Consider the following 61,257-nt stretch of genomic DNA (forward strand, 5'->3'; position numbering starts at 1 on the left):
ACTATTTTTAGGCACTTTGATAACATTTTATAAAATCACATTTCTTCCTTTGTTTTCAAAGGTGTATTTTATGGTCATTTTAGGATTATGTTGTGAAAATGCAGAAATGTTTAAGTGATTTTCACACTTAAACAAACCACTTCTGGATATACTTATAAGACACTTTACTTACATTAAAGTGTTTACTTACATTGTTGACGTGTGTCTGTGTGTGTGCGATTACAATTCAAGACTGTCACACATGAACCTTGTGAAAGGTGTGATCTGTGAAGAGCCAGACTGCAGATGACGTCAGTGTGGTGGTATAAAAGCAGAAGAGACACTGACCCGCTCAGAAGCTCTCCCCTCACTCAGCATGCCGTGGACTCTCCTGTTCAGCTGCAGCTTTTGTCTGCACGCCGCTCTGGTTTCTGCTCAAGGAGTATCCAGAGGTGAGTTGACTCTTGACACTTACAGTGAAAGAGTAACACATTCATATATATTGAATATATATTTAATATATGTTTGCACACTTTTTGCACAATGAACTTCTATTACTTCTCTTGAGGTGACCATGAAATGACTGATTTTTGTTATATCTTTTACATATCCAGGACTTTTTTTTTATTAAGTTTATTAACATCTTCACTAGAATGTGCTTTACTGAAAGGATACAATATACACTGATACTGATTATTATTGGTCAAACTACAACAAGTCTCTTAAAGTGCACTGCAATATTGTTCCAGATGAAAATATTTATATTTAATGTTTGCCCCTTTCTTAATGAACAAGTTGATTTTTATTCTAATATTTTTTTTTTACAAAGCTCTTAGAAAGGTTTAAGCTAAGAATCTTAAGAAACTGTTTGACGTGTAAGATGCGGGCAGATTTTATATGATTTTAAACACATAACACTGATGAAGAGAACATTTACGTTCTATGCAGTTGCAGTATAAAGACCAAGATTTTAAGTGGCCCACCAGGCAAGACGAATAACTGATAAACTGAGCTTATGGAATGCATATGGAAAACACTGATGCCGCTAATGGAAAGAGCACACTTCCTTTCTTTTTGTCTGGACTGCCCTCTGGGAGGGGAACCTCTGACAGAAGCCTCTTCTATTACAGTACATTTAGATTTTTAATCTATTTTTTTATTTAATTTGAAATCATTAGTGGGGAAAAGTTAAATGGGAGCCTTTCTGGGACCTTAACCGCAGCTGTGGAGCTAAGAAAGAAATGCACTCAGGTTGATTTGATAATTCTAGTGTTGTTACTCCTGTGGCTCATGAAACCAGCTTCATAAATCAGAACTGCAGGAGTTTATCTGCTGTCATAACAGCATGTTCACCCATGAGATTAATCAAAATGAAGCATGCTGTTTGGATTACATGTTATGGTCATGCCTAAACACAGAAAACAGGATCCAACATTAGCCGTTGCAATGGCAACAGACTTGGACTGGGCTTTGCTATTCACAAACCCACAACATTAACAATGGAAGTGACAAATTAATGACTGATATAAGGCCAGATGCTGAAAAATCATCCACAGGGCCTGCAGGAAAAGTCATTACACTTTGAGCTTAGTTTTATATGCATTAATCATGAAACTGACCTGTTGCTTGTATGTAGTTTACAGTTCATACAGTCTTAAAGGGAAAGTTCACCCCAAAAATAACATTCACTCTGTTTTTCTTCTGCATAAGAAGAAAGGTTCCAAAAACTGTAAAAGTATCATAAAGAAGCTCATGCTGTATTCTAAGCCATTAGATAGTTGTAAACAGAGTGAATATCAATGCATTATTGCTGAAATTATTGACTTGAAGTAAACGGTGAGGGGAACTCAGGGTGATCATCTTTGTGATCTACAGATGGAGAGATTATCAAACAGATTAAAGGCACAAACCAGGAGCTTGCTGAAATCAAAGAACTGCTGAAACAACAGGTAAATCATCTAAAATACTCAAAAATATGAAAGAAGATGTCATTGCATGTTTTAGGGTAAAATATCTTTGTATAAAACTTCTATATCCACCCACACATAAATATATTTTCATAACATTCCAGCCTGTTAAAGACCTAAAGAACATTTTTAGTACTATGTACTTTTTACCGAACTCTTTGCTTTTTAGATACAGGAAATTGTTTTCCTGAAGAACACAGTTATGGAGTGTGAAGCCTGTGGTGAGGAATTCTAAGTTTATGATTGCATTAGATTCATAATTGAGAGTGTATCTGCTAAAAGTTGCATATTTTGTCTCTCGTGTCCCGCTAGGCATGAGAATAGTGGATCCTATAGAGCCGTCATGTGTTCCCAACCCCTGCCATCCTGGTGTGGAATGCATAATGACTCCCAGCGGTGCGAAGTGTGGTCCGTGTCCGGAGGGCATGACAGGAAATGGATCTCACTGTACAGATGTTGATGAGGTGCGTGGGCAGTCTGAGAGGAATTAGGGTGAATTCCTATGACCTGCTCACTCCGACGGGAAGAGCCCTTGAAGGGAGCAGGGAAATAGTGTCTCATATTGAAGCTGTTTGGAAAGCACTTGGCAAAGGGAGCAATGAAAGTTAACATTATCAAAGATTTAAGATAAACCAAGATGATGCACTCCTGTTACTATGAATGGGAGAAAGTGCAATGCCCAAATATGATGGAGCAATCCTGCCTAAATAAAAGTGGAATCAAGTGGAAAAGTCCCCTTTTTAAGATGATCAATGTTTAATATTTGATCCAATGGTGTATAACACAAAATAAATTAGAAATGTTTAAGTTAATAAACATTTTAAGTGAAGTACATTTTAGGCACAATATTGTCTTTTGAATTTTGACTTTTGAACAGCAGAACTGTTGTGTCTCTGAAGAACATAGTGGTGTTTCGTTGATGATTCAGCATTTTTTGAGTGAATCAGATGAGTCAATGATTCAATGACCCATTAAAAAAAAAGAATAGTAACTTGCTTCGTTCCTGAAAAAAATTTAATAAATCATTTGAATGAACCAATAAATGATTATTTTATTAAGACAGTGACTAGGTGCCACCAACTGCCAGTTTTAGTTTCATAGGTAAAGTATAATTGCATTTTTTTCAACATGTCATATTTCTATATTCTATATTTTATATTTAAAACATGAATCTCATTAATTCCAATCAGATTTTTTTCTTTATTATAATAAGACAGATCAGAGCCGACAAGACGTAATGTGTCAGGGGGTATCCAGAAAAATAATTTGTACTTTTCTGTGAACTAAGAATTTTGTTCTCTATTGTTTTTTTGCTGTGTACAGTGTGCTGTAATTCCATGTCACATGGGGGTGAGATGCATCAACACGTCACCTGGTTTTCGCTGTGGCCCCTGTCCTGCTGGGTACATGGGCCCCCAGGTGCAGGGGGTTGGACTTGCCTATGCATCTGCCAATAAACAGGTATCGTTTTTAAATGGGAATCATTTAATTCAAACAATGGATAAAACGTTTGAAATCTAACGTAAATTCTTATGTGCAGGTGTGCAAAGACATTAATGAGTGTGAGAACTCAAATGGAGGCTGTGTGGCGAACTCCAACTGTATCAACACACCAGTGAGTGATGCATTATGCTCTGTTAGTCGCAGACCCAGAGCACCATCTGTTCTGGTTCACAAACCAAAAAAATAGGTTTGTCTGGTAAACTGTAAAAAGGGACTTCTGCCAGTAGTTAATTACTTCAAGAGCTATTTTTAACTTAGCCTAAAATGACTTTTATAACTGAATAAAAACAGTTAATTTAACTTAAAATCTGCCTTCAGACTTATGCAGATGCTAATATGGGCAGCTTGCATTATATGCACTTATCCTTAAAACTGTGAACATAATTGTGTAAGATAACAAAAAGATCGATTTTGAGAAATAGATTTATATTTGTCAGTTGGATTCTCATTCTTTCCATTCTCTTTGTTTACGTGAGTCATTGTGTGTCCATGGCAGGGCTCTTTTCGCTGTGGCCACTGCAAGACCGGTTTTGTTGGGGATCAGGTGAAAGGCTGCAAAGCTGAGCGGGCCTGTGGTAATGGTCAGCCCAATCCTTGCCATGCCAGTGCAGAATGCATTGTTCACCGTGATGGACAGATTGAATGCGCAGTAAGTTAATGACCATACAGTAATTCACACATGAAACACGTGAACAAACTAATACAGTACAATCTGCTTTAGTGTGGAGTTGGATGGGCTGGGAATGGATACGTATGTGGAACGGATACTGATATTGATGGCTTCCCTGATGAAAAACTGGAATGCTTGGAAAGAAACTGCGCAAAGGTAAAATACAAAAGCAAGTATTACAATTAAAAAATACTAAAACATTATCTCAGTGGTGAGATCTCAGTAAAATGGTTTTCTAGGACAACTGCCTCACCGTTCCAAACTCTGGCCAAGAGGACGCAGACAATGATAACATCGGTGATGCATGTGATGATGATGCAGATGGAGATGGGATCCTAAACACAGAGGTCAGAGGTCACAACATCTCCTTAATTAAAGGCAGTGTTATAATATCACCATATAAAAGTCCTGTCAATAAGTCAAAATCCTGAATGTGAAGTGCAATGGAGACTCAACTCCTTTTGCTTTTCTTCTCTACATACGATATGTATGGGGGGAAATATGTATCACAATAAATATATTTTTGCTTTGAATAAGGTCTTTAAGATATCAACATTTCTGATACCATAGAAATTTCCTAATTTTTGTCATCCGTGTCAATATCACAAAAAAACTAATACTAGATACTAGCCTAAATAAAAAAAAAATATGTAAAAAATCACTTAAAACAAGTATACAGTCGGCGATTACATAAGAGTAAGAAACTAATTACAAGTCATAGGGAAAAAAATACTGAGTAGAACAAATAATTAAGAAATGCTTCATACATACATTGTATAAAGTAATCAAATGAATAAAATCACTGCATATTCTTCACTGTGTACATTAAATATATATGTCTTCTTATTGAAGTTACAAAAGTGATTTGGTCAAGCCACGTAGAGAGAGATATTCTGTCTTTTGCTGTTTGATTAAAGAGCCAGTAAGATGAACATTCTAAGCTTCCTATCACTGTTTATAAGTCCTGTACAATAGGTTTAAATCTTTAAAGAGCCACACAGATGGGAAATCAAAAATGACCTGTATTACAGTGTATGATGTAGCTGTCCATCAGTGTAAACAATGTGCAAATAATTAAACCAAAAAGTACACGATTTATAAAGTTATTGGCTTCTAAAGTAAGGAGTCGACTCTGAATCGCTGAAACAAGTCGTTATAGATTTCAAATCTTTTGCCCATCTCTATGTATGTCACTAGGAACACTTTGCATAATAATCTCCGCCCACCGTCTTGGGAGAAACTGAACTCTGACCTGCCCCACCCCCCCCACACACACACACACAGACGCTCTGGTTGGTGTGAGAGCATCATGTCGAGGAGACAGTGTGTTTTTAATTGTAAAGGCAAGTTTGTTTTATTTTCACTGCCAAAGAATGAAGATCAGAAGAACCAATGACTAAAATTCATTTTTACCACAATACCAGAGCAGTGCAACAAATCCCTTTTGTTGTGTTCATAACATTTCACTGATGACTGCTTTTCTAATCTCGGTGAGTACAGCGGGATTTTCAAAGCATTTGGCCATAAAAGATGGTTCATTACCAACTTTATTTAGACCAACAAGCATCTCCGAATCACAATGAGAAATGTGATTATGAAGTTATGTGTCTGTTTTCTCCCGAGCGTCTTATCAGTATGTGTGCTGTCTGCGCTGATCGTCATGTACAAACACGTCATTAAAATGAAGTGTTACTCCGTGAATACTCAACGAAGAGACATGAGAGAGATATCTATAGAAAGTTTGATATGTCTACTTTAAAACTAAACAAGTGCTGCCGAAAACAGATATTCTGTGATAAAGTAATCCATATGAAAACAACGCGATGCCCGTTTTTCACGTCAGAAAAAGCAGTGAGACTGTTCAAGTTTTTTATTTTACTGTTTGCTTCGCGGTGAGAGGAATAAGACATAATTCACCCCAAACAGATGCTAACGCATTGTTTACCATGAAGTTGTGTGCGGAACAACCAATCAAAACTATGTTAGTTGACCAATCAGAACACAGTATGCTACCGAAAGGTGGGGTTTAAGGAAACTGAATCTTTTGAACAGCTTCGCGCGAACCGTTTAGGGATCTCTGAGATTTGAGGTAATTTTAAAATGATATTTTGACAAAATGACAATGTTTTTTAACCTTGGATGGATTTAAACCTATTGTACAGGACTTATAAACAGTGATAGGAAGCTTAGAATTTTCATCTTACTGGCTCTTTAACATGAATGACACACAGCCAGAAATCAGACTGCTGTCACTTTAAGAGCTGCCCAGATCCAATATATTGTTACACATGTTTTTATTTTTCTCAGCTGTTTGCTTTCGCTTAAGACCTAAATTATTGTGTTTACAAGGATGCTTGCAGAGATGGACATTTTGACACACAACTGTGTATTCAATGGTTCAAGGCCTATAAAGTGGCAAACTGTTCAATACTGTGTTGTGCAGTCGCCTCTCTGACAAGTGCACGCATATAGCGAAACCAGTTCTCTTTTATTGTGGATTGCATTCCAACAGCTTAAAATAATTTTTAATTAAACAGCAATGCTTAAAACGTGTGTAATCAATACATTTCCGTGACCACGTGGCACAGCAACGTGATGTGAGCATGTAACCATGATAGAAACAATTCAATCAAAACAAAATCTCTACGGTTGACAAATTTCTACCGGTTAATCGTGTCTGTACTCATGATATTCTAACCGATTACTTCTCTGATAGGACAACTGTGTGCTCGTCCCCAACGTCAATCAGAAGAACATCGATCAGGATGATTATGGAGATGCTTGTGATAATTGCCGTCTGGTAAAAAACAATGACCAGAAAGACACCGATAGCGATGGTCAGGGTGATGAATGTGATGATGACATTGATGGGGATGGTAAGTCTTCAGATGTTTCCTTCATCATCATCAAAATGTATTAAGGACACACTCAGTCCAATAAAGAAACATACAATTACACACACAAGGACAGAATCCACAATATCACATATGTACTAAACGCCAATGATTCCACGTATTTGAAAAAAGCCTGACTTAACGTAATGCCAAGTTAGGGTAATATGACTATTTGCATTTGTCAAACTGAAATGTTTTGTTTTGCTTTCCAGGAATCAAAAACGATAAAGATAATTGCAAAAAGGTGCCAAACCGTGACCAGAAAGATAGAGACGGTGATAATGTTGGTGATGCATGTGACAGCTGTCCCTACGTCCGCAACCCTGATCAGGTCTGATCCTCTTACACCATACGATCTCTAATTCTGAAGGTGATGGAAGTATAGAAATTAAGCCATTACGTAAACTATAATTCTCTTTCTTTCTGTCACAGATGGATGTGGATAATGACTTGATTGGCGATCCTTGTGACACCAACAAAGACAGGTATTACATCACTCCACTTAATCTCTTTCATTGGTCACACCCCATAATGAGTGCATTAAATCTGATGCTTTGGTTCTATCATCAGTGATGGAGATGGGCATCAGGACTCTCGAGACAACTGTCCTGCAGTTATCAACAGCTCCCAGCTCGACACAGACAAGGATGGGATTGGAGATGAATGTGATGATGATGATGATAACGATGGCATTCCCGATCTCCTTCCACCCGGTCCGGACAACTGTCGTCTGGTTCCAAACCCACTGCAGGAAGACTTAGATGGTCAGGAAACCTTGCTTAACATCAAACTGTTGATATTAATATCATTATTCTTAATAAAATGATGTCCTTTTCTAAAGACTAGCTCATGAAGTGATTTGGAATATGGAATTCTGGTGTCCCCACCAGGCTTCTTAAAGCTGCAGTAGGGAACTTTTGACGCTCTAGCGGTTAATAAACAGAACTGCTTGCGACTGGCGGAAGAACATCGTAGCCGGAACTACTTCCCTCTGTTTATGTCTATGAAGAATCACAAAGGTACTGGGTTACTCCGCCGCGGTATCCCCGAAGCAATCTAAAATAGTCAGAATATAAACACTTATTATAGGTGCACCCTAGTGATTCAGGACAAGCTAAAAACACGGTTTGGAAAATGGATTCATGGTGTACTCGCTTATTATATACATTTTTTTACATTTTGAACACGAACAAAGTTACGGACCGCAGCTCTGATTGGTTGTTTCTTACCGGGAGCAATGTATTTTTTGCAAATGGCAATAGGACACTGGGAGGAGCCAGAGGAGTTTGATTTTTCACAGATTATCTGTCTCATATTCTACTGTCAGGACATAATGACAGGTTTAACAAATATGTAAAAAATATATTTTTACAAAAGTTACCTACTGCAGCTTTAACTAGTTTAACTGAGAAGACTTGATCAACCAGCTTGACCAACTCCTAACCAGCATGGAAATTGGATCTAATTTGTTCTTTTCAGCGTGGAAACTGATCTTTAATAATTTTCTGTTCTTGTTGACTTGTCAAATCAGTCATCCGCTTAATTTTCTTCAATTTTGATTTACAGGTGATGGGATTGGCAACGTTTGTGAGAATGACTTTGACAATGACACATACAGTGACATCATTGACGTTTGTCCCGAGAACAGTGAGGTGACACTCACTGACTTCAGAACCTATCAGACTGTGGTTCTGGATCCAGAAGGAGATGCGCAGATCGATCCAAACTGGGTGGTGCTCAATCAGGTCCGTCCGCTTCTTTCTGCCTCATGCAGATTTTGTTAAAGTTCTCACAGTATAAACTTTACCAAGCAATCCTCATCTTTTTTTAACAGGGAAGAGAGATTGTTCAGACCATGAACAGTGATCCTGGACTGGCTGTAGGTAAAGGACTATTCCATTCAAAGTTGTGAATGTGCGCAAAATTAATATTGCATAAAACATATGTTTCCATCCAAGAGTGCAAAAGCGTTTTTGGGAACGCAGTCCTGTAAGACAGTTCTGGGAGGCAATTATGCAGAAGAATTTTGACTAGTACTTCAGTATTTTTTTTATTTAGCATTTTAGTACTTGTCAGGTTATGCTATCCCAAAGCACAGTTACATTATTTTTTTATAATGCGAATGGACTTCCATCTCTCATTATTCGCATTAGACCTTTATCCCACATACCAAAAATCACTTCAAGTGAGCATCAAAATTAATTAATTTATTCGTTTCTAATGTGATACTTCAAAATGTGCATAAAAAAGGGTGACAGAAACATAGCTTATGACAAGAAAAGCTAAATATTTCCTTCTGGTTACAGGCTACACAGCATTCAATGGTGTGGACTTTGAAGGGACGTTTCATGTGAATACTGAGACGGATGATGACTACGCAGGCTTTATCTTTGGCTATCAGGACAGCTCGAGCTTCTATGTGGTGATGTGGAAGCAAGTGGAGCAGATATATTGGCAAGCCAATCCTTTCCGAGCTGTAGCTGAGCCTGGCATCCAGCTGAAGGTGTGATCTGGTTTCTTTAATTACAGAGTAACAACTTATTTATTTTTATATGTTGAATATGGTCCTTGTTTCTGTATTTTGTTGGTAGGCAGTGAAATCTGACACGGGACCTGGAGAATACCTGCGGAATTCACTCTGGCACACAGGTGACTCGACAAACCAGGTGAAACTCTTGTGGAAAGATTCCAGAAACGTTGGCTGGAAAGACAAGACCTCCTACCGCTGGTTCCTGCAGCACAGACCCCAGGAAGGCTACATCAGGTAGAATCAGATTGATTTCATCTGCAGATCATTCAGTCATAGCAATATTTTTCTATGCATGTTTAAGTAAACACTCTGCATTTCTTGCATACAGGGTACGGTTCTATGAAGGTCAGAAAATGGTAGCAGACACAGGAATCATCATCGACACAACCATGAGAGGAGGCAGACTGGGAGTATTTTGCTTCTCCCAGGAGAACATTATCTGGGCCAACCTACGCTACAGATGCAACGGTCAGTTCTTTTAATGAAACACATTTTCATACATTAAAAATGGAAACACTCCCAACATTCACACGTTCACAATGTCAACAAGTTCTACACATCCTCGGCCGCTTGTGTTTTCATTTATTTTGGCTCATTTGAAAATACACTATATGGGCAAAAGTATTGGGAGACATACTGTTTCAATCAGACCCATTTCCACAGATGTACTGTATGAAATGAATCACCTAGCTATGCAGTCTGTTTTTACAAACATTTGTGGAAAAAAAATGGGTCATTCTGAAGATCTCAGTAAATTCAAGGTTGGTATGCCACCATTGTGATAAGCCAGTTTGTGAAATATCGCCCCTGCTAGATATTCCACGGTCAACTGTAAGTGGTAATATTGGAAAGTCGAAGCATTTAGCAAAGACAGAAACTCAGCCATGAAGAAGAAAACCATGTGAAGTTGCAGAGCAGGGTCAACGAGTGCATATGCTGCTTCCACAGCTGAAGAATTACAAACTCACCACAAAAACTGTGTGGTGGGAGCTTAATGTAACGGATCTCAATGGCAGAGCAGCTGCATGCAAGCATCAAATCACCAAGCATCAGATAGAGTGGTGTAAAACACACCACCACTGGACTCTGGAGCAGAGAAAGCCTGTTCTGTGATGAGGAGGGATGAATCACACTTGGTGAGTCTGGGTTTGGCTGATGCCAGGGGAATGTCACAGACTACACTGAGTTGACTGTTAAGTTTGGTGGCCATGTTTTAGGGGTTGGACTAGGCTGCTTATGTCCATTGAAGGGAAATCTACGGTGGCCGAGAGAGCTCAACACGCTGCAACTTAAGAAAACACATGCAAATTGAAAAAACACCAGCAAATGAAAAAAACAAGTCATCAAATCATCACAACACAGGCATATAACGAAACGTGCTACAAAATCTCACAACACATGCAAATTAAGAAACGCTGCAAATCCTAACAACACATGCACATTAAGAAACAATTAATGAAGCATTGCAAATTTATTTTCATTAACCTTTAAATTATATTTAGCTGAGTATATTAAAGTTAGCCATCTTAAGTAACGTTTATTCAGCTTAATTATTCAGCTTATTTAGACTAATAATATCCAAAATATAAAGGAATCATGCAATCAGGGTGTTTAAAAAAAAAAAAACTCTCCTTTCAGTTAAACTCCACTGACCTGTAGCCACTGCACGATAAGCAAATCCCAGCTGGGTCCGACACTTTTGGGGTCTCCTTGAAACATTTCCATTGTGGTCAGTGCTATTTGCAGCGCATTTGTTAATTTGCATTTGGTGTTTTTTCAATTTGCATGTTTTCTTAAATTGCAGCGCATTGAGCTCTCTTGGCCACTATAGAAATCTTGATTTTTTTTTAGCATACTAAGATATTGAGCAAAGCTTATTTATTCAGCTTTCATATGATGTATAAATCTCAATTTAGAAAATTTAGCCTTATGACTGGTTTTGTGGTCCAGAGTCACATATTGACTGTTTCTGTGTCCCAATATGCATACGATCTATCCTAAATAGTATTCAAAAATAGAAACATTGTACCCCAAATCCTAGTGTTGAAATAAGTATGCCAAAGATTTCCCGATGTTCTACTATACTTCCGGATAGAATTCGAGGTGCATATCGATGCATACTCTAACGGCTAATATTGCCAGCAACACATTGCGTGTTTGACAAAGATTTGATTAGAACTACAAACACGCATAAAAAAAACTACAAACATGGTGTATATGCGAGAAGCGTGGACAGGTAGAGAAAGGGGTTTGTGTGATAAATAATCAAAGTCTGACCTGACGAAAAAGTATTCTTTTTGTTATCCACATTATATATTTAATCTGCAGCAACATTGTGAACTTTTATAATGATGTTTGTTTCTTAACTTTTAAATGCATCATTATGCAGACATATGTTAAAAACCCAAAGCTATACTATTCTGCTTACATACTCAAAAGTCTGTACTTCATCACAAAAAGAGGACATGGTGTAAGTAGGTTAATCGGGACGCAGGCAGAATATGTTTTTAGAATGAAACACTCCTTGATGGCGTAATGGTCAGGTGTCCCAGTAGTTTTGTTCATATAGTGTACTTCAAGCTGCCAATAGGAGTATAGTACTCCCAGATCTGTTGAAAACAAGTTATTATGAAATGGAAATTCTATTTATATTCTGCTTTATTGACGCACATTCCAGGTCTTTTAGCATGAGTCACTGGAGCATGTTATTCCAAATTTATGACAGAAAGTGTCATAATAATTTCACAATCCATCTTTTTCAGTGGCCTTGCTTTTCAAGGTCCACTTGCCAATAGATTTTCTTTCTTATAAATAATAAAGAGATTTTCTCTTGAAGTCAGCGCAGAATCACCTCATCTGGACCTGCTCATTTTTGTCTTTAATCTAAATTAAATATATTACGAGCATACAAAATTCACAGTCACATCTGAGGAGAGAACGAACAAATCATCTGTATTATATTTGTTCTTTTTTTTTTATCCAGATACAATCCCTGAGGACTTCGAGACATTCAGAAGCCAGCAGATCCAGCTTTTTTGAACTCAAACTCAACAGTTCTTCTTTTTATAATATTAATGAATGCGAGTTGTATATTTCTGTTGCGTGTGTCATATTTTACACTCCATTTTTGTGAACAGCAGTAGAGCTTTCCTCATAACCCCCTAATGACTGACATAAATGGATGACACTGCATTAGCACTGAGAATTTAAATATATATGTATTTTAAAAACACGTACAGAAATACAGATTACAAAATATAAATGATATAACAAGAAGGCTCTGATATATGCAGCTGAGACATCATGCACATCCATATTCTGCATTGTTTTTTTTTTTATGAGAAAGGAAAAGGACCAGCAAAACGACAAAGACGAAATCAGTTCCTTCTACAATCAGTTACCACAAATAGGAGACAAAGATGACCACACCAGCACAACGACTATAGAACTGGGCGTCTGGATAGATCCAACCCAATAAAAGCTCTAGACAACCACAAATTATATATCCTAATATACCGCCAACTCCAATAAAGAGCGAGCACTGTTTATGCTCACGACATGAGAGATCACAAAGATTTGATGCACATTCTGTAACCTAACACTCTCACGAGCGCTTGGTTTACAGTGTCTTTTAATACTTATTAAACCTGCCTTAAGTGAGATGACAGGTGGCGAAATAAAAATATATCATCTTTACAGAACGTAGATGGCACTTAGTTTATGCTAATGCTATGATTTAAGGGGAAGGGTTGTCATACTGCTCAGCTCTATCCTATGGGTCACTATCGATACGTTTATCAAGAAATACATCCCATCTAGTCAGCTACGTCCTTGTTAGTTTTAATGGTACGGACATGGTCACTAACTGCTCAGCAGTTCTATTAAGGCTTAAAGGGGAATTTAAGATAAAGGGGGTTTGCTCTCACAAATATAATTAGGACACAAATGTAGGTTAAGTGCTGTTAGCTAAAACCGCTCCTGCATGCTGCATGTGCATCAACAATTATTACTTGTCCAATAAATGCATGCAGTCTGGGCACATCTCCTAATGTTTCACAGGTTAAAGCAACAAACAGATTGAGCCCTTTTATCGGTTTGCATTAGGAAGTCACACATATATATATACGCTTCCAGAATTGTTTTCCCTCTGAATTATCAGTGCAATACAGAAAACGGTTCACAAAGAACACCTTCACGATAAACTGGGGTGGGGGGAAGGGCGCATGTACAGGGTCGAACAGTCTGCATTTTCAGAAGGTAAAACAGTCCAAGTTTCAGCTGAAGTTTCCAGAAGCAGCAGCCAGAAGATTTAGAAGAAATGCACACACATCAGTATGAAAGCTGCCGTATCTTTGAGATTTCTGACTGGATTTCAGAGGGAAACCCAAGATGCAAGGGCCGAGCAAATCGACAGGGTGGGGGAATGAGCCAACTGAAGATATCAAACATGCTACGATTGTGAGGAGTGGAAAAAAAAATGCTACCGTGACTGAAAACGAACAGAAAAACTAGCATCGTAACAGATCAGGAGAAAAAACGATAGTGCTTTGGTCAAGCATCGTCAAGCAGGTCTTTTGGTGTAATGCAATCATAACACGGAGCCCCATAAATACATTCTGTTTCTAAACATGATCATAGATGTGGTAAAATGACACCACTAGCATTAACTAATACATGCACAGTGTCTCGGGGGTCTACATTGGTTTGTGTGCAGTGAATCTTTTTACTGGAATAAGCCAGGCTAATGAAGACTTCATACCAAAAAGCTAACGAAGACCTCATTCTAAAGGTTTTTCTCATTTTGACATGCAGTCGTCATATTCCAGTGCTAAGCATTATGTACACTATTTTCAGGAGAGAAACGCGCTCATGGTAAACATATGAAAACTGAATGGCACAGTTTGAAAAAGGAAAACTAAAGCGAGTATTGCAGTTTTTGATACATCTAAACCAACTAGTGTATTCACCATCTGAGCCAATCCCTATTTCTCAGCCCTAAATATGCTCTTTATATGCAACCAGAAATATTCCAGACTGTTGGCTGATTAATTCGTTTAGATTGCATAGGAATCACAAATTGGATTTGCACAGTTTTAAGAGTTATTATTTCCCTTAAAAAGACACAGATGACCAAAATGTATCTGGCTGATCCGAAATTACTAAAACTTTAGCAGAAAACATCTTGTTCAATTGCCAAAAACTTAAATTTTCTCTTCATTACCTGTATTATAAACATGTTGTTTTCAGACTGACAAGTTAGATACAGTGGGGTCCAAAAAAAAAAAAAGTGACTTTTTATCTCACACTTAACTTTTATTCTCTAAATTCTGAGTTTGTCTTGCAATTCTGTTTTTTTTTCTTCCACAAAAAAAAAAATTAAATAAAAAAATACAAATAATAATAATAAAGGTAATTGCGACTTTTTTATCTCATGATTTTGACTTTTTCTCACAGGATCATGTTTACATATTGCAATTGTAAGATAACATCTTGCAAATTTTTTTTTTTTTTTTTTTTATAATAAGTCACAATTATGAGATTCTAAACAAATAACTGCATGATAAAAAATGTGAGATTAAGTCAAAATTCACTGTTTGTTTGTTTTTTTCTCTTTATTCCATAGTAGAAAAAAGCCTCTAAAATTATCAATGCACCAGTTTGACAAAATAAATCTCAAAATTCACATTTGAATGCTAATATATCTTTCTTTTCATCCCCTTTGCTTCGTTGTTTTTAATACTTTTCATTCCAGGTTTTTTGGACCCCACTGTATATAGAGATCATAACTGTGTCACTGAATTGTAAATGAGTGATTCCTTAATTCCTTCCTATAGCTTGATCAAGGTGCGACAGGGCTTGAACATACACATGGGAATGACAAACACAAACTCCCGTAAACAGCACAGAATAAGGAGCATTACTCACCCCAAGCCAGATGACTGACATCATTTTGACAACAGAACCTCGAGTTAAGTTTGGCAGTACAAGTACAAACTATACAGCACTCAATACTAAACAAAATGGTATTGTTAAAACAAGAATATCGAGAGGAGAACACTTCAGAGACGATTAGAAAAACACATTAACAGTTAAAAACAGCATTTTGTTCATGTAAGGCAAAATCAGGTCCTCTCACAGTGAAGTGTTCAGCAGGTTTCTGCAGCAGCTCGAAGGTCACATATTTACCGACCACCGTTGAAGCGTACATTTCAGCCATAAGACCTTCAATTTGAATAAATAACATATGCATACAGAAAGTCACGCGACAGTCCACAAAAACACCGAAAGATGGGTCACATTTCTATTTAGACACTGCTGTCCTCCTGCAAGAAAACGGATACTGAAAGAATGAGACCAATCGTGACAACTTGAGATGTTTGGATGATACCAAAAAAAGCCAGCAAAACGAATCGTCATGGAAGCTATTTTGTAAAAGCTAACTTGATGCCTTCCGGCGTACGATGAGCAACGCTCCTTTAAACCCTTGATACACAATCTGGGGGAGTAGTGCTCCTTACATAAATATGATTAAATAATATATATTTATATCTAGAATTAAAAAAATAATTATAATAAATAAATATGTCGATTTAACACGCATCATTACACAGATGGCATAGTTACGTAAACCTTAAAAAAATAGATGAAATTTGGCAATTTGCTTATTATGTAAATACGAATATAAACATAGGATGATCCATGAAATCGTAAGGATAAACAACCAAAAAGGAATAAATAGAAACCATGCATTGGCGACTCGCCAAAACATGAATACGTGAAGAGAGTTGATGGTATTGCGCATTGGGAACTATCCAGTGTGGATACAGCACTTCCACCTTCACCGCCCCCCAAACCCTGAAAGCCGCCGCCTCCACCGGCCCCTGGGCTCCAGCGGGTTGGCAGCATGCTGTTATGTGGGTGTTTGGGGGGACATGGATGGCCACTGACCAGATGGTGAACAGAGAGGCCATGCAGAGTAACGTCTGGCTTCGAAGTGCATTCACAGTCGATCCATGCGGAACGTGTCCTCCGTGGCCGGGTCGGCGAGAACCATGTCCGGGTCGTTGAGCATGTGCAGTCCGTCCAGTGTCAAGGGGTCGATCTTCAACTCGTCCAATGGGAACTGAGAGTCCGCGTCAAAGCTGACGTCACCAACGCTGGCCAGCGAGCTGGTGAGGTCTTTGGAGAGACTCGGCGGAGATTCTCCCGTCACTAATGTGAGACAAATCCAACTGTCAGCTCAAATGCTTATTCCTGGGAACCAGTGTTGGGAAGGTTTCTTTTCAAATGTAATTACAAGTTACCTTATTTGAAATGTAATCAATATTTTAACTATTTTGGTTACTTAATAAAAGTAATGTAACTAGAAAAAATAAATGTTATGCATTGTAGGAGGTTATTTTTTGTTTTCTTTGCACACAGAGTATATTCTCGTGGCTTTGTACTCTTACAGTTGAACCGCTGACGTCACATGGACTATTTTACTGATGTCCTTGCTATGTTTCTTTGCATTGATCATGGCAGTTGTGTTGTTGTCGTCTATGGAGGGTCTGAGAGCTCTCGGATTTCATCAAAAATATCTTAATTTGTGTTTTGAATATAAATGAATATCTTGTGGGTTTGGAATGATGTGATGGTGAGTAATTAATAACTGAATTTTGCTAACCCTTTAAAGCAAAGTGACATCTGGTTATGATAGCTGCTAGCTAGTGAAGTGTTGCTCATGTTATCTAAGTGCAATTAAAATATAACTAGTTACAGATAAACATTAATAAAACTGGCTACATAAAACTACCATTATTATATAGATGCACGAGAGCTCAGCTAAAGCAATAAAATGTCAACCAAAAAGCAGTCATTTCAATACATTACTTATAAAAGTGCTTGGGAAACCCTGAAAAAGCACTGGAAATATTAGTGATTGGAATTATTGGTTGCCCCAAGACACGTTACTTTGCAAAAGCTGATTTCACTGAACAAACTAGAAATTTAAATGAAATCCAGCTGGAATGATTAACAAGGCACAGGTGTAGATAAATATAAATGCAATTATAAATGCACCTCTCTGACCTCTCTTGGAAAGACATTTGCATAGAGAAGTTGATGTTTAAGCGGAAGGCACACATTACCTGTGAGAATGATGTTGGGGATATTGCCATGGCTAGTGTAACCGAGCTGCTGTGCGTCCTGCTGACCGCTGTGGCTCCCGGTTAGACCCATCATGGCTGCTTGTGTGTAGTTCAGCGTTGAACAGTGACTAGAGCCGCCCGGATTCTCCATCATGTTCATGTTGAACTGCTCCAGCTTCACCATCAGCATGAGAGAGTTGTAAAGTCATTTAAACAATAAATGAAATAAACTATTTGTTTTACATATTATACAATTGTAACATGTTGTACATGCATACATATATATTTATTTATTAATTCATTAATTAATTCATACAAATGGGCCATGAAACCGTATGTGCATTATTTACGTTTACATTTTACATTTATGCATTTAGAAGCTGCTTTTATCCAAAGCGATTTGTAGTGCATTCAGGCTATACATTAAATTAAATAAATAAAGAAATTCCAATTATTTCTTAAAAATACAACAGAGCAACTTTTCATGTATTTATTATTGTTAATATAATTTCATCCAATTATAAAAATAAAATCAATAAAGAAATATTACTATATGCATTATAATAATAATAATAATAAATGAACTAATTGATTAATTCTATTATGTATGCTTTTAAATGATGTATTTGAGCTGAACCGCATAATATCATTTATGATCTACATCAGCATTATGTGTCCAGCTGTGTTATGTGTATTATTGAACGTGTTCATTTGAATAGTCAGTGAGAAGTAAGTCAAGCTTGATTTTCACATGGTAACCTCTTGTAAAAAAAAAAAAAAAAAAAAAAAGCATTTTTTTCTGATTAAAAAAACTACATTTAAAGAGTGATTTGTAATGGAGCACATGTACCTGGTTTGAGAGGGCATTGGTCTGTCTGGATGGAAGCTGCTGATCATAAAATGAATCTCCAAAGATGCTTCCGACACCCTGAATATGCTGTAAAGACCCACATTATGATCAAAACATCTGAGTGTGAGAATTATAGGACACATTTAATTGATCAAAAGTAAAGACATTTATGTTGTTAAAATGATGTCTATTTCAAATTAATGCTGTTCTTTTTTAAAAAAGAAAAAGAAAAAAAGAAATATTTCAGCAAGGAAAATAAGATATTGTTTCTTAAGCAGCAAATCAGCATATTAGAATGATTTCTGAAGAACATGTAAAAATGATGACTGAAGTCACAAAAATACATAATAATTTTAACATTTTAAAGCAGATATCAGTTCTTTTTTAATCAATTAAATTCATTCTTGGTGAGCATAAGAGAAAATAATTTTTTTCTAAACTACAAAGTGAGTTTACTGAAATAGGCGGCAATGCAGAAAGAAGTGCACTCTGAGATGCCAAGAAATTACAAAAAAAATTATAAAAAATTAAGAATGAAACCATAGAAGTGTTATGCTTACTTGTGGTGAACCGCCAGGTGAGAAGCCCTGATTGGACACTGGAGATGTGGGTGACTGATTGGTTGAAGAGCCGGTCTGACGGTACTGTTGGGAGAAAGAGATACATGTTTGAATAAACCATATTAACCTGAAATAAACTGTACAGCAGAAGAAAAACATACCGAACTGGCAGTTGCGCTTGTAGCTGTCTGCGATTGGCTGGTGGTGTTGGGGGCGGAGCTTACGGTGAGAGGCGGGAGGCGTATGAGCCGAATGTTCTGAGGGAAGCTGTGTGGCTGTTTCTGCAGGTCGTTCAGTAAACTCAGCAGTGAATACTGAGACAACTGCTGCTCCAGAGACAGACTGTCCATCGTGATCGACTATGACAACAACAGACCAGAGAATATTTCTACTCGCATACTTACACTAATTCACTGTCAGTTATCCAGGGTTTTTATAGTTATACTTTAAGAATCAAAACTTCTTTATACTCATGGCAACAAACATATCATTGGAAAGGTCTGAGTGTCAGAATTTCATATTTGGTGGTTATTTTGATATACAAGTACAATTCACAGAGAAATCTAGAGAAAAATTCATTAAGCAAAATTCAAAATATTTTTGATGACTCCCAGTGGCTGTGTGTGGTATGACGCCCTAAATAAAATCTCACAGGAACCTAAATTTTTTTCATATCAACTTCAAATTTGTAACATAACTTATTTAGACACAAGGCTTTAATTTTATACCAATTTTAGAGTAAAACCTGTTATGTAAAATATTTACAATAAATAAAATAAAATAAAATTAATATAGCGCATTTTATTTACAGTACATTTAAATTCTATAACGGTAACACTTTAGAATAAGGTTCCATTAGTTAATGTTAGTTAATGTATTAATTAACATGAACAAACAATGAATAATACATTTATTACTGTATTTATTCATCTTCGTTAATGTTAGTTAATGAAAATACAGTTATTCATTGTTAGTTCATGGTAATTCACAGTGCATTAACTAATGTTAACAAGCACAACTTTTGATTTAAATAATGCATTAGTAAATGTTGAAATTAACATGAACTAAGACTTATAAATGCTGTAGAAGGATTGTTCTTGCTTAGTTCATGTTAACGAAAGTAGTTAACTAACATTAACTAATGGAACCTTATTCTAAAGTGTTACCTCTATAACTTTTTGAAACTTAAATTTTTTTGAAGAAATTCCACTTTTGCCAAAATCTACTAATTTTTATTCTTTAAAAAGTGACCAACCTTAGGTTTATATTCCAAAGTGTTCATAAATTACAGCAATTTTTTATTTAAAAAATGGGGGTGACAGTTAAGGGGCTAAAATAAAATAAGCATTAACTGAAATAAGAAATTAAAAGATCTTTGTTGCAAAGGAAACATTTCTAAATGTCATTCAGTTTGACTTGAAACACTAAAATAACTAAAACTCAAATTTAAATAAAAATGTATAACTATTTAGACACATAAAAAAATGACAAAAACACTCAACAAACTTACAAAAACATTCAAATTAATTAATAATTAATCATAATAATACACAAATCAATCAAATTAATGAGAATGCAATTATGAAGCACTTCTGCAGGCTAAAACTGCAGATAACTGCTTTCATAAGCCATACTGATTACTGACCAATACATTGGTGCACCCTAATTTAAATATTAGAATATACTTTCTTGGGACCTCATTGATTGCTACAAATGAAATGATGATCCTGTAATCACACATATTCTGAATTCAAACACAAGCCGTGCTGTTTGGGCAGGATGGAGACTTACCTGTGCGATGGGTATCTGGGGGGAGACAGCAGGTGGCAGTGTGGTAGAGGGCAGCTGTGGGCTGATATTGGGCGAGGGGGCGGGAGAGGAGGGAGGGATGTGACTGGCAGCACTGATGCCCAGGTGTGTCAGGTTGGTGGTACTGCTGGAGCTGGATGTAGGGAAGGTAATGGGGTCATCTGGGTCCAGTGGGGTGGGGAGAGGAGGAGGGAACTGGATGTTTGTCAGATCTGGTAAGGAGCCACCGGTGCTGTGAGCAGCTGGCATCAAAGAGCTACTCATTTCTTGATCAGGAGATGGAAATATGCTGGAAATATCAAACAGAATATGATGCAACAATTCTAAGAGAGACACAATGAGTAAATATATAAATTGCTTAAAAGAAAAGAAAATATATTTTACATAAATCATTCTGAGGTTAAGGTTAAAGTTAGATTTATATAACACAGTTGTTTTGAAATTAAGATATATAACTATAAAACAAAATAATGTTGCACATAAATTGAAATAAAAACTAAATTGAAATATAATAATATAATAATATTTGAACAATATATATAAAAACTTTACATGCAATAATAGTTACATTTAAATCAGAATATCATTTCAATTCAAATTATACTGCTTTAAGAAAGTATAAAATCGATATACTTTTAAAACTAAAATGATGTATCATTTAATGCACAATGCAAAAAAAAAAATTCAAACTTTTTTTAATAAAAAATTTCTATAGTCAATTTCTATATTCTGTCATAATACCAGTCATAAACATTTTAGTAGCAATTTATAATAAAGTCCCATTAGTTAATGTTGTCAAGTCCATTAAACAATATCAACAGATGCAACTTTTGATTTTTATAATGTATTAGTAAATGTGGAAAAGTCACTTTTTTCATGTTCACTAATGTGATTAAAATAATAATATCTAAAATAATGTCTGAATCTGTCAGTTATAAGTCAGACTTTCATTCATATAGTTCAAAGAAAGCCATGTAATGTTGCAGTTACATTGGTTAATTATATACCCAAACTATATTTTATCATTTAATTTTCCTTCAGACCATTTTAGCTCAATTTGGCACATGGTGGGTATCAATTTAGGATCTAAAATTGCAGCCACTCTTCATTGTCTCTACTCATGCTCATTCAAACGTGAAGTGTTGAATGACTTCCAGCACATGGGGAACATTTTTTTTTTTGTCATAATAAACTCACTTAATCCCAGGAACGTCACAGGACTCTGAATGCAGAGATGTTTTGGGCTCGTCTTTGTCCATCTCTGACTCAGTGTCCTCTGTATCTGGAGGGGTGAGCAACAGCACTGCAGAAAGAGAGGGAGATATGGATCAACTCCTACCAGGTCACAGTACATGAGAATAAAACATGTCACAAATACATGTAGGTCAATGACAATTTAAAAAAATGAAATTATAACACATGCCAAGTTTTCAGACAGGTTCTCTATATATCCATGTTGGTTTTGTCATATGATGTAATCACTAATTTTCCTTACACCATAATTTCAATATTAATTCATAGAGTACATATCCTTATGTTTTGAGGAGTCACTAATATGACATTTTACAACATAAAATTTCAAATGATCTGATATTTTAAGAAACTTATTGACCTTCACAGGTTTTTTTTTTTTGCATGTTTCTGCATGTAATTTGAACCACATCATGACTTTTGGCAGACAAAAATAAATACTTTTGTTAAAGGAACCTTTCACCCCTAAAATGAAAATGTTCTTATCCCCAGGCCAGTTTGTTTCTTCATGCTAACAATTTTGGAAAATGTAGCATTGCATCACTTGTTCACCAGTAGATCCTCTGCAGTGAATGGGTGCCGTCGGAATGAGAGTGCAAACAGCTGATTAAAACATTGCAAGTAAATAACACTGCTCCAGTCCATCAATTAATATGTGATAAACAGCTTCATCATTAAGGCGTCATTAAACTTTTAAGCCGTCGCTTTTGGCCAAAATCCTTAATGACGCTTCCTCCAGTGAAAAACATCAGTCCCCTGTTGTTCTCTAACATCAAAAAAAGTGTTTTTACTTGTAAAAAAAATTGTATGATATGTGCATATTTCTCTCCTGATTCAGGTGAGACTTTTTTACTGGAAAAAGCAATATTGTGGATAGAGGATTTTAGAGTATTTTAGTCTGAAATTATTTGGTTCAAAACGTATTGATAGATTTGTTTCTTACAAACACACAGCTTTTTGTTTCACAAGAAGTTAACTGATGAACTGAAGTTGTGTGGGTTACTTGTGGATTATTGTGGTGTTTTTATCAGCTGTTTGGACTCTCATTCTGACGGCACCCATTCACTGCAGAGCATCCATTGGTGAGCAAGTGATGCAATCCTACATTTCTCAAAAACTGTTTTGATTAAGAAACAAACTCATCTGCATATTAAAGGCCTGAAGATGCATTTGAAATGAAAATGATTTTTAATTTCATGCAGCATAGCAACAACAACGAAAAAAAAAACACCCAAATTCTTACATGTTTTTACTCCTTTCGACTGCAGTTCCTGAGATCCACCGACAAAAGTGTCCTGTGGAGCTGGATTCACAGCGCTCTGGTGTAGAGCTGAGTCAGAGTTGGTTCTGCAGCAGACCAGCAGAGGTGAGAACATGAAAAAAACACTATGATTTATGACCTCTGAGCATGTGTTGTTGATTAGGTTACGAGAAAAGCTGCTTTACCTTCTCCAACTTGTGTCGGGAGGTGGTGACAGATATACTGAGCCATAGGGACAGCTGTCGATGTAATCAGTGTTAAGGACAATGTCTCACACACACACACACACACGTAAAACTTGGCTGTTTCTAATAAATCTGAAGGATATCTGACGTCCATGCTTGTCCACAGAGAGAGGTCTACGATGCGGAGAAGCGATGCGATTCCTGTCACGATACACACGGTCCACCAGGCCATGATGTCGGGACGTCCGACTGGTGTCTAAAACCGTCGTCTGTAAAAGAATCAGATTTGTTTAAGTGATCTTCACAAGTGTTGGGCAAATGAAAGCACAAAACCGGCGTCGCGCAGAAGATGGACTAGCAGTATGAAAGATCCTTGTGTCATAAATGAAGAGCAATGATAAAGAAGGAAATGATGCATATTTCCATCAACTTCGTTACATTTAATTAATTCATAAAAAAGGTTTATGGTGAAAATGTGTATCTTTGGTTAATACTTTTCTATAAAAGCTGATCCGGGTCATTCCTACTAAACAGTGTAAAAAGAGTAAACAGTAATGAGTTTTGAGGGTTTTTTAACATGCCTTTGGCTTGGATAATATCGCTAATACCATATGTTTCTGTCCTTAACGTAATTTCCCATCCAGTTAAGTTTTTGTAACATCCCTTTAATTAACAAAAGTCTTAATAACATCTTGCAAGAAGTGACGAAAAAAACAGCGCAGACTAAAACTATTAGCCCCACTCTAAAAGCTGTTTGTTTTCAATTACAGAACTCACTTGACAATATATAGAATAAAAACATAAAACATATCTTCTCATAAGCTATAACTTAGCTTTTATGTCCACTCTGATAGGCTCAATATAGGTAATAGGTAAACTAGTTATAATTTAGAGTAAAAGTGTCTTTTCAATTCAATTTTAAATTTCAATATTTTCTTTCAAGTTACAAATTTGAAAAGGTATTTTATAAAAGTGTGGTCACATGTTAAATAGACCATTTTTTGCCTGCATGACCAACTTGAAGATGAGCAAAATCTGCATGGAGAACTATTTTGCCTTTTGAAATGAATGGAATTTGCCCACAAAATTTCACTGAGCAATGGTAAACGTGAACGCAGCTTATGAGGAATGACCCATCCAATGCACTGTGAGCGTGATGTTATGAAACTGTGATTAGATCATCTGAAGGGAAATCCATTCATAAAGTTACAGCATAGTGTGCACGACGGAATTTTTAAACTTATGAAGTTTCTGAGGTCTCACCTGAAAAGGGAGGTCAGTGTTGCTATTTCCAATCTGATTGACATTGGGCAGTGACCCTCCATAGCACTGAGCTCGATTCTGGCCTAGTTGCAAATACTGGGTCTTCTGTAACTGCAGCTGTGCAAAATAACAGTGCGTGAAAAGCAGCAGTGAATGACGTAATGAATGCATGAATGAAACCTAAACCAGATACCGTGGAGTAAATCACTTTATCATGTGAAGAATGGGAAAAGCAGACCAGTGAGAGTTAATAAAAAGTAGCAAAACATGGGTCTCGACTTACGTGACGCACTCTAACATATATAATATGTTCAACACCAAGGAACAGACGAATAGCCTTGTAGTAAAAAGGTGAAAACAGAGGCTGGAGCAAATTGCCTAAGCATTGTCCTCATATTATTTTTTGTAAGGGTTACTGTAGTTTATTTTTATCATTCGTCTATATTTTATTATTTTTATGATTGACTGATTTATTGATTTTTCCCATGCAGGAAAAAGATACAGCTCACTTAAAATATGCTGACCAATGTTCATTGACACAGACTTGAGAAGATTTTTTTTTTTCTCTGTATGAAAAACTAAATGTGCAAGTTAATGAGTAACATAAGCCAAATAATAATGTAAAAGTAAAATACAAAAAACAAACAACAAATTCTGTATTGGACTAATTATAATGAATGCAACAATTTCCCCTGAACTGATATTTAAATGGATCGAGACTTATTTTTGAATCATTGATATACTATTATATAGTTTGTTAATATATTGAATTAGATTTTATTTTTTTGATTTTCTGAGTTCTCTTTAAATTTAATTAAAATAATTGTTTTTAACATTTTACTTTTAGCTCATATTTTAGCTAAAATTAAACCAAAACAACCCCCCAAAAATTTCCAGAGTATTCAAGTATGTTTTTCAAAAAATATATAAAAATGATTTTAAATGTCAAAATTCCATGTATAATTCACTGTTTTTTTTTTGTTGTTGTTGTTTTGATAATTGTTTATGAAATTTACAAGCACTTTCTAAATGACAATTCTTTCTACACAATTTTCTTTTCAGTGTTGGCATATAAATATATGCTATATATTTTGCATGCTTTCAATGGATTTAGTTTTTGTATGTATTTGTCTTACCCAAATCTTTCACAAAAACATGATAATCTTAGTTGGAAAGACTTTATCAAATTACAAAACCTTAAGACTATCAATTTAAAATAGGATATAGATCGTGTGACAACTTGCCCCGGGCGATGACACTTCTTCATTAAATAAGTAGCTTCTTATACACACAACGAGAACGAGAAATAAAAGCGCGAAAAGCAAGCACAATGCATTCAAGGCCGGAGCAGGTCTCCGTGCAGATGTGCATGACGTGTGTCCTGCAGCAGCATCCTCAGCATCTCCCGTTACGCGTGACCACCGGGACATCATAACCGTCCTTCACCGATTTGTCACGGCTCTCAGGCGACAAGGGGAGCTCTTAAATCAAACACAGGCTACATCCTACATAGCAGCTGCGCTGTGTGCGCGTTTAACCGCTGTTTCTGACACACGTACCCGCGCTGCTCGCGTGATGCTCAGGTCTTTCATGACCTCCTCAAACGCCGCCGTCTCCTCCGCCTGCTTCTGGTTGTGCAGGGCGATTTTCTCGCTGAATTTTCGAGGATTGTTTGAGGTCGCCATCTTCCGTTCTTCTCCAAAACACAGAGCGTTGCGTGAGACGCGTTGTGCGCTGCGCGGCGTCATCACGGGAAGAGTTGTGGGCATTGGAGTCCACCTCATTGATAAAGCACACACACACACACACACACACACCAGCTGAATGAAATGTCTTCATGTGTCAACAGAAGACACCTGCTATTCATGCTGCAAAATCTAGGCCTATGCCATTGGCAATTTTATTTCATATAGCATTATATACCACAACCAGAGTTGACCAATGTGCTTTACAACATAATAGCTAAAAACATCAACAGCACAAAGAAAAATACAAACAGTAAAAACCAAAAACAAGGCGAGAGAAAGAAAATAAAAACATCATAACATGCAGCAATATATATAATATATAGAACATGATAAAAAGACGTAGAGGAATAACGTAAAGACGGGTGTGTTCATACTAAAAATCGAATTCATTTTAAGATTTAATATTTTTTATTAAAATAAATATGCACTTAGTCTTTTCTTTATCATAGGCTACTTCGCAATGCTTTTTTTTTTTTTTTTTCGGAAAAGACAATAAATACATCTATAGAAAGCTTGAAATGTTTGCTATGAAACTAACCAATTCATATAAAAACAAATTTTATCTGATTATGTAGCCCGTATGAAAATGTGCATTTCTTTATTGAAGGCACGTCCATAGGACTGAGAAAGCACTAGTTGTGTAATAAATATTTAAAATGTCTTATGTTTTCCTGACACATTCATAATCATTAGGCTACTTTTGCCTGAGCTTTATATGCACTGACTGACTGATAATAGCCTATGCCTTAATGCACATTAAAAGATGGTTTAGTAAGTTATTATATTAAGGAGGAGGTACAGCCATATGTTATAATCTAACATTTTATTGTACCTGATGTTTTTATAATATAATTTGTTTTGGTTTTCTTCACCCAGGGAAAGCAGATTAAATTTAGCTCTGTAGCTAATTTTGGGACAGTTTTCTGACTGTCCACTGTCCCTGTGAAATAATGAATTAAATAAAAACAATATTATAATATTAAAGGTGGTCATCGGATGCCCATTTTCCACAAGTTATATAATTCTTCAGGGTCTTAATGAAAAGTCTGTAACATAGTTTGATTACATTTTCTCAATGGTAGTGTAAAAAACACTTTTTTAACCTGTCAAAAACAGCTCTTTTCAGAGCAAGCAGTTTTGGAGCATTTTCCTTTAAATGTTAATGAGCTTTGCTGACCCCGCCCCTATATTCTGAGCTGCTGTCGGATTGTTTACTTTAGCCGCATTTATCGTGAAACTTGCTAATTAGCAGATTATTAGGAAACGTGATTTGCAAATATTCATTACAAAAACATTATACTCACTTCTTCTGGAGGTGAGGCTCACGAATGATTCCTACGAAGATGGACACATTTATGTAGATCGGGGGCACATTCCCTTCAGAAACAAATGTAATCCACTGTGTCTTCAGCAGCTCAGATGTCAGGAGTAAATGACGACTGCTATGTTCATTATTACATCCAACAACAGAACACCTCAATGCTTAGGAGTCATTCTTGCCTACATCTGCTCCAGCTGTGAAACAATGATGGACTGATGACAGTCACTCAGGGCGGAGCTAAGGTAAGACGCCAGTCCAGTCTGTGCTGAAACGCTACTGTCAATCAAACTATTGTGGGAGGGGCCTGTCAGTGTGATGTCACAAAGAAAGGCATCTGAGCTCGGCTCAGTATGAAAAAGGGGTAAAGATTTAAAGGGGGGGTGAAATGCTCGTTGTTACTCAATATCCTGTTAATCTTGAGTACCTATAGAGTAGTACTGCATCCTTCATAACTCCAAAAAGTCTTTAGTTTTATTATATTCATAAGAGAAAGATAGTCTGTACCGATTTTTCCCTGAAAAACACAACCGGCTGGGGGCGTGACGTGTGGGCGGAGCTAAAAAATCACGAGCGTCAGTCGGCTTTTGCGTTGAGAGCGTTTGGAAGCTGTGACATTACCGTGAGGACAAAACCATCATCCAAAACAAACCATGGCTAACAGTCAGATTCAGCGTATATTTATGATCCAGAGGCTAAAATTTAACAAGAGCAGCATCAGTTTGCTTAGCAGTTTTGGAAAATGACTAAGTTCAACTTTGTCGTCTTTTTTTTTTTTTAAGCTGTACATGTGGAAAGTGCAGTTTGATGACAACAACTAAGGTTGTTTACTTGATGTGCTTACGCGCCGATAGCTAAGTTAACAACACAGAGATATTTGAAGCAGTTTTACTCACCGCCTGCGGTTCCAACACACGATCGTGACCCTTTTTCATTGGGACTGCATTATCCTTAAGAAATAAACGATGTGCAAATCTGGTGTCAAACTGGGCCTTGTTTGTAAAACAAGCATCTTCGAAATGCAGGGAACAAACAAAAAACTTGCACAACTCCGTTGATGCTCTGTAAAAATAAACTCCATCCACTGGTCCCTTAATGCTGTTTCTCTTTTGGTAATCTGTGCAGGGTTGTCTTGCCCTGGCAACCAAAAACACACTCCTTTTGTGACATTTCGCGACGCTCTCGCTCTGATCAGTGATTGTCTGTGCTCAGCCTCTCAGTGCGCTGCTATACGGGAGCGCGTGCTCTTCCGGCAGACGTGCCTCAGGACCCATATAAGGAAATTCCGCTCCATCTAACGTCACACAGAGCCATACTCGAAAAAAACGTTCCGAAACCGGAAGGAGTATTTTTGGAACAGAAATACTCCTTCAAACGTACAACTTAATTTTTGAAACTTTGTCCATGTTTAGCATGGGAATCCAACTCTTTAACAGTGTAAAAAACTCAGTATGCATGAAATAGCATTTCACCCCCCCTTAAGTAGATTAAGAAGAAAAAAAAAACACTGGGTGGATTTTTTCCATTATAGGGTGGTTGTTTACACACACTGCCAACACACATTTCAGTTCAAGCAACTTGTAAAAGTGCATGTAGCACCCCTAAAATCAATTTAATATAAATGTGCGACTAGTAGATCCTATGCTTAGCTGGGGACAGGCTTACTTGGAACTATGAACCGATCCATTTTTCAAATAAAAAGCTATGATATTATACAAAATGTGCGCCTGAAAATCATGTCACGTTTAATTGAGTTCTGCATGTGTAATCAGGTGCGCCGTAAGGGTCCGTACAATTAGGATGATTCTAAGGGCCCAACCCTAGACTGTATAAAAACTAGGGTCGGGACTTTAACACGTTAATTGAGATTAATGAATTACACAAAAAATAACGCGTTAATTAAGATTAATTAATTACAGAAAAAAAATTCCCGCATTTTTAATAACCTATTTTTGCACCGCCGAACGTTTCTCACTGGATGAGTTTCGGCGGGACCGATTATACTGAAGCACCAACTAGCGTTCGCATGTCACCGCAGCAGCACATCGAGCCTCAAGGATCATCTCAACGCAAAACATATAGCAGCTAGCGTGGACTTTACACTTTATGTTGAACTATGTATTATTTTGTTGGTGATAGTCAGTGTTTCCAATGTTCTGAATGTAATTGACAGTATTGTGTTTTATTTAAACACTTTACAGAAGGTTCCAGCACCTATAAGCTTCCTGAAATTCTGAAATGTACTATTTCTAAATTGTTTCTAAATATGCTATTGCTACACTTAATGGCAAAAATTTAACTGGTCTGCTAGACTTGTTTGAACAAAAATAAACAATATTTTGTTGCTTAAGCTTATGTATTCAGTCATTATTCAATGGTATACTATAAATCCATGTGAAAAAAAAAATGTATTCTCACTGTTCTCAGGTCAAATATTTATATGCGATTAAAATGCCATTAATTTCGATTAATTAAATTACAAAGCCTCTAATTAATAAGATTAATTTTTTTAATCAAGTCCCGGCCCTAATAAAAACATGGACGTAGTGTCTGTGATGACACTCGTAGGTTTCTGAAGAGTGTTTTTTTGAAGCGCAAAGTTGGCGGAGCCATGAAAGGCAAAATTAGCTATATAGACCAAAACCACTTTTTGCACCAGGCTGTAAATATGTTTTTTTCTTCTGTAAAATTGTGCATTTTAACATGGGGAGTCTATAGGACTGACTCCCTTCTGCAGCCAGCCTCAAGTGGCCAGTCGATGAATTGCAGTTTTAGTCACTTCCGTGTAGGTTTCACAAGAGATTGGGAAGGTTGTCACTTGGGCTGATGATGGAGGGGTGTTCGCCTATGGGTTTTTGCAGGTTTTATAATGTAAACTTAAGACTTTTAAAACCAAATTAAGCAACTGTGTTTATTATAATTTTTTTTTAAAACCAAGTAAAGAAAACATACATTTCAAACTTTTTGCTGTTACGTTCTAACACTGCAAATGAGCGACACTCTTCATTAGTATTTTTGCAACTGCAAAGGTTTCAAATACATTTATTTTAGAATTATGAAATATTGTTTTCTGAAAAAATGAATTTATTTTATGATTAAAGAACAATTATATGCCAATGGGATATGAGACAGTTTATACATTTATATAGAAGAGAGGCTATTGTAAATTATTTGTACATCAATTAAAAAAAATGAGAATTATTATTATTTTTTATTTATTTATTTATTTAGACCACACTGTAACAGACACAAAATAGCAGATGGATAAAACAAGAATAAAAATGTAATTTAACACTTGGAAAACAAATATGTAAAAGGATAAATTCAAAAAATACTACCAATACAAATACATTCAGTGTTATTTAGTAATTACACCACACACTCGAAAGATTAACACGTAACTTTGTACATCATAATCATAATTCAAAAAAATTGACTGAATTTTTTTTTTTTTTTTATGTAACCACATGCTTCAGATGTCCATAAATGCACTTAAACAAAGCATTTACTTGAGATCGAAAATTGACAATTAAAAAAAAATATATATTGTAAAAGCTTGTTGAAATTCCAGACTTAAGGAAAAGGTTGTTTACACAGAACCAAACAGCACTTTGCTGTTCTGCGGGTGCTTTTATCAGGTTGATTAAGGCTGATCTGTGACTTAGGTACAAGATTGAAGGCCATTTGTTCATAAGACCCAGCTAAATTACTCAAAAGTCTTACCAGATATTGTCCATATTTATGTGTCCATTTTACATCAGCATGTAAATGAGTCCTGAGCTAAGGGTGACAGTCATTTACTGCTGTAATCATGGTAAATTACCTATCTATATACATACACAAAATCTAATTGTGTTGTTGGAAAGAACAGATGTTTCTAACAGCTTCATGGAATCTAAAAAAAGAAATTAAATAAATGTAAGAATAATCAAACAAATCATACTATTAAATGTTTATATTAAAAAAAGATCTTTTTTTAGAATGTATTATTTATTTTTTACATATTCATACTCTAAAAACATGCCATCACAATTTCATTACAAAAAGTTTGTGCCATAGGTCCATTTACGTGATCCAGTCCCTCCTTTATAATACTGTATATACAGTGTAAATGACATGTTCAGAGAAAACAATGCACCTCAGTTGTTCAGTATTCAAATCACTGATTTACCACGTTGAATATTAAAGTGCGTGATGAAATGTGCTTGTTTAGTTTGAGAGAGCAGAAAAAAGAAAAAAAAACTTAGGTAGGTACATTATCATCCAGTAAAAATATCTGAATGGAAAGTATAAAAAAAAAATAATAATAATCTTACAATGAGGTATAAATATTTTAAATGTCCCCTAAATTGTTAGAAAAAAAAAAAAAAAAAGAGACAAAACTTGATCATGACAAAAGAGTCATGAGAATTTTATCACTACTGCTGCTTAATGGTAGCAAAGTTTTCTGAAATAATTTGCCAGTTTTTAAATACAAAACATTTAAAAAAATGAAGATTATGATGAAAGAGAATTAATATCAGGAACTTGTCACAAACTAGGTTAATAAAGCATCACAAAATATATTAACACCTGCCACTATATCTTGCTAGTGTTTTTTCTACAAATGATCACAAAACCGGCAGCCATATCACCCTGGAGCCCAAGACCGGTTTCCCACTGAAGCTAAGCAGGGCTGAGCCTGGCCAGTACCTGGATGGGAGACCTCCTGAGAAAGCTAGGTTGCTGCTGGAAGAGGTGCTAGTGAGGCCAGCAGGGGGTGCTCACCCTGTGGTCTGTGTGGGTCCTAGCGCCCCAGTGTAGTGATGGGGACGCTATACTGTCAACGAGCACCGTCCTTTGGATGAGACGTTAAACTGAGGTCCTGACTCTCTGTGGTCATTAAAAATCCCAGGATGTCTTTCGAAAAGAGTAGAGGTGTGACCTCGGCATCCTGGCTAAATTCGCCCATTGGCCTCTGACCATCATGGCTTTCTAACAATCCCCATGTCTACTGATTGGCTTCATCACTCTGTCTCCTCTCCACCAGTAAGTGTGGTGGGCGTTCTGGTGCAATATGGCTGCCGTCGCATCATCCAGGTGGATGAGGAGATACCCCCTGTCTATGTAAAGCGCTTTGAGTGCCTAGAAAAGCGCTATATAAATGTAAGGAATTAATTATTATTATTATTAAAACAAACATGAATTTGCCTGAAAAGTGCAACCTATAGATCAGGTCTATGGTTTTGAATTAACTCAAGATCATGTCTAATTTAGAGGAATAAGGCTGTGGACCAAATTCAAAATATCATACTGCAAGAATAAAGTTCTGCAAACTCTTTTCTCTCAGAGGCAAATATTGTTTAAAATTGTTAAGATGTCAACCAATTCATTGAGCTATCCAAAATTTCAAAAAATGACAAATTGAAATAAAGTTTAGTTTATTTAGTCACACCATGAGAACAGGCCATAAATCCTTCATGAAGTCATGATGACATTGCTTTTGTGTTGCTGGCCCATTCAAGTCTGTCATCAATGCAAATCCCACAGGCACTTGTATGAAACCCTCATTAGTATGAAACGGGACAATCTACAAGACGGGCCAAAGACAACATTACTGCATGAGAAGTGTGCAGAAAGATGCTTTACATTCTCAAAAATCAAATATAAAGACAATGTGCTTAGCGTTGGGGGGTTGTTTGGGGAGGTACAATAAGTGTAACAAACTATTCCCATAATAGATTCTTAAAAAATGAAGATCTCTTTCCCACTCATCTGTCTCGCTGTTATAAACTTGCACTTACTTCTGGAAGTTTATGGTGTGTTGTGAATACATGTAGGATATTCACAAAGATAAAGACGTGATGACATTGCTCGAATGATGTGGGGCCATTCAAGTCTGCCGTCAGTGCAAATCCCATAGTAACTTGCAAAACCCTCAAATAACATTAAACGTGTCAATCTACAAGAAGGGCCTTAAATGACAATACTGCTTGAGAAAGATGCTGCACATTCTCAAATAGTGTGCTTTTATATCGTTGTGAACAAATCTTCAATCATGCATGCTTCAACAACAAAGACATAACATTATAGCTTTTCAATAAGACAAAGCTAATTAAACCATTACTTTCACTTCAGTCCGGGTGGACTGGAACCGTAAGCCTAAACAAAATGCAAATGCAATATGTGCTTAGCGCTGGGTGGTTGTTTGAGGAAGTACAATAGGTGTACAAGCTATTCCCGCAAAAGATTCTGGAAAATGAAGATCTCTTTCCCATTCATCTGTTTCTGTATTATAAACTTGCACAATACTAGTGACGTTATTGAGGTGCCAGTTGTATCCTCCGACTATAAAGATCTTTTTATCTAGCAGACAGCACCCAGCCTCTGATTGACCAGCTCGCATTGGACTGACTGTTGTCCATTGATCGGTCTCTGGAATGTAATACTCTACAGCTAGCACATCGAAGCAGCGGTCAACATGGTCCATTCTGCCACCGAGAGCATAAATACGGTTGTTCACACTGATCATAGCATGCAAGACTCTTGGCTCATTCATAGGACACTTAAAGTCCCACTGATCAGAAGTCGGATCATAGCAATGGAGAGTCTTCTTATCCTCCACAGACACACCGTAACCTCCTGAGACGTAGAGTTTCTCACCGCACGTCACTCCGGCGTGACCCCAGATCCGCCTCTTGAGGGAATCCACATGAGTCCACTCGTTTTTCCTCGGACAATAGCACTCTACAGAGGACAAGCTGCCAGACCGGTTGCGTCCTCCAGTAGCGTAAAGTTGTCCATGCAACACATTGAGCTGAAACTGAATACGGCTCTCCTGCATGGATTGGATTCGAAGCCACTGGTTCAGATGGGGATCGTAGCGGAAACAGACATCGACCGCGCCCTCTCCGCTGCGATACTGCAAATGCTGCCCACCCACGACGTACACAAAATTGTCCAGAACTGACACACATGCATGGCTGCATCCCATTTCCATTTCAGTCAACTCTTTGAACTGTCGCACTGTGATGTCGGCTAGATAGTAGACTTTGCCGCTGACTGTCCGATCATTGTCGGTGTAGGGCGTCCCACCGAACGTAATCAGCGAAGTGACGTCTGAGCGAATGGAAGTTCGCGATGATTGCATTTCGTGCTGTCGGAATGGAAGGATCTGATAATTGAAGGCCTCTAGGAGAAAGTGTCGGCATTGCACATCCTCCACCATGATGTCGACAGTTTGGACGCTGTCCACAAGTTCAGACGAACGCATTAGCGGGAAGCGCACATGGCAGAGCACTTCGCTGGCCGCTGCTCGTCTGGACGCGTCGTGCTGCAGCCAGCGGATTGCCGCGTGGAACAAGTCAATCTCGCTACAGTTCTTCAACTTGTTGCTCTGAAGGAAGAAAACCAGTCGTTCCTTTGGAATGTGAAGGAAGTCGTCCTCCTGAGCGATCTGCAGGAAGTGACGGAACGTGAACGCATCGACCGACTGTTTCAGGGACGAGAGGCTAAAAGTAGTGGCCATCTGGCCGATGTTTAGACAAGTCTCAACACTCATGGCTGATTTCAGGAACTCCTCACAAAGCTCCACCACAGGCACCATCTGCAGGAAGACGGCTGCACCAAGAACATCCTGAATGCAGTCCAAGTCCAGAGTGACCTCAGAACTGTAGGCAAAATCAATAATGTGCTTCAGTCCTCTGGCTGAAAGACCTTTTAGCTCGATGGTGTTCTGGTTTGACTCCTTCATTCCTCCAGTAAACATGGCTCTGAATGGATCAAGAAAAGATTTCACACTTTTATCAAATCTGCGGCAAAAAGAGGGGATCTCCATACTTTTAAGCTAAAGTGCAACAGTGACCCCTCCCTTTTTAGCACCCTTGGTTCTGGAATTATTTTTCTCCATTCATTTTCTACACAGGGATTTAAAAACAATCTTTAAAGCTGCAGTAGGTCACTTTTGTAAATATATATTTTTTACATATTTGTTAAACCTGTCATTATGTCCTGACAGTAGAATATGAGACAGATAATCTGTGAAAAAAATCAAGCTCCTCTGGCTCCTCCCAGTGTCCTATTGCCATTTGCAGAAATGCATCGCTCCCGTTAAGAAACAACCAATCAGAGCTGCGGTCCGTAACTTTGTTTTATGTTCAAAATTAAGAAAAATTTATATAATAAGCGAGTACACCATGAATCCATTTTCCAAACCGTGTTTTAGCCTGTCCTGAATCACTAGGGTGCACCTATAATAAGTGTTTATATTAGGACTATTTTAGATTGCTTCGGGGGTACCGCGGCGGAGTAACCCAGTACCTTTGTGATTCTTCATAGACATAAACAGAGAGAAGTGGTTCCGGCTACGATGATCTTCCGCAAGACGCAAGCAGTTCTGTTTATTAACCGCTAGAGCGTCAAAAGTTACCGACTGCAGCTTTAATAAAGAGTCTTGAACCAAAACAACATTACAAGCTTGACAAATGAGGGCACAGTTCACAGAAGATGCATTCGTCCATTTGTGTCTACAATCTCTGGCTGTTTAAGTGCTATTTGGGAGTAATGGGAGATACATTTTCTGAGTTATTAAGAAATAGGGACTTTAAGAAAGAGCTGCTGATGAACGGAAGTAAACTATTAATGGTTCTATCAAAGTAAAAAAAAAAAAAAAAAAAAGCTAGAAGGTAGGATGCACTGAAATTGAACATTGAGAAACAATATTAGTGTTCATTCATTTTAATTGTAGAGGAATTAATTTAAATCTTGAGACTTTGTAAATAGTTACAGAGGGAAAAACTGGTCATCATACACTAAACGAGAATCACACACTACCAGACTTTCATTACTCTGAACACCACAAACTCATGAAGAAACTTGTGCATTGTTTCAAGGAGACACATCTAATCAAAACAAAGTGTTTTAAAATAAACAACTGGATGGATTCATAGTCTGAAGCTAAAAAAAAATAAAATCGATGAGTCCATGACCATCATAAAACTGTGATATTCTATTAAATCACTCAACTCAAATCTACTCTTTTTTTTTTTAAACAAGATATTGTGAAGAACAACCCAAATTCTTTATAATATCTTCTTTTAAGTTCAACAGAAATATTCATACAGGTTTGTAACAACTTGAACTTACGACGAATTATCTGTACACACATTATTCAAGTTAACTAGTCATTTAGACTTAGGGCTAGTTATTAACCTGCCATTTGCAGCTCAGTTGGCTGCTGCTAGCAAACAGTGCATTGTCTCACCTGAAGTAGTCACTGCAGGAGGCCAAAACCGCTTTGTGAACCTCAAATCGCTCGTTGTCAATGGCCAGAACCACATCCAACAACTGACCTTGATCGCGCAGAGCAGACAGTCCCCTCAGGAGAGTGTTGCTGTGGCTGGGGGCCGAGAAAGTACAACGGAGCGTGCTGTTCTTGTTGTTAGCCATGCTGGAAGAAAGAGAGAGAATCAATTTACGAGGAACTGTATCTCTCGCCACTCCCTGATCATTGTCTCTGGCTTCAGAGTCAACAGAACTTCACAAGTGGCTTGATAAATCTGCTGTATCCTGACGCTTCACATGTCTAGGTTTCTATACTGGTGCATCAGCATGATCCCTGTAATGGCACCTACTTTTAAATTATTCAACAGAATGGATAAAGAGCCAGTTTGGATACAGAACACCTAAGCCTAAAAAATATCAAGCAACAAGTGACCTAAACAACTGCCAACGTCAAATAGCTCTTGTGATGACAGTGCATATATCAATTTTAATTGTCATTGCTCCTAACCCTCATGTTCTATTGAGACAGACTCTGCATACTTCAATGTTTCATTTCCTATATGTTCCAATGCTATATATATATATATATATATATATATATATATATATATATATATATATATATATATATATATATATATATATATATATATATATATATATATATATATAAAACATATTTAGCAAGTCATACTAGTGCGTGTGTGCCATTTCAGTTTTTCTCCAAAAATCAGCATGATTAAAATGTGATATTAAGTTACTACAAACAATAATTTAAATTACAAATACAAAATGTTGCAGAATAATATAATATATGAATGAATAATAGCCTAAAGAACCTTTGTGCCAAAGGGGTTCTTTCTTGTCATCATAGAACCTTTATAGAACTCCAATGAACCCTTTTTTCTAAGAGTGTTATGTTGTCATAACGTTCACCTTGGAGATTGAAAAGGTTTCTTTTTTGAGACCCCAGGAGCCCAAATTCAGACCCAGAACAATAAAACCCACAGACGAGGTGGGAGTTCAAAGGAGGAATCTTTATATTACCAAACTGCAGGGAGAGGAAGAGTAGATATAAGTCATGATCTGCAAATTAACCACAATCTGATGTGATCCGACCACCTCAGAGAAAACCAGTGTTGAGCTGCTGCAAGAGCTTTAGAAGCACAGCAGCTGTGGTCAAAGAGTTCTCGTGTGTTCTGATTGGTGGATTATGATGATGAGTGGATAAAGACTAGAGCAATCAAATAGTGAGAGAGTGATCTGCTCACCTGGTTATGTTCGTGGATGTTTCGACGTGGAAAGCAGTTCGGAATGGAAATATTGATATTTTGTTAACAACATACTTTTCATACCTTAAAATAATCACTAAATGCTATGAAATTAGAGAATCATTTGAGTCAGTTCGGGAGTACAGAGCGTGATTCATTTGAGTCATTTTGGGAGTTCGTAGCAGGTTCGCGAATCATTTGAGTCAGTTCGGGAGTTCGTAGCGGGTTCGCGAATCATTTGAGTGTGTTTGGGGATCGCGAATCATTTGAGTGAGTTTGGGAATCGCGAATCATTTGAGTCAGTTTGGGGATCGCGAATCATTTGAGTCAGTTCGGGAGTTCGTAGTGGGTTCGCGAATCATTTGGGTGAGTTTGGGGATCGCGAATCATTTTAGTGAGCTTGGGGATCGAATAATTTGAATCAGTTCGGGAGTTCGTAGCGGGTTCGCGAATCATTTGAGTCAGTTTGGGGATCGCAAATCATTTGAATGAATCAGTTCGGGAGTTCGGAGCGGGATCGCGAATCATTTGAGTCAGTTCGGGAGTTCAAAGCGGGTTCGCGAATCAGTTGAGTCAGTTTGGGGATCGCAAATCATTTGAATCAGTTCGGGAGTTCAAGTATATTCAAAAACTAAACAAATCGTGCCTAACAAGTGCACGCACCTAGGCTAATGTAAAGTTACATGATGAAGTCATACTAGTGCGCATGTGCATTTTGAGTGCGTTCTTTCACTGCATTATTCAGTGTATTCAAATGCATTTATGAATGCAGGTGAATGATCACAAAATTCAAGATATGGGGGTTAGAAAATATATATATTTATATCATTTTATGTAGTTAATCAATATCACACGAAGATTGCCATTTCAGTTTTTCTCCAAAAATCAGCATGATTAAAATGTGATATTAAGTTACTACAAACAATAATTTAATTACAAATACAAAATGTTGCAGAATAATGTAATATATGAATGAATAATAGCCTAAAGAACCTTTGTGCCAAAAGGGTTCTTTCTTGTCATTATAGAACCTTTTTAGCATAAAAGGTTCTTTGGAGTTGAGTAAAGAACCCTATGGTTCTATATAGAACCCCAATGAACCCTTTTTTCTAAGAGTGTGTTGTCATAATGTTCACCTTGGAGATTGTAAATGTTTCTTTTTTGAGATCCCAGGAGCCCAAATTCAGACCCAGAACAATAAAACACACAGAAGAGGTGGGAGTTCAAAGGAGGAATCTTTATATTACCAAACTTCAAGAAAATTATCTTGATTAAAGCAGATAATTTATTTGGCTATAAAAGTATCAGAATTTATATATTTATAAATTCTATATATATCTGCTTTAATTTAGATAATTTTCAAAACTTGTAATTACAAAGCAAGCATGTAATGTAACTAATCCTATATAGTAATTTCTATTTTCTGTTTTGGATCAATCTGGCCCCAGAAAACTGTATATTTGTAAAACAAAAAATATACAGTAAAATCAAATGCTAGCATGTAACAAATTACTGCATGTAATCATGTTTCATATTTGGGACAGTTTTATTTAAAAACATTTAATGTTGTCAAATTGAAATGAGAGCATCAGTTCTATTAAATCTAGGGTCATAAAAACCTTAAATGAATTCATAGAGGTTTTAAATTTGGGATAGAAGAACGGGATAAAGCCTAATGTGATTATTAAAATATAAAAGGCCATGATTTCAATAAATAAATGTGAGTGAGCAATGTCCAAATGCAGTGCTGTTGCGCATTCAATGGGCTCACAGTTTCAGAGCATTTGTTCAAACAGATTGTCATAAATAATCATCAGTAGATCGTAAACAATGTTTACTTGATGGTGTTTATATTGTAATAGACTGAAGATGGTTGTAAGAGTGCTTATTTTTATCGCCCCTTTCCTTCTGAATGAACAGCTGCAATAGTAAAGCATACACATTTCACAAACAGTGTAATGTCACATTATTTCATCAATTCTCATTGCAACTCTAAAGTTTTGTTTATGCACTCCTTCATTTTTCAATATAGGGGAACATGTGCTCCTTGGAAATAAAGCAAGCATCAAGCCCTCATGTCGTTAAGTATGCTTTTGGGGCCCTGAATTCTACCAGATAGTATGTAAGGGTTAAAAGGTTCTTATTCTAAACATTTTGAAAGGTGCACTCAGTATGTTTCTGTGTACATTTAGCTGACTCTTATACTAACTGCTGTATGTTCATGCTCTGTGCTAGATTTATCTTCAACTTTTGAAACACACATTTGTTGCATTGCTCCATGAGAGATTGCTTGTTTTAACATTTCATTTATTGATTTATTTTACCTCAAACATATTCTGTTTCGACTGTGTCAGCATTCACCAACACTGTAGACTATGGTAAAGCTTATAGGTTATCATATAATGTCAAAAATAAAAAACAAAGTAATTAATGGTAAATTAGCATGAGACTACAATCCCATAAAAGCTGCGATGGGAGTGGAAAGTTCTCACTTCCATAAAGATCAACAAAATCTATAAAGAGAAGTGCAAATTTGCAACTATCCCTGCCATCTCAAGGACAAAATGGATTAAGACATGTTTTTTTATGGGTGCAATAACAGTGCAAATGCTAATAAACTGACTAACGTAAACCTTAGTAAATCTCATTTATTTAAATACTTTCCTACTATAGGTTTTGTGTCTGAAATGGAAACACCAATTAAATGCATATGCAATAAGTACAGCTGCAAAAATAACAGGCTTTTTCCACTGTCCATGGCTTAATTTTTCCTAGTGTGTCTTTAGTAAATCAATAAACTTTTTGACCTCACAATATTATGCTGTACAGCATGAATAATAGATAGCCTACTACATTAAACAGTGTTAATAAATTATTAGTTTTTCAAAAATTCATTTTAAATGAGCATTAGAAGTTAATCTAAACGTAAATATAAGGCAAAGAAGTATGCACAACTACATATCCAACATTAACCATTCTCAGTAAATGCAAAAAAAATTTAATATGGTACAGCTAAAAGGGCATTGTTGCACAGCTGGCCATGATAGAAAGAAATGCTGTAGACAGCAAGACGGCAGAATAAAACAAATGTTTTTTTAATTTGTATTCTTTTTTTATTTTTAATCTCGTGTTGCATTATGGGACAAACCTATGCATGCATGCATGCATCAAACGCATTGCATGCAAAATCTGATGCTACATACATGCATTCCTACCTGCTTTGAGCTCGACTCGCACAGAACTCCACACCATCTGACTCCGCCATGCTCAGCGAGGACGAGGATGAGGAAGGTCATCATGTGAAGAAGCCCAAATTTCCGCTAATCATGCTCAATCTTAATAAAATACGAAATGCAAGACGCGTCATTGAAAAATAAACAAACAACCCACATCACACTTTACAGTTTCGAGTGCATAGACTGCTTTGAGACAGTGAGAGAGCATTAGTAAGGAAAGTAATGATTTCTAGCCCATAAATACTGTACGGCCTGTAGTCGAGGACAATCCAGGTGCTGCTGACAGAGTTCAGCTCGAGCTTACCTGCGCGCGCCTCTCACCCTATGCGCAACCCCGCGGTTGCTGCTGCGCGCTCACGAGCACACCAGTCTTCTTCTTTTCTGTTTTTCTTTTGCAACCATCGTGAATTTGCGCATTACCGCCACCTTCTGAGTGTGGAACAGAGTTGAATATTCTTTTAGTGCTGTCCATGGCTCTGGTGCTGTTCACACGATTAATTGCGATTAATCATATCCAAAATAAAAGTTTTTTGTTTACTTTATATAAATGTGTGTACTTTATTTATTATGTATATATAAATGCACACACATACAGCATAAATGTACATGCATATATCTATGTTCACATAATTTATATTTAGCTCCCAAACTCTGGAATAGCCTTCCTGATAATGTCCGGGGTTCAGACACACTCTCTCTGTTTAATCTAGATTAAAAACGCATCTCTTTCGCCAAGCACTCAAAATACTGCATCTCTTAAATTGTGACTGCAGCTGTATCTGATCAAATGCACATTATTATTCTTTAGCTCGGGTTAAACTAATTCATTTTACTTTGTTGGAACAGCAGCTACGCTAATTATGTCTCCATTTGACTCTCTGTTTTGCCACAGGATTTACATCCTGTGGTAACTACACTCTTAGAAGAAAAGGTTCTATCAGGCGCTAAGTATTTGGATCCCCTAAAAGGTTCTATATAGAACCCTTTTTAAGGGTTCAATCAAAAGAACCCTTTAGGGTTCATTGTAACCAGGAAAAGGGTTCTATATGGAACTTTTTAGGGGTTAATTCATGATTATTTATTTTGTCCTTTCCGGATTAAATATTTCATATAATTGACAAACATCAAGACCCTAAAATGTAAAAATGTAATTCACATAAAAAAGTCACCCATGAATACTGAAAAAAAGCACACCCAAAGTGCATAGAACTAGTCATTTAATTATAATAACAAAAATAATTACTATTACTGAAAGAATGCTACCGTAATTTCAAATATTCAGACAGTTTTTTTTTTTTTTTTTTTTTTGGCTTCTGGAGAGTTTAAACAGGTATTGCTCTACAAAATTCATCATGTGAGTGATGTGCTTGGGGTATTCCACACTGAATATAAAATAAGTAGCAAAGAGGCACTCCATTGCCTCCATCACATCCATTTCTGCGCTCACAATGCTGGCACCCTCCATATTAATTCTAACTCTTTTTGCATGGAGGGGGTTTGAAGCTTCATGAAAAACTATAGTCGGAGTTGGCTTTACTGATTCCTGCAAGTTGGAAAGAATAAATTATTTGTGAAATAACTTAGAATCTTGCATACTTTCTTCCAAACAATTAGGGATGTGACTTATAGTTCGAAAAATACGGTAAACTTGCAGCTTGATTATTGAAGAGACACTACACAAACATTATTCACACATGCAGTTTCTCACTTTCTCTCTGTTGTTAATTTAAATATAAATGCTATTCGTTCAAGCTACATCATTTCTGTATCTGATTTAAAGCATGCAAGTTCGGGAGTTCGGAGCGGGTTCGCGAATCATTTGAGTCAGTTTGGGAGTTCGGAGCGGGATCGCGAATCATTTGAGTCAGTTTGGGGATCGCGAATCATTTGAATCAGTTCGGGAGTCCATAGCGGGTTCGCGAATCATTTGAGTCAGTTCGGGAGTTCAAAGCGGGTTCGCGAATCATTTGAGTCAGTTCGGGAGTTCGGAGCGGGTTCGCGAATCATTTGAGTCAGTTCGGGAGTTCGGAGCGGGATCGCGAATCATTTGAGTCAGTTTGGGGATCGCGAATCATTTGAATCAGTTCGGGAGTCCGTAGCGGGTTCGCGAATCATTTGAGTCAGTTCGGGAGTTCGGAGCGGGTTCGCGAATCATTTGAGTCAGTTCGGGAGTTCGGAGCGGGATCGCGAATCATTTGAGTCAGTTTGGGGATCGCGAATCATTTGAATCAGTTCGGGAGTCCGTAGCGGGTTCGCGAATCATTTGAGTCAGTTCGGGAGTTCAAAGCGGGTTCGCTAATCATTTGAGTCAGTTTGGGAGTTCGTAGCGGGTTCACGAATCATTTGAGTCAGTTTGGGGTTCGCGAATCATAGCTGCATGGATAGGCATTTTTAACTAATTTAGTAGCTAGTTCTAATTACGTTTTCCAAGCGTGTTTAGGTGTGATATGTGAACTCGTATTTTTTGCTTTAATTATGTGCCTTTTAACATTATCAAGTATATTCAAAAGCTAAACAAATCATGCCTAAAAAGTGCACGCATCAAGACTAATGTAAAGTTACATGATGAAGTCATACTAGTGTGTGTGTGCCATTTCAGTTTTTCTCCAAAAATCAGCATGATTAAAATGTGATATTAAGTTACTACAAACAATAATTTAATTACAAATACAAAATGTTGCAGAATAATATAATATATGAATGAATAATGTGCCAAAAGGGTTCTTTCTTGTCATTATAGAACCTTTTTAGCATAAAATATGGTTCTATATGGTTCTATATAGACCTCCAATTAACCCTTTTTTCTAAGAGTGTTATGTTGTCATAACGTTCACCTTGTAGATTGAAAATGTTTCTTTTTTTAGATCCCAGGAGCCCAAATTCAGACCCAGAACAATAAAACCCACAGACGAGGTGGGAGTTCAAAGGAGGAATCTTTATATTACCAAACTGCAGGGAGAGGAAGAGTAGATATAAGTCATGATCTGCAAGATTAACCACAATCTGATGTGATCCGACCAAATCAGAGAAAACCAATGTTGAGCTACTGCAAGAGCTTTAGAAGCACAGCAGCTGTGGTCAAAGAGTTCTCAGTTTGGGAGTTCGTAGCGGGTTCGCGAATCATTTGAGTCAGTTTGGGGATCGCGAATCATTTGAGTCAATTCGGGAGTTCGTAGCGGGTTCGCGAATCATTTGAGTCAGTTTGGGAGTACGTAGCGGGTTCGCGAATCATTTGAGTAAGTTTGCGGATCGCGAATCATTTCAGTCAGTTTGGGGATCGCGAATCATTTGAATCAGTTCGGGAGTTCGGAGAGGGACTGCGAATCATTTCAGTCAGTTCGGGGATCGCGAATCATTTGAATCAGTTCGAGAGTTCGTAGCTTGATCGCGAATCATTTGAGTCAATTCGGAGTTCGTAGCGGTTTCGCGAATCATTTGAGTCAGTTTGAGGGATTGCAAATCATTTGAGTCAGTTTGTGATCGCGAATCATTTGAATCAGTTTGGGAGTTCGGATGCGGATTGCGAATCATTTGAATAAGTTCGGGAGTTCGTAGCGGGATCGCGAGTCATTTGAATAAGTCCGGGAGTTCGTAGCGGGTTCGCGAATCATTTGAGTCAGTTTGGGGATCGCGAATCATTTCAGTCAGTTTGTGATCGTGGATCATTTGAATCAGTTCGGGAGTTCGGAGCGGGATCGCAAATCATTTGAATAAGTTCGGGAGTTCGTAGCAGGTTCGCAAATCATTTGATTAAGTTTGGGGATTGCTAATCATTTGAGTCAGTTTGGGAGTTCGGAGCGGGAGTCAGTTCGGGAGTTCAAAACGGGTAAATTCTATTTCAAATGGATTACATACAGATGAGTGACTTCTAGGGCTTTGTTAGACTAGTCAGTTGGAACATTTCTTTTGAAATGTTAATGAAATTAGTTGTTGCCCAAATCCCTTGTAGAAAACCAGTACATTATTTCAGCTGATGAGGTTTTGACAGCCAATCAGAATCCACCACCCTATTATAGACCTTATGCTGTTTTGACAAAGGCCTAATATTATTTTTATGTCACATGCCTCTCTTTCGTTCAGAGTGCAGACGTTTTGAAGAACTGGATCAGAGATTCATTCTCACTTTCACTTATTCTCACAAGATTGATGAGATTATTTAAATAAATATCAGTGTATCAAATGTATAAGAACCTATATTCTGGGAATAACCAGTATTAACCCCATTGGAATGAATGGAATTTATTAAAAACAGTCCAAAATGATGAAACCTACATATTTATTTGTAATGGAAACAATAAGTCCAAATAATTAAATGTTCAGTTTCAGATGAAAAAAGGTGTTTTTTATGTGTTATTATTATTATTATTATTATTATTATTATATTTGATTTGGCCAGCAGCGGCCGTGTATGTACATATCACATCACGCTGTGGGCATTTATTTTGATAACTTCCGCTTTCACCTGGAAGTACAACAGTAAGCGGTTTGAAGACTACGTTGTGTTTCGAAGAAGATTCCGAAGAAACTTTCGTAATTTAAGAATTTAATCGATTAAATCTTCACTAGGGAGTTAATAAGACTCATCAGCCACTCAGCTGACATGGTAAGCAAAGTCTATAAACTTACAGGCTAAAACTGAAACTCAGATGGTCTGTTGAATAGAGCTAAGCTGTAGCTAAGTGTACCGTTGGCTAACGTTACCTCCTATTAAATACATGGGTAGCTTAGCACAAATCGTTACCGCGAAATGCTACCTGTCAGATTGTTCTACCAACATCTTTTTCATGTGGTTTCAGGATGTCCATACCTATCCTTTCTGTATCTTTTTAGATCTTTTTGGTTGCACAATCTGATAGGTAACGTTAGCATGTTTCTGTATCGATTTGTGCTGCCTATATATATATAAATAAATAAATACTCAAGCTCTGTACACTTCTCGTATTTAAACGAACGTGTTTTGCACATAGACGTGGAATTTTGCATAAAAAAAAATACTTGATTTAAAAATAAAACCGGATACAAATCACTACAGAGTCAGAAACACGCGATGCACTTTTTTGGTTTTCATTGTCCAGTGGCAACAAAGTGCACTTTATTCTCAGCCAAACAGAAGCACTTAGCCTCTGGACTTAATATAACACTTGTATTTTAAACAATATTTACTCGCATCACTAAGAAATATTTGAGAATTTAATGACAACAGTTATATTATTAATATACGATTAATTTTAGTCTAATTGCTGTTCTTGTGTTTCTTGAGTGCAATCTTTTTAAGTGTTTTTAAAATCTTTATTCAGTAATCCCGAGTACTCTTCATTCAGAGCACTGAAGAAAGTTTTCATGCACTTATGTCAAATACTGTAAGCGTGACCACCTTTAATGGTTCATTTGATTTCTTCTTCTTCTTTCCTAGCTCCCATTATCTTTACTGAAGACAGCACAGAACCACCCGATGGTGAGTATGAGGCAGATCACATCGCCTGTGCACAGTTAACGGAACAGTTTGGTGAACAGATCTGGAGAAATGTAGCATTGCATCAGTGTCTCATCAAAGGATGCTCTGCAGTGAATGGGTGCCGTCAGAATGAGAGTCCAAACAGCTGATAAAAACATCACAATAATCAACAAGTAGAATAACAAATAAGTTAGTCTGATTTTATTTTCAGCTGGTGGAGTTAAAGAATGGTGAAACGTACAACGGCCATCTGGTCAGCTGTGACAACTGGATGAACATCAACTTGAGAGAAGTTATTTGCACTTCACGGGTAAATACAACATCTTTCCTCAATATTAAAGGGTTAGTTCACCCAAAAATGAAAATTACCTCATTAATGACTCACCCTCATGTTCTTTGAAACAATTTTGATTGCATAAACATGATTGAGCCATGTCTCTGCTGGAATCTAATGGTTGTTATTCTGCCGGCTCTGATTTGCAGGATGGAGATAAATTTTGGAGGATGCCAGAATGCTATGTCAGAGGAAGCACCATTAAATATTTGCGAATCCCTGATGAGATCATAGATATGGTGAAAGAGGATGTAATGTCGAAGGGACGTGGTCGGGGGGGCATGCAGCAGAACAAGCCACAGGGAAAGGGCAGAGGAGGCGGACCTGGAAGAGGTGGTGGAGCCGGCAGAGGTTAGACACATTTCAGAACCCCTGCTAAATTCTTTCATTTATTCACCCTCAAGTTTTTCTAAACCTGTATGGGTGTTTTTTTTTTTTTTTTGTTGAGCACAAAAGAAAACACTTTAAAGGATTTTTGTAACCAAACAACTGACGGTAGCCATTGGCTTGCGTAGTATGGAAGAAAATACCATGGAAGTCAATGGCTACCATCAAGTATCAATCTCACTATTGGAGCATGAACTCCAGAAAGACATTCCCAACTTGGAAGTTGTAAATCTTGAAGTATGGTCTTTAATATGTCTTTTAAAATATGTTGAACTCTAAAACTGCTGGAAAATCAAAGCTATAAAACTAAACAAGCTGTGTTCCAAATTTGAGGTTGATATCTAAAAAAAAAAAAAAAAAAAAAAAAAAAGTTTACTTTTAGTAATATTTTGTTTGGGCACATTACCAAACCTTTCCACTAGATGTCTGCCAATCAGTGATCCATATAAGGATGTGAATAAAATTCATATTTTCACACAATTTCTGAAGGAGACATTCTATTTAGTAGTATTAGCAGTGATGTATTTAAATTCAACATCTAACTATGACATAATCATAATTATGGTTTACCAGTTTTTTACATGATCGAACATTTATATTAATTTCATAATAAAAGTCTGAACAGCACTTAAAGTGTTAGTTCATCCAAAAATGTTATCCTAGGTGAAGATGACTTTCTTCTTTCAGACAAATCCAGTCAGAGTTATTAAAACAAATTGAAAAAAAGCTGTTTGATGGCACTCAGCGGGTGTTGCACTGCATCAGTCCAAGAGAAGTATAATAAAAAGTGCATCTATTAAAAAAAAAAAAGTGTCTCACATGACTCTGGGGGTGAACAAAGGCCTGTACCGAATCGATGCGTTTTTGTAAGAAAAATTCCCCTATTCAAAACGTAATAATTGCTATAATCTAGCTTGGCCTCACAGTTGTAAACGGAGCAGTTTCGGGGCAATGACATTTGAGATCAGCGTTGTGCGTGCGCCTCTCAGAAGTGACGCACGCAGAAACACAGCGGAAAGATAAAAACAAAACACTGTTCACTAATTAGAAGTACAAAACAAGGATTTGTAAAGAAGAATGTCAGAGGATTTCAATATAAGCCAAGAGGAGACTGATTTATTTCTTTGCTAAAGTAAAGAAACTTTGCTTCCTTTACTCCTGTTAACTAACGTTGGTTTTGACGAGACTCACCGGCACATGTGAGACACTTTATTTAATGGATGCACTTTTTATCAAACTTCTCTTGGACTGATGCAGTGCAACATCAAACTGCTTGAAAGACCAATACTTTTTTTTTTTAATAAGTCCGACTGGGTTCGTCTGAAAGAAGATAGTAATATACACCTAGGATGACTTCAAGGGGAGTCATTTATGGCCTAACTTTCATTTTTGGTTCAACTAACTTAAAGTTTTGCTGCATGCTTTTGTAAAAAAAGTTTATAAACAACTTTTGCTATATAATTTCTTTGAACATATTAAATGTTGCAGTGACTGTTTTTGAAATGCATATACACAGTTTACAGACTTGTTTTCTTTTTCTTTTGAGGTGTCTTTGGTGGCCGTGGCAGAGGCATGACTGGAACTGGCCGTGGACAGCAACAAGACAAAAAGCCTGGAAAGCCACAAGGTGTCAAAAACCAACACTAGATATAAAACACATCATCTCCTCATGTGTTCGTTTGTTTTACTCCCTTTTGACACAAGCACCTTTTCAGGTCTCTTGAGATTCACACATTAACATCATAAAGTTTACAGAGTATTTTCTTTAAGAGATTCATTCACAAGCCTCAGTTAGTGTATCAAACTGTACTTAACTTTTTGCACTGAGTTTGTAAAAGCCTTTAATGGAAAAACACGTGAATTTTTACGGTCTGTCTCATACTTTTTCTCATCTACTTTCTCAGTTTGATCGTCAACCAGAAAGAGTGAACTTAATTTGAAATGGGCGTGCTGAATTTCTTTGAAGATTTTAATTTGGACAAGTTGATGTAAAGATGCTCTTCCATTTTCTCCAAAAAGTTTTTATTTTCTGTTGTCACACATTTTGGTGCATGTTTTCACATTGCTGTTTTAAGTTTTTTTTGTTTTGTTTTTGTGCTTTAAAATGCAACCATGGTGTAACTTGACTTGTGTTTAATGCACTTGTGAATAAATCATTTTTGTTAAATATTTCAGTTGCTTTGAGTTTCTCTGTGAGAACTCTTTTACATCTAAAGAAAAAAGTTGCACGTATTGACATTCAGGAAAGTCCAGGGAACTGGAGTCTTTACCCATCTAGAGATCTCCAGAAGTAAAGTCTTGAAAGTAAATTTAGACTATCTTTGGGAAGTCAACATTAAAATGGCTTGCAGAGAGTCATCTCTGCATTATATGGAGAGTTCATTCATTCAAAACTAAAAATTGTCATCCTTTAGTCACCTACAAGTTGTTCCAAAATTGAATGCAATTGCAAAACTGGTTAAGTTCTATGAAAGATCAATTGTTTATAAACTTTTTTTTTTTTTCCTCTGCTATTTGATATATATTTTAACTGTGGCTCGAACCCAATGAAGCATAACTTCAGCATTTTTCAGTGGTGTTTTCTTCCATGGACCATTAGTAGCTGACTGTTACCATTACAACATCTGATTCAGCCTGTATCAGTATAACACTCCATATAATAGTTGTAGAATTTATGAGTATTTAATATGATGTGATCTAGGACCTTCCCCTCACAGCGTTTCCATCCGCGTTAAATCCAATAAGGCGTCTAAAACAAACTCAGAATATCAACAGCCTCAAGTAAACGGCACAAACTTTTATTTGTCATTTTCACAACATACAGTAGACAGTTGATTTGGTAAATTTCACCACTGGACATTTTGTACGTACAGTACTATTAGTGTTTTTTTTTCTTGTACATTACACTCGATTATCAGAAGAAAAGAAAAAAAACAAAACAATGGAAAGCATGAATAAAAATAATTCTAGATAAAAAAATGTAGGAAATGGAGAACCAACTCTTGATGAACTGATCTGAACCTGGAGGGGCTCACCAAGGTCCTCTACTGTATATTATCAGTTTTTTAGGCCAAAATAGGACCCACCTACAAACAACTCATCCTAGGTCTCACGGATGTAGCAATGGTTCTGCTGACTTCATTTTTTTTTTTAAATAAACAATATTCGCCACAAATACAGTCTCGCTTTTGGATTTGAGCAAACCTGCTCCACAGTAGACGTCAGAGTCAGTCTATCTGCCTGCTTTGGTTTGCAACAGCGACTAGGAATTAAACCACTTCTTCAAACAGTCCATCCTACGAAAATGTTCTGTTAACAGAATGATAAATAATCTGCAACACATGAAAAGGTAATTTCTTCAATATTGCTCTGTAATAAAGTGACACATTCATTCACAAGCAGGCATACACAACAGCAGGTAAAGAACATCCTTTAAATCCTCTTTTAATATATATTTTTTGTTAATATCACCTAGATTTTTTTTAAAAGCCCATACTCGATACAACACAGTCCACACATAAAACCAAAGACTCAAATGTAATTTACAGTAATGTTTTCACTAAAGGAAGACAGAATAGCAAAGGAAAGATGCAGGAATAATCAGGGAGGATCTTGCACATGTAAACATTAATACTTGTCTTTTTTTTTTTTTTTTGCAAACTGATTTTTGCATTATAGTTGCAGGCCTAATAGCCACGTAAAATCTTTCACAGGACACGCCAGTCCGAAAAAGTCATCATAGGAAATGCAAGTCAAAATCTCAGTAACTTCAGCTAATTTTTGAGAGCGTATAAGAGTATCGTTGATTGTACGTATTTCGAGCTTATAGCTCTGCTGCTATAATGAAATAAGCAACAGCATGGCCACAAATCAAACTCGGATTTTGACTAGAAATACACTTGACTAGACCTAACGAAGCTTTGAGAAAGGAATGCTACCACTATTTGCCTAAATGGCTTTATTTCCTTCCATGCAAATTTACATTAAGGAATGTTTGTGTATGATATCTGGCTTCCAGTCCCAGGACTGAAATGACATGAGGCAAGGCAGTGAACAAGATACAATGTCACAGATACAAATAAGCAAGAAATGTTTGTGACGAGCACTGCAAAGAATTACCATGAAAACATCTTCCTGTATATTTGTCAGAATTTCAAAAAAATAACAAACGTTTTAGATATATATTTCTAACTGTATCATTTAAATACTGTATTTATTATGTACACTTTTTGGAATAAATATACAGAAAACTCTGTCCGTTTCACTTTTTTATATTTGTTCATTAATAATTTAACGATATTGAAGAGTAGAAGAAGAAAAAATGTTAAAATATGAAGTAAAATGAAGGCATCGCAAACGTATTCCAGATGCCCGATTCTGAAAATTCTAAAATTTTAATTTTGGCCTAATTATAAAGTCTTTAAAACATAATCTGGGCTTAATCATAACTTCAGGCCTAATTAAACCCTTAAAGGGATAGTTCACCTAAATATGACAATTGTGTCATTATTAATGCTTCCTCAAGTTGTTCCAAGCCCTTATTGAGTTTCTTTTGTCTGATGAACACAAATGAAAATATTTGAAAGAATGTTGGTCACCAAACAGTTTTTTTTTCCCCAAATGTCCTGTGTGTTCAATCCTCATACAGGTTTGGAACAAGATGAGGGTGAGCAAATAATTAAAGAATTTTTTTTCATTTTTAGGTGAACTTCCCTTTAAAAGAGCGCTAAGGCTTTCCATTTAAAACAGAATGGACTGCATGTTGAATTACATCATTAAATTTGAGATGTCAAAATGATTTGGAGAGGAGGAGGAGATAGCAGTATGGGAACTGAGGGTTTTGTGTTCCTTGTTTTGTTTTTTCAAGAACCTAAACGGGTGGTTTTTGTGTGTCGGTGCGAGGCAGTGCAGATAGAGCCGTGAGATTTTCAGCAGGCGCAGTCCTGGTGCGGAGCGGTGGGCTGCTCCGTGAGCTGCGGCCCCTGTTTGGCTCCCGTCACTGCAGGATCGCCGGCATCCAGGCTCTCTGACATCTTCTCGCAAATGATGTCAACCAGTCGCTCGAAGGTTTGCTTAACATTAATGTTGTCCTTGGCACTGGCCTCAAAAAACTCAAAGCCTGAAGATAAAAGAAGAAACCAAGACTCTAAAACCCAGTGAGATTCCTCACTTTTATCATTTCAAAAAGAAAACTTTTCCAGACTTAAACTGCTTTGGAAAAATGTTCAGCCCCTATTTCAAATCTTTTATCCACCTTTCAAAATGAATGTCACTATGCTATTATGTTATTAACATGTAATCATTTAGCAGACACTTTTATCCGAAGCAACTTACAAATGGGGACGATAGAAGCAACAAACAGAAGAGCAACAAAATATATATATGGGTGGTGCATGTGACAAATCCTGCTTAGTCTTACACAGCACATGTAGCAAGGTGTTTTTTTTATTTATATAATTTTTTATTTTTAGGCCATAAATTCTCTGAATAAATATTCATTTTCTCATGCACATAGCAGATTCAATCTCGCATGTTCATCATATGCATTTATTTTCTTGAAGCTATATCATGATAAGAAGAAACTTAAAACACTTTAGATCCTGAATATATTGTCTTTTGATAATGTAATCGTGGTTTGTTGTTGCATGATCACTAAACACATGGTTGTGCTTGAGCTAAGAGATTTTCTTATGATAAGACTGCGTTATGATAATATGCATTTTGATTTTATTTATTCATGTTAAAACTATCACTAAACATTTGACTTCATGATCCAAATGGCATACAAAACACTGCTTATATGGTGAATTATTATTATTATTTTTTTATTTTTTAGAATAAGTCCAGAAACACATATAGTTTTCCATATTCGTTTTCTTCTTTCCATAGTTATCCAGAACTATAGAAATGACTAAAGTCAAATTCCAAACTTTTCCATAAGGTGTAAGAAAAAGTTCTAGGACTTTTCGGAATATGAAAAACATGACATATATTTTGGAAAATAGGGTATCTATCAGCAAATGTATACTTCCTTATATATGAGGCTCATATCTGAAAGTATATTTGAAACTATTGTTGTGAATATCCAACTATATTGTAAACATGACTTACCGAGATGCTCGGAGAGCTGTCGTCCCCTCTCAGAAGCCACCACCCTCTCATCGTCCATGTCACACTTGTTGCCCACTAGCAGCACCTGGGCATTATCCCACGAGTACGTCTTAATCTGTGTGGACCTGCCAGAGACAGTCACATTTGTTCAAACGTTTGCTTGTTAAACTTTCCTCCAGGGCTGAACTTTATTATCACAATGTTTTTCTTCCACATCACAATATTAATGCACCATTAATGGGAAAGAAAATGCTTTTCACATGTTTGTTTAACTTAATAATAAATGTATGCACAACCTGATTGTTGGTAATTGTTCAGAACATGCATGTTTAGTTAACTCACCAGTCCTGCACTGCGGCAAAAGACTCCTCGTTGGTGATGTCGTACATGAGGATGAAGCCCATTGCTCCGCGGTAGTAGGCCGTGGTGATGGTCCTGTAGCGTTCCTGTCCTGCTGTGTCCTGTGAAGGAACAAACCAGTAATGCACAAGATGAAATGGGAACAAATGCAAGAGTAATCTTTTACAAAATACAGTAAATGTTAAATATGTTCAATATATTAAAGATGTAATTTATTCCTGTGATGCAAAGCTGAATTTTCAGAATAATTACTCCAGTCTTTATGGTCATGCTGATTTGATACTCATTTATCAGCATTTATTATTACTTATTTAAAATAATTCTTATCTATGTTGAAAAATAGCATTTATCTGAAACAGAATCTTTTGTAATTCCGATTTCTTTTACTTTTACACTTCATCAATTGAATGCAGCTTTGTTGAATGTCTGTTTTTACATCAAACCTTTGAATGGTAGTCTATCACAGTTTACACACTGAAATTAAACAGTACAACTGTTTTCAGCATTCATAATAATAAGAAATGTGTCTTGAGTGCCAAATCAGCATATTAGAATGATTTCTGAAGGATCATGTGATACTCAAGACTGGAGTGTTACAGTAGAAGACTGAAAATTCAGCTTTGCATCACAGGAATAAATTATATTGTAAAATATATTAAATAGACGGTGCTTTAAAGTTGTTTTGACAGATTTTTGATCAAATAGCTGCAGCCCCATCAGTGACTTAAACACAAAAACCTAAAAAACTAAAACTGTGGGGAAAACTGAAATTATTTTCTTCGGTAAACAACAGCATAATGTCGACTTTATAAGTTGTACTAAACCCTTGAATATTCCTTCATTGACCCTGTGCACTTCTTTTCTCTCATAAGCAGGAAAACAGGATCTGAACGTGGTTTCTGCTTTTTCATCTGGCTCCTCCTATCAAGAAACCTGAGAGCAAGTCTAACAATAAGCATCTACTATTAAAGAACTGATGTCTGCATCACTGCACCAGAGAAATGAGCCTGTTAATCATATGAACACTCTCCATTCAGCCATTACAGGCTCGACTTCTGCAGAAGGCCAAACAAGCACATAGAGACAGACAACAAACTACAGCTTTTTAAAAGAGGAGGAAGAAATTCAATCATCTTTATTTCACAAATCCTGCAAGAACACAGAAAGTTTCTGGTTTTCTAAATAAAGCATTTTTGTAAGAAATCTTATACCATTACATGTGCAAGCTCTTTAACATGCTTTACTTTGTTTTATATATATATATATATATATATATATATATATATATATATATATACACACACATATACAATTGTAATTATTTTCAGCAATTGTACACATTAAACTCAGCAGATGGCGCCTGTCCATTAAGCCAAAACTCTGATTCTGAAGTCTTAAATGAGACAGTCTATATTAATAATCAATATCAGTGTCTTAAACACCAGTATAGTCATTCTCACTGAATCACCTACCCTGGACCCTCCAGTAAGAAAATAGGCATGCAATAAGCTCCCAAAATTCAAGCAAAAGTAAATTCCAAAAAATGAAACAAACTTCTTCTAGTCTTCATTAAACAATGACCAAAACAAGGCCTTAAACTGGCACAGATGTGCTCCGTGCCCTCACCCAGATCTGCAGCTTTATCCTCTTGTCGTTTCTGTAGATGGTCTTCACCTTGAAGTCGATGCCCACCGTGCTCACAAATGCTGGCGTGAAGGAGTCGTCTGCATAACGAAACAGAAAGCTGGTCTTTCCTACGCTGCTGTTCCCGATGATCAGGATTTTGAACATGTAATCAAAGTTCTGGTCGGAAGACTCCTTTTGTCCATAACGGTTATCTGTAGCTGAAGCCATCTGGAGGATGCAGAAAAAAAGACATGTTTGCTTAATAACGTCGTGCGGCATTCAGGCCACGTAGCGGTATCGGTTTATAGCCATTAACACAGATGTTATGTTCCCAAATGTACCATAAACACAGTAAAAAAATAAACTGTGAGAGCTAAGAGTAAAATGCATATTATTTAGCATGTACTCTTGCACTGTGAAGCACCAAAATTTAGTTTCTTTCTAAGATACATTCTTAATCTTCTAGTCCAATCAAAAGTGGTAAAAAAAACCAGTGTCAGACTTCACGTCTCAGTATAAGGCTGTCATAGTTAATGAGATAATGCTTTAACACAGTCTAATTTAATTTTAAAAACGGTGCCATTAAGGCAGGGTTGTTTGACTGGATAAATCAGCTGTAGCTCATGCCAGGGTTGCCGTATGATGCATGCAGCTGCTGTGAATAGTTCTTTCCTACACAGCTGCCTATGTAGTAAGCAAGGCAGGTAACTAGGCTTTGGAACACAGTGACTGTGATTTAGTAAGCTACATTTAAGAGCTTGCTGAGGATGGCACACCAAGCAAAAGCGCTATACTTCAAAATGACTGTTTATTTGGATTGACTTTGGCTGAATAAATCTTCGCCCATTTCTCTATCTGTCATTCATCCCTTGAGACCTGTGACCAAACAGCAGCAGTAGAGTCGCCAGCTACTGAAAATCAGTCAGCCAAGAAACTCGGAACAAAACGAAACGTCTGAGCGGCTGCCAGGCCACGGTATTAATCGGACATTTTATTTTTGGTGTCGGATCAATATTTGGCACAGGACCTTCTGAATACAAATAGTTTTTAACGCCTCCATCAGAATGTGACAAGTGACTCAAAGTCAACTTCCTGTTGGGCGGAGCCTATGAGATGCAGTGCGAAAGTTGTTCAGCTCAATGAGATCTATATGTGTACTGAGTTTCTTATGAATACCTTCAAGTATGTGTGAGATATACATCAAGATTTCTGATAGTGTTCCAGGGGGCGCTGTAGAGCCCCTGTGCAATGCCTGTGTCCCAGCATCTGCAGCGTCCTAATGGCCACAGATTCCTACGTGTGCCGCAATTTTCAAGTGTTTTTGAGTATGTTAAGGCCCCCCAAAACCACCAGCAGATTAAAAAAAAAATCCATTAAAAAAAAAGCCATAATGGATCAATAGGGCCCTGCCCTGCAAAAACGTGCTAATTCATATTTTTGTTCTTAAATGCGATCATTTTAGTCACAGTCTGGATCCCTGCTGGAACATATATGGAGGAACAGCATGCTATTATACTATTTCTGCAGTATCCATAACACTAAGCCTGCATATTTTTGAATGCACAGAAATACTTGTATGACCTATATTTTCCAACATGTGCAGTACTCAGTGAAACAATGTGTAACTTACTGTATCCCATAATACAATGCACTCAACTTGACTTATAATTTTCAGTGTCATTAACCACAGATAATATTAGATTACATTTTATGCCTTCAACCTTGATTCATTATTTTATCAGACCGCAAAAGACAAATACTACCATTCAAACTCTGCACTTTTTTTCATGTGTTTGAATTCAGTGTTTTATGCTTAAAAAAAGCTAAATTTATTTGAACAGAAATATACCAAAAAAATATATACATATTTATTAGGCCTGGGGCATCATCTATTGCCGATGGATGATACACATCGCCATGTTGAGCCTGCATCATGGTGTTTCAATTTGTAGACATTGCCCAAACCTTATATTTATACATTTTAAAATAGATGTATTCCTCTGATTGCTGTGCTGATCAGTATTTTAGTGGAAACAATTATTGTTTTTTTTTGCCAGGATTTTGGGATAAATAGATCAAGTCAAAAGAACATCTTTTATTTGAAATAGAAATCCATTCTAACATTATAAATGTCTTTTCTGTCACCTTTAATCAATTCAATGCATCCTCGAATAATTACACACACACACACACACACACACACACACACACACACACACACACACACACACACACACACTTTATGTATATTTGTTTATACTTGTTGAATTGAAATATCTTATATTGATGTTGTATTCTTAATTGTTTTCTGCTTATGAAGCACTTTAAGTTGCATTCCATGCATGAAAAGTGCTATACAAAAAAATTATTTTTATTATAGTATATATACTGTACTATAATAGGCCTATATCATAAAATACAGATAATGCTTTATCAGATAATGCCTTCTGTTTTTTTTTAAATACAGTATATTTAAAAAACACTACCATCCCATTCACAACATACAGTAGCCTCCCTCTAACTCAAACACAAAAACACATATAAAAGAGACAATATAACATAAATCTTATATACAATATAAAAGAGAAAGAGATTCAAAGCTGACATTTCATCTTAAACATTCCTGTCCATCACAGCATGACAGACTTCTATCACACGAGTCTGTATTCACACTTCTATAGGGAGTCTGTTCACACTACCATATGCTTGCTATTTTTACTCTATTTAGCATGCATCCTGTGCACAGTACACAACAGAACTGAACAGACTCTTCAAAACTGTGTCCCACAATGCAATGTGCTTGACTTTATATTTCTAGAGTGTAACAACTGCAAAGCCAGTTGTGATATTTAACATGCCTTCAATCATAATCTTGATTGACCACTTAATTCTATGAAATATGAAAATTCCTTCAGTTCTGTAAAACACAAAAGGAAAATTTCTGAAGAACATGGAGGTTGTTCACATCCATGCAATTACATTAAAACTTAAAGTGATCCACAGAATAACATGCATATAAGTTTGTATAAACTGGAGGCCACATATTCAACACAGTATTCAATAAATCAACCAGAATTTATTCTGAACACAGACATTTGGATTCTAGCAAAAGGTTCATTGGCATCATGATCTTTAGATAGAAAGAACTCACAGATGTTCGAAAAGAAAACAATATTCCTGTTCTAACTTGTATTAGAGATTTAATTATTCCCTTCAACTATGGCCTGGTTCTATATGTGTTCATCACAATCAAAGCGTCTTCCACCAGACGCGGCACAAATTCAACAAAAAGCCTTCTCCTCAGGAGACCCTGGAAGCTGATCTGTGATTCAGCACACCGCGTCTGGTGTGTCGGAAAGATTCGCAGAGCACCAAAGCATCCTAAAGTCAGCATCTCTCCTGATAACACAGTGCTCCAGCAGACTAAAAATAGAGGTTAACTTTTAGAGCAGCTGCTTTTTCAGCCTAACAAAAACAGACTGTCGGACCACCTCGGGGAGGGGGGCAGAGCACATCTTTATGGCTAAATATTGTTGTAAAATAGCCAGTTTCAACAGCAATCACACTCTGCTCCAGTGAGCGTCTTTCTTCTTCCTTTAGACTCAAATCTTCAATAATGCAAAAGTCCGGGTAATCAAGACCTACAGCACTGGACACTGTGTGGTTAGAGAGCTGCGCTGTTCAAGAACCATCCAGCTGATTTGCTTCAAAATACCAGTAAGATAACCCAGATCAAAGAAAATGCCTTAAACCAGTCTGAGATGGTTTGTTGGTTTAAGCAGGTCTAGCTGGTCTCAAAGCCTGGCCAAGCTGGAAAGTGATCAAAACCACTTTGAAATCAGCCAAAGGATCAGCTTGGAAGACGATCAAGCCTTTATAAAGCGTTTATAAACGACGCAACCAATATATACAGTGGCAAACGTGAGAAAATGGTCCGAATCATCCAGGACATAATAACTATAACAGCAGTTTTGCTGAATGTTGGAGTAAAATATCTCAGACTAGTGCAAACAAAACGCATGTGCAAATATGGTTCTGTTATGAGACCTAGCCAATACAATGTTATACTAGCATATTATATGTAAAATTAAAATAAAATTATAATCAGTAAAAGAGCAGAGCATCCTTACATAATAGGAGACTGCACATGCACCGCTGCTGCTGCGGAGGATATTTTCACCTGATTCACCATCTTCTGAGACGAGGCTAAAGAACACAACGATTCTGTATTCTCATTTAGATTTACCAAACGAAGCGGCAAACTATCTTTCGAATCAGTGCAATGTACCTAACGCTAAGGATTCAAAGGCTATGTGCGAGATGTGTTTCATGGCGAGTATAAATAGAAGCATAGGATGCGCGATGATGTCCATGTCAAATGAAGGTTATTCTTCTTATATTCCGCTCATATCTCGCTGCTTTCCCAGCGGAAAACACACACATGCGATAGGGATTGCAAATGATTTAGCCTGAAATATTTCAAACGCGTATTACTGCTGTTGACTTACCGTAAAAGCCGTTTTAAGCGTCACTTACGCCAATACTGCGCCTCTTCCAACACCTGCAGACACTTTGACGTCACTTGAAAGACGTGTGACGCCAAGAGGGGGCGGGGTCAGGGTTTTGATTGACGGCTCGGAGAACTAACGCTAACAATGCAGTCCCTCCCAGAGGACGTACAATATTAAATACTCATTCATTATTTAGGAGCGTGGCTTCGGTCTCTCCATAATTAATCAAAATGGTCGCAGAAAATGAGCAACTAAAACAAGGATATGTTTACATTAACGGCGCAGGTCAGTGTCCTTTTCGCCACACTGATATGTAAACAATGTTTGACTTTTTTTTGTTGGTCATGTTTCTTATAACAGATCACCATGACATCAATGGTTAGCGCAAATGAAGTATAGTTATTATTGTCATTAATGTAAAGTCATAAAGAAAAAAATACCCAAATAAATATTTTTGATAATAGGTGTAGGCTGTTAGCGGTTTTTATTTGTATTTTATTTATTTATTTTATTTTTTGCTGTAGCTACTAACTGTGCTAACTATTGTATTTTATGGTGAATTTTCCTCCTTAGTTGCCTAAAAAATTGTACAATGCAGTAATTTAATTTCTTGACAAAAGCTTATATACCCTCGAAATTGTATTTACTATTATATTACATATTTTATTATATGTAAGTTAATAAAGTGTATTATTATTGTACTGCAACAAAGTAAATTATTCAGTGAAAAACTATGCAACAAGGTTGCATGAATGCTTAGAAATTGCATCAGTGCGCTTCTAGCGCCA

At 36.8% G+C, this 61,257-nt stretch overlaps 5 protein-coding genes across 6 annotated transcripts; 2 read left to right on the forward strand and 3 right to left on the reverse strand.

Annotated features, from left to right (window-relative positions):
* The first annotated feature begins 338 nt into the window (after window positions 1-338).
* Window positions 339-13,244, forward strand: comp (cartilage oligomeric matrix protein). Its single transcript, XM_052569353.1, has 19 exons — window positions 339-431; window positions 1,855-1,928; window positions 2,116-2,167; window positions 2,259-2,410; window positions 3,270-3,407; window positions 3,487-3,561; window positions 3,946-4,098; window positions 4,171-4,275; window positions 4,359-4,466; window positions 6,836-6,995; window positions 7,226-7,344; window positions 7,446-7,498; window positions 7,584-7,777; window positions 8,580-8,758; window positions 8,848-8,896; window positions 9,320-9,516; window positions 9,605-9,777; window positions 9,872-10,011; window positions 12,527-13,244. The coding sequence occupies exons 1-19, from the start codon at window positions 356-358 to the stop codon at window positions 12,580-12,582; spliced, it is 2,253 nt and encodes a 750-aa protein (XP_052425313.1). The 5' UTR covers window positions 339-355; the 3' UTR covers window positions 12,583-13,244.
* An 860-nt stretch (window positions 13,245-14,104) lies between these two features.
* LOC127968273 (CREB-regulated transcription coactivator 1) lies at window positions 14,105-26,624 on the reverse strand. The gene is made up of 12 exons (XM_052569354.1): window positions 26,411-26,624; window positions 24,852-24,968; window positions 23,730-23,857; window positions 23,589-23,648; window positions 23,386-23,489; window positions 22,089-22,194; window positions 20,874-21,180; window positions 19,244-19,441; window positions 19,083-19,166; window positions 18,523-18,609; window positions 17,673-17,847; window positions 14,105-16,755 (listed from the first exon to the last, which is right to left on the reverse strand). The coding sequence occupies exons 1-12, from the start codon at window positions 26,618-26,620 to the stop codon at window positions 16,544-16,546; spliced, it is 1,788 nt and encodes a 595-aa protein (XP_052425314.1). The 5' UTR covers window positions 26,621-26,624; the 3' UTR covers window positions 14,105-16,543.
* A 6,696-nt stretch (window positions 26,625-33,320) lies between these two features.
* On the reverse strand, window positions 33,321-42,025 carry klhl26 (kelch-like family member 26). The gene is made up of 4 exons (XM_052569356.1): window positions 41,935-42,025; window positions 41,665-41,784; window positions 37,159-37,344; window positions 33,321-35,668 (listed from the first exon to the last, which is right to left on the reverse strand). The coding sequence occupies exons 2-4, from the start codon at window positions 41,712-41,714 to the stop codon at window positions 34,087-34,089; spliced, it is 1,818 nt and encodes a 605-aa protein (XP_052425316.1). The 5' UTR covers window positions 41,715-41,784; window positions 41,935-42,025; the 3' UTR covers window positions 33,321-34,086.
* A 4,095-nt stretch (window positions 42,026-46,120) lies between these two features.
* Window positions 46,121-50,030, forward strand: LOC127968666 (U6 snRNA-associated Sm-like protein LSm4). Of its 2 annotated transcripts, XM_052569999.1 has the most exons (6): window positions 46,121-46,288; window positions 47,099-47,140; window positions 47,352-47,450; window positions 47,624-47,825; window positions 49,408-49,488; window positions 49,766-50,030. In XM_052569999.1, the coding sequence occupies exons 1-6, from the start codon at window positions 46,286-46,288 to the stop codon at window positions 49,768-49,770; spliced, it is 432 nt and encodes a 143-aa protein (XP_052425959.1). In that variant the 5' UTR covers window positions 46,121-46,285; the 3' UTR covers window positions 49,771-50,030. The 2 variants fall into 2 exon arrangements, with proteins under 2 accessions (XP_052425959.1, XP_052425958.1); XM_052569998.1 differs by having other exon boundaries at window positions 49,408-50,030.
* Window positions 50,031-50,638: 608 nt separating this feature from the next.
* Window positions 50,639-60,591, reverse strand: LOC127967725 (ras-related protein Rab-3A). The gene is made up of 5 exons (XM_052568364.1): window positions 60,467-60,591; window positions 55,959-56,186; window positions 54,315-54,433; window positions 53,973-54,097; window positions 50,639-52,980 (listed from the first exon to the last, which is right to left on the reverse strand). The coding sequence occupies exons 2-5, from the start codon at window positions 56,184-56,186 to the stop codon at window positions 52,790-52,792; spliced, it is 663 nt and encodes a 220-aa protein (XP_052424324.1). The 5' UTR covers window positions 60,467-60,591; the 3' UTR covers window positions 50,639-52,789.
* Between the last annotated feature and the right edge of the window lie 666 nt (window positions 60,592-61,257).

Source organism: Carassius gibelio, chromosome B11, assembly GCF_023724105.1.
Source record: "Carassius gibelio isolate Cgi1373 ecotype wild population from Czech Republic chromosome B11, carGib1.2-hapl.c, whole genome shotgun sequence".
NCBI lineage: Eukaryota > Metazoa > Chordata > Actinopteri > Cypriniformes > Cyprinidae > Carassius > Carassius gibelio.

Bases quoted from the DNA above. Each gene is read 5' to 3' on its own strand.
- comp (XM_052569353.1), top strand. From the start codon at position 356: ATGCCGTGGACTCTCCTGTTCAGCTGCAGCTTTTGTCTGCACGCCGCT. The intron at 432-1,854 runs GTGAGTTGACTC...TGTGATCTACAG, and splicing joins TGCTCAAGGAGTATCCAGAG to ATGGAGAGATTATCAAACAG. The intron at 7,778-8,579 runs GTCAGGAAACCT...TTTGATTTACAG, and splicing joins ACTGCAGGAAGACTTAGATG to GTGATGGGATTGGCAACGTT.
- LOC127968273 (XM_052569354.1), bottom strand. From the start codon at position 26,620: ATGCCCACAACTCTTCCCGTGATGACGCCGCGCAGCGCACAACGCGTC. The intron at 24,969-26,410 runs GTACGTGTGTCA...TATTTTGCACAG, and splicing joins GCATCACGCGAGCAGCGCGG to CTGCAGTTACAGAAGACCCA. The intron at 23,490-23,588 runs GTAAAGCAGCTT...GGTCTGCTGCAG, and splicing joins CCCGACACAAGTTGGAGAAG to AACCAACTCTGACTCAGCTC.
- klhl26 (XM_052569356.1), bottom strand. From the start codon at position 41,714: ATGGCGGAGTCAGATGGTGTGGAGTTCTGTGCGAGTCGAGCTCAAAGC. The intron at 37,345-41,664 runs GTAGGAATGCAT...TCTTTCTTCCAG, and splicing joins GCGAGTCGAGCTCAAAGCAG to CATGGCTAACAACAAGAACA. The intron at 35,669-37,158 runs GTGAGACAATGC...TGATCCATTCAG, and splicing joins TCCTGCAGTGACTACTTCAG to AGCCATGTTTACTGGAGGAA.
- LOC127968666 (XM_052569998.1), top strand. The intron at 47,141-47,351 runs GTGAGTATGAGG...TTTTATTTTCAG, and splicing joins CAGCACAGAACCACCCGATG to CTGGTGGAGTTAAAGAATGG. The intron at 47,451-47,623 runs GTAAATACAACA...TCTGATTTGCAG, and splicing joins AAGTTATTTGCACTTCACGG to GATGGAGATAAATTTTGGAG.
- LOC127967725 (XM_052568364.1), bottom strand. From the start codon at position 56,186: ATGGCTTCAGCTACAGATAACCGTTATGGACAAAAGGAGTCTTCCGAC. The intron at 54,434-55,958 runs GTGAGGGCACGG...GTTCCTTCACAG, and splicing joins GGATAAAGCTGCAGATCTGG to GACACAGCAGGACAGGAACG. The intron at 54,098-54,314 runs GTGAGTTAACTA...TGTCTCTGGCAG, and splicing joins TTTGCCGCAGTGCAGGACTG to GTCCACACAGATTAAGACGT.